The 72,089-nt window shown below is 41.8% G+C and overlaps 2 protein-coding genes across 2 annotated transcripts; both read right to left on the bottom strand.

Annotated features, from left to right (window-relative positions):
* Nucleotides 1-8,924: 8,924 nt before the first annotated feature.
* LOC120031863 (amphoterin-induced protein 2-like) lies at nt 8,925-10,346 on the bottom strand. The gene has a single exon (XM_038977676.1). It carries the CDS (start codon nt 10,344-10,346, stop codon nt 8,925-8,927), a length of 1,422 nt encoding a protein of 473 aa, XP_038833604.1.
* A 13,591-nt stretch (nt 10,347-23,937) lies between these two features.
* On the bottom strand, nt 23,938-68,779 carry LOC120032168 (anoctamin-4-like). The gene is made up of 29 exons (XM_038978139.1): nt 68,348-68,779; nt 67,056-67,136; nt 59,127-59,363; nt 48,260-48,454; nt 47,858-47,994; nt 47,382-47,534; nt 46,434-46,534; nt 45,979-46,023; nt 45,738-45,869; nt 45,286-45,392; nt 44,889-44,944; nt 44,425-44,546; nt 44,032-44,166; nt 43,631-43,727; nt 42,940-43,000; nt 38,047-38,129; nt 36,722-36,862; nt 36,271-36,435; nt 31,637-31,673; nt 31,320-31,431; nt 31,156-31,213; nt 30,519-30,616; nt 30,274-30,416; nt 26,173-26,325; nt 25,710-25,857; nt 25,455-25,574; nt 25,248-25,356; nt 24,941-25,144; nt 23,938-24,582 (listed from the first exon to the last, which is right to left on the bottom strand). Exons 1-28 carry the CDS (start codon nt 68,586-68,588, stop codon nt 24,953-24,955), a joined length of 3,459 nt encoding a protein of 1,152 aa, XP_038834067.1. The 5' UTR covers nt 68,589-68,779; the 3' UTR covers nt 23,938-24,582; nt 24,941-24,952.
* Between the last annotated feature and the right edge of the window lie 3,310 nt (nt 68,780-72,089).

Here is a 72,089-nt window from a genome sequence, read left to right as displayed (position 1 = left end):
ACAACTCTGGGAAGCATTGGAGTCAACATGGGCCAGCATCCCTGTGGAACGCTTTCGACACCTTGTAGAGTCCATGCCCTGACGAATTGAGGCTGTTCTGAGGGCAAAAGGGAGGGAAGGGGGAGGGGCAACTCAATATTAGTAAGGTGCTCTTAATGTTTGGTATACTCAGTGTATATACTCTGAACTTCTGTCTGGCCAGACAGGAGAGGATGAACTCCCCCTCCAGTGTTAATTTTTCATTGTCACCGTCATGTTGTTAAGCACTTCATCTCACGGGATTGATTGATGGTCTATCAAATGGTCACCATTCAAAATGTGACAAACCACTACAAAAACAAGTGTGAAGGTGACAATCCCCAAAATGAGATTAATGTGTAGGTCTACCGGCTTCACACAACCTACTGGCCTACCGGCTTCACACAACCTACTGGCCTACTGGCTTCACACAACCTACTGGCCTACCGGCTTCACACAACCTACTGGCCTACCGGCTTCACACAACCTACTGGCCTATCGGCTTCACACAACCTACTGGCCTACCGGCTTCACACAACCTACTGGCCTACCGGCTTCACACAACCTACTGGCCTACCGGCTTCACACAACCTACTGGCCTACCGGCTTCACACAACCTACTGGCCTACCGGCTTCACACAACCTACTGGCCTATCGGCTTCACACAACCTACTGGCCTACCGGCTTCACACAACCTACTGGTCTACCGGCTTCACACAATCTACTGGCCTATCGGCTTCACACAACCTACTGGCTTCACACAACCTACTGGCTTACCGGCTTCACACAACTTACTGGCCTACCGGCTTCACACAACCTACTGTGCTACCGGCTTCACACAACCTACTGGCCTCCCGGCTTCACACAACCTACTGGCCTATCGGCTTCACACAACTTATTGGCCTCCCGGCTTCACACTACTTACTGGCATGTGAGTGTCTCACAGAAATGCTACTGACACAATCATGCGAAGTGTGTTATTATGTACCACCAGTGTAGAGGGGAGGATTTGATGCACGTGCACCCTTCTTGATCTGCAGCAAAATAGTCACTACTTCATGAACTAGCACACCTGATTGAACTGACCAATGGCGTGTTACTTTAATCAGGTGTACTAGATCAGGAATAGATCAAAACAGTGACATTAGCTAGGGGTACTTGAGAAGAGGTTTGGGAAAGACTGCTAAATCTAACTCATAGAAGAGGCCTTTGGCATGGGCTACAGTGGCTGTGTGAGCGTGAGGCACTAAATGGCTTTCACAAAACTGAACAAACAGCTGTCCAACACTTCCCTGCCTAACTTAAAACTTGTTAGGGATATGGTCTAGTTTCCTGAATTTCCGCCTGACTGACGTGCCCAAAGTGGATATTGTGGGCAGATTTGGAGAGAGTTCCTCAGTGAGATAAGAGGTATTCCGTTCTGGGAGTTTTTATGCGGTGTCACTGAGCAATTCAAGGCAGCCCCTCGTGAGGCGCTCGCACAAACAAGGACTTTGTGTAATGAGCATCATGCGCCTGTTGTTTTCATAAATTCAATTGCGCTAATTTAACAAACAGCACTGGAGATTGGGAGGCTTCAGTGGTGGTTGTAGTGGGTTGGCACTGGGTGAACGTAGCCCTATACTTCCATGAAGCAGTTGAAAAAGCGGACGTCTGTCTAGCTTCATAGCACTATCATGCTCTTTTTGAGAGCTGTATTCTGCTCTTTCATCCCACTCCTCCAAGTGAGGGGACAAGGGAGGCGACTCAGTGTGAGGTTATTATTGTTTTCTGTGTGTTGGACTGCGTGGAGCCATGGACTGTAGATTACATGATTTTAGCTGCATCTGTGTTCAGCTCATTGTAAGGATGGGCGACCACCTGTACCCTCCATGTCCATTAGCTTCCCCTCAACATTATATTTTTGGAGTTGACCCTGTGACCCCCAAGCAGATCACAACATGAGCCATTCCCCAATCCCCTGCGCCTTTGGTTCAAAAAGCAAGTTCTAGTTTTCTAGTTTTCAAACTGTCTCCGGTGGCGAACGTTGAAACAAACTTTCCACTCACTCAAGCTATTTAACGTCAGAGTCTAATTCAAGGACTCCAGCAGTATGTTCTACCTGGAATGCAAACCCAGTGACCTCCTCCTGGGTTCACCTTTCCTTCCCTCTGACGAACAGGTCGTATTATTTACCTCTGTGTAAATACAGGATACAGGACGGGTATTTTCTGTCCCAATGGGCTAATAGAGGCAGGAGCCTATCTCCTGTTTCTGTAGTGTGAGGCAGCTTGATGTAGAAGTACACCCCTGGAAAGGACGCTAGTCTATTGCAGGGCCTTACCCTCAATCTATCTCCTTAATGCTTAGTGCCAAGCAGGTTCCACTTTTACAGTCTTTAGCATAACTCGGCCGGGGATCAAACTCCCAACCGTCCTTAATTACCTTCCAGGGCAGCAGGTAGCCTAGCGGTTAAGAGTGTTAGGCCAGTAACTGAAAGGCTGCTGGTTCAAGTCCTGACTAAGTGAAAAATCTCTGCAATGTGCCCTTGCGCAAGGCACTTAACCCTAATTGCTCCTGCAAGTTGCTCTGGATAAGAGTGTCTGAAAAAATGTCAATCTCAGGGCTGACACTAACCACAATGCCACAGAGTTGGTATACAGAATGGACTCATTGTGTATCTGTCTCAATACTCAGACTGTGAAAACATTGTATGAGTATAGTAGTGTTATGGACATCTTTTATGTTTCCTTTAACAACTCTGTCCAGCTCTTATCATTTGATCCGTGTTCATTTCTTAGTATTTTCTGTGTTTGTAATGTAGATAGCAACAGACAACACGAGTAAAAAGTTACATCGCATGGAAGTACATGGAGAAACCAGAAACAAAAAAATTGAGAGAACATGTTACAAGTAGCAGGACTTTGGATTTGTGCTGATTTGGTGTTTGGCGATAAAGTTTTACGATCAACAATTTGAGACTAATGACTATTTTCCTTCGGTCATGGTGAACGATTTGGGTCCTTTGATGGTAATCATTAGCAACCATGAACAGAGATTATCACAGTTACAGACTATGTCTTGTGATGCTGCAACTGGCTTGCATCTCAATATGTACAACCTCTTCTTGGTCACAAAATAGCAATCTGTAATAGTGTTACTAATGTAGCACTGAACTGGTAAGGCATCTGACTTCTTGTAAATGGTTGTTTATGTCTCCGGCTTACAGTCGGCTTCATTACTATTTGGAATGGTGACTCAAATAACCTTTTTTAACCTGCTTAACTGTGCTAGGCTGGACCATTTACTGTAAGCGTGCATGTCACAGGTGAGTGAAGTTGCAGGTCAGACAGCTTGTCAGTCATTCTTGATTGTACAGTACAGAGTATAAAAGCTTGCTCCCATTCAAAGTAGTGTACACACATCCAACCAGTTACACAGGCGCAGAGTACAAAACAAGACCGTGGAAAATATGCTTGACATTTAGGCGGTGAGAATTAGAAAGCTACTTCTGGTGAAGAAAAAAATGGCTTCTTAGGCCTTGCTAAGCAAACGACCTTCTGAGAGAGACAGGGAACCAGTTAAGAAAGGTCAAAAGACAGAATGCCATGAAAATCACTTGTTGCGTTGACACAATGTGAGCCATTTTCGAAGAACGCTCATGTTCTCCAACTCAACACGTGTTTGTCATCCTAATGATTTATATGCCTAATGAATAAACAAAATCAATGAATATTAAATGATCACTGACGTATGGGAACTATGTCACCGTCACAGCCTGCGCTTGAACTGCACATACGACACTGAGATCTACTGTAGCAAACCCCTGATTTCTACAATGTGCAGAGTGAGATAGTAGGTCTATGAAGTTTACTAGTTCCATCCAGTGGCTACTCACAACCGTTACACACCCTACTCCTGAAGAAATGTGGTAGGATGACAAACCATTACCATCTCATCCATTTAAATTAGGAATTATAACTTGTCCTGAAATATATTTGATTTTACCTTCTGGACTGAATGAACTTGAAATAGAATATTCTTCAATTTTGTATCAGCACTTTCATAAAGTTTGTATACAAATATATTTACAGTACATATGGTATAGTATTGCCATTACCCAATTGCTATTCATTATTACCCAATAATAGCTGTAACTCAAACCCTAATGTTGTTGTGGTTTGTAGTCTATATGTTCTAAGGAATAAGCCTAACGGTACATCTCATGTCAGAACATGTGGCACCCTCAGTCAAAGCACGAGGGCGCCACTTCTCTACGGATGCCACCAATAGGTTTAAAGTACCAGAAAATGCCCAATGTTACCACATTATTTCCTATCAAATACCAGGTAAATACCAGTCAAAACAGCAGTGGTCGATAAAGTACCCAATTGTCCTACCTGAGTAAAAGTCAAGAGTGAAAGTCACCCAGTACAATACTACTTGAGTAAAAGTCTAAAAGTATTTGGTTTTAAATATACTTAAGTATCAAAAGCAAATGTAATTGCTAAAATAAACTTAAGTATCAAAAGTAAAACTATTAATAATTTCAAAATCATTATATTAAGCAAACCAGACTGCACCATTTTCTTGTTTTTTAAATGTACTTACTGATAGCCAGGGGCACACTTCAACACTCAGACATAATTTACAAACAAACGCATGAGTGTTTAGTGAGTCCGCCAGAGGCAGAAGGATAACCAGGGATGTTCTCTTCATAAGTGCGTGAATTGGACCATTTTCCTGTTCTGCTAAACATTCAAAATATAACAAGTACTTTTGGGTTTCAGGGAAAATGTGTTGAGTAAAAACTGAAAGTAGTCAAAAATATAAATAGTAAAGTACAGATACCCCCAAAAACGACTAAAGTAGAACTTTACACCACTGCAAAACATTTTTTTGTGCTACAGATAAAATATGCCTACTCTACACATACAGAAGGGAGAATCATTGAGATATGATGCACTCATTACTCAAGCGCTAATAATTCATTGATATCAACAGGAAATGTGTCATTTCAGATTTGCATATCTCAAGTTGGGATTGAATAGTACACTAAACAGTGTGACATGACAGAGTTACACAGGAGTGTAAAACCTTCCCAGTATGAACAAAACAGAGGGAGAGAGCAAACCACCCACAGGGCATACACTGGTTGAATCAACGTTGTTTCCACGTCATTTCAATGAAATTTGGTTGAACCAACGTGGAATTGATGTCTGTGCCCAGTGGGCATTGTAAAGGGCAAACTTTCATGTAGTAAACATCAAGAAAACCCAGTTCTGTCAAGGGGAGCTCAGGTAGGTCACATCACAGACATGCATTAGCTGAAAAGAGAGAAAGTGGGAGTGTTCTATGATATGGAATGCACTGGATATATGGAAGTGTTTTCGATTCACTCTATTGTAGTGCTTTAATAGAATGGAAATTCAATGGTAGCTATTTTCAGGGGCGCAACTTTGGTTTTAGAAGTGGGGGGGGCATACTTTTTGTTATCCAGTCGGACAAACACTCCAAACAGCCTACCCGACCGCTCGCAGGTGTCCGCATCTTCCTAAAGCACACCGTTGCCTCGTTTTGTATCACATTCCAATGATAAAATTGGGGGGGACAAAATGAAATTTCAGAATGTGGGGGAAACATGTCCCCCCCCCCCTCCTGTCCCCAGTGAAAGTTGCACCCCTGGATATTTTGAATGATAAAACATTGAATTGCCTTGAAATGAAATGTAGGTATTCTGGAATAACTACCTTCTCTGTTATAAGGATCCTTATGCATTTGGGATCCAGATCCACCAAGACTCAAGTAAGCTTTATGCAGAAACAGCACTATGAAGTTATTTTCAGTTTATGTGAATGGAAATTACATCACTTGTAATTCTCAGAAATGCACCACTAATATATTTAGATGACATCAGTGTTTTCCCAGGAAGATTGCATCAAATGGGCTTCCAACAACTATTTCAATGATTCAATAATTTTTTATTTAACCTTTATTTAACTAGGCAAGTCAGTTAAGAACAAATTCGTATTTACAATGATGGCTCCCGAATGGCGCAGCGGTCTAAGGCACTGCAACTCAGTGCTAGAGGCGTCACTACAGACCCTGGTTTGATTCCAGGCTGTATCACAACCGGTCGTGATTGGGAGTCCCATAGGGCGGCGCACAATTGGCCCAGCCTCGTCCGGGTTAGGGTTTGGCCGGGGTAGGCTGTCATTGTAAATAAGAATTTGTTTCTTAACTGGCTTACCTAGTTAAATAAAGGTTAAATAAAATGTAAATTAAAAAATAAAACCCCGGTCTAACCTGGATGACGCTGGGCCAATTGTGTGCCGCCCTATGGGACTCCTGATTACAGACCGTGATCAAACCCGGGTCTGTAGTGACGCCTCTAGCACTGCGATGCAGTGCCTTAGGCTGCTGAGCCACACGGGAGGCCATTCATACTCAGTCCATTCATACTGAATATTTCTGTTTTCTATCAAGGACATTTACACCAAGCACATGAAGTGTCAGTGACTCAATGTGTTAGTTTTCAATTTTCTGTTCACTTACTTATGGCTACAAAGCTAATGTGCTGCTACACTGCTAATGTTGAGAACCTTAACATTGGACTGACTGAGGGAAAAGTTGGCTTCAACAGTTACATGTATTACTTAGTTATTACATATTAACACTTACAATCACCTGTCAACATGCCAATTTAACACACATGTACGTGTTGTAACGTGTGTATGTATTTAACAAAAATGGCCTAACGTTTTTTGTTGTTGTGTGATTGTTGTACATCATACAAATATGCTAACAGATCTCACAGGCTCATCATAGCATCCAGTCATTGACCAATAGGCACACATACTAAACATCTCTGAGTTGTCATTATTACAGAAGCCAGGCCTAAAGTCCGTGTGGTGGTAGCTCCCTGCCATTGCTGGGAAAATGTTCCCTTTTCTACTTAGAAGAAAGCCCAAATGTGAATTGTTGTTTTCACATCAGTTTGCGGGCAATGTGTGTTTTAGGGAGAACTTCAAAACCAAAAAAGACACAGTTCAGAATATAGTACACTATGGCCATACTGTACTCTAATGTAAACTATGTAATTGCATGAGGAAATCATTTGTGAGTTGCTGTACACAAATGCTCGCCTTGTCTTGCCCCTTCATCAATGATATAACTGTCATGGAGGCGGAGTTTCATCCTACATGTTCCTCTAACTCCCCTACAGTTATGGTAATGTCAGCCAAGAGAACCGTTGTTGACGTGGCTTTTCTGTTACAGTTAGCGAGACAGCACAATCTAAAATCAGATACAGCGCAAGCATCAAATCAAGAGTTGTTTGTTCTGTTCCTACAGTACAAACAGACTACAACACACAAAAGCATGAAATTTCATTTTTTTTTTTATAAAGATCCTCTTTTCCTTTGTTGGCTGAGTGGCCTTTTGAAAGTGTTGCTAAAAGATACATTGAATGTAGCCTCACTTTTTATGGGACCACATTTCCATATAATAACCCTGAAAGGAATAACTTTTCTTTTCATCTACTTTATGGGTGGTTTGTAGCGTAACTTATTGCTGACATTTTCCCTTTCACATGGATGGCAAATGAGCTGAGGTTTACTTAACGAGGCAATGTCAATGACCAAACAAACACTTTGCATTTAGTGAGCAAGAAAGCCTGGCATCTCTCTCAAACGTTGTTCTATTCCATGATTTAATATATTTAATTAATTCATACCTCTAAATATTGCAATACATTTGATAGCAAAAGGTTACCGTATGTTAGGAGAATGACAACTTTTGCATACATTCTGTGACAAATGAGAACAGCGTTACCCAGATAAATTAAACAAAAATCCTTCAGGTACATAGACAATTTTCATGACAAGTTTGATTCAAAACCTTTCTATATAATGCAAGACTGGCAGCATTGCTTGCATGGGAATGAGCTTGGCAATGGCAAAACATACTTAGCACACAGGAAATACAGCAGATACAACTAACAATATTCCTACCTGGAAAGTCAAGGACAAGACCATTGGTGAAAGGGCACAGGTCATGGTTGTAAAAACTAGGGATCAGATACTGTAGCTACTAGCTGGAGGTGACAAAATACCCAGGACATGACTAAAGGGGAGGACTGAGTCTTGGGAAATTGTAGTTTTACGTTCCATTTTACAAACATTCTATACCAAATGAAATACTGTACAATGAGTAGACTGAAAGCAGTCTCTTGCACTGTTTCGAGATCATTGATGGATAAAAAAGCCTACTCATCTGACATGCATATATACTTAAATGAACATACAACATCAAGACAATGAAATGTAGGTCTTCTAAATGAATGTCAATATCCAAGTTAGTTCAATATATTAATACCAGCAGTAACATATCAGTCCCTTCCTCACCTTGAAAAACTCTATTCACAGTCACACCTGCAAAAATAACCGAGAACAACAATAGTATATAGGTCATGGGAGGCTTGGGGCTAGAGCTGGCTAGTTCCCAGACACTGATCAGGGTCGACTGACATCTTTGTCTGAATGCATCCATTCAACCTGCATATAATACATTAAGAATACATTTACAGTGTTTGCCCTGTTGACAGACTAGGAACCTGCAAGTAAGCATTTGGATGGACAGTGTATACCATGTGTATCCTCTAATAACATTAAATTATAGATCCATGAATGCCTACATAAGCATTTCACACAGGTGTTTCACAGAATGTATTTTGTTTTGAACTATTTCTTTATCTGCAGGTTCATATGTATAAAACGTTGACATAAAGACACCAACTACTGTTTCCATATCTATCCACACAGTAGGTATAACATTAAAAAGCAGTCTGATCACTGTTGTGCATTTTGAGAACCATGTTACAAACAGTCCATTTTGCATGGTGGGGCTTGAAGGACACACCCTGAATGCTACGCAACGTGTTCTTCAATGACCTGCTCCAAGGCCCTGCTTCCATTCTTCAAAATGCCCTCTGTGGCTGCAGCGTCCATTACTGGGTGCTTGGCGCTGCATTTGTGGGGGTGCTCGCCCCCCGTTTCGAGGAAGGCCACCCTCTTTCCACCGGTGACCCTTCTGTCTGCGAGCTCCGCCTCCCTGGGATCTGCACAGAGGAGCATGGCACGCCCGCCGCACCCACCAACGCCCCCGGCCTTTCCACCATGGCAATGGCAGGGAGTGAGGTACAGGTAGAGGAGCACCAGGACAATGCTGACCACACAGGACGCCAGCGTGGTAAAGGCCGTGTTAAAATGCTCCCCGCCGCTGCTACGTTCCTCCCCGCTCTTGCCCAGTCCGCTGGGGTTACCTACGGAAACGGTGACCTCCAAAGTCTCGTTGGAGCTCCGGTGTCGCCCGCGGACTGCAACGCATGAGTAAGTCCCTGAATCCTCCCGGAGAGCCCCTCGGATCTCCAGGGTACCGTTGGTGAGGACCGTGAGGCGGCTGCTCTGACCGTTTGTTATGCCCAGTGCCGGGGATCCATCGCCCGGGGTCACCCAGAACACCATGAACCCTTCCCGGAGGGGGAGAGAAACGCCAGGGCACGGCACCATAAGCCAATCGCCAGGCTCTGCCTGGTAAGACACTTCTACAGTTCCATGGAACCCACCCTGAGGGCTAGCAGAACAATTCAGCCACTCCTCCTGACCCAGGCTGCATGGATACTCCTCCCTGAAGTCTAGTAAGGGACGGTACTGCCTCCTCTCCCAGTACTCCAGCATGGCGCGCAGGGCACAGTCGCACACCAACGGGTTCCCCTGCAAATAGATGCCACCCTGCAGCCAGGTGGCCAGAGAGAGTAGGCTCTGCACGGGCACCTGCCTCACCATGTTCATCGACAAATCCAGGAAACGCAGACGTGGCAGAGCCCCATCTCGCTGGTAGAGCTCCAGGGGGAAGACAGCCAGTCTGTTCCCGCCCAGATACAGCCTTTCCAGGCTGCTCAGCCCCTGGAAGGCTCCCGCCATGGTCTGACTGATGCGGTTTCCAAACAGAAGCAGCACTTCCAGTTCCCCGAGCCCATGGAAGGCAGATGCGTTGAGCCGAGACAGCCCATTGGAAGAGAGGTCCAGGTGGCGAAGATGAGGGGTGGGGGCGAAGGCGTCCGGTGCCAGATAGGTAATGGCGTTTTGACTGAGGACCAGCGTGGTCAGCCTGTCCAGACACCGGTCTGGCCAATTCAAAAGCAGAGCAGAGAGGACATTGTGGCTGAGGTCCAATCGGGTGACATAGCCTGGGAGGTCAGGGGGAACGGTTGACAGATTGCGACCACTGCAGGAGACGATGTCGCTGGCACACAGGCAGGGTGGTGGGCAGGCGGCCGTGAACGTCATACGGGACACACACATGGACAGGAGGAATGCCAAGGTAACCCTAAAGCCATGTAAGTGCCCGTCAATGGACACACACAGCGGTTGTGGCACAACGGGACACATTCTACTGTTTGATGGCTGAGTCTCAGCTTGTTGTTGAAGAAGTTGCAAACATCTTATGAGCCACTCTTAAGCGTCCCATTCAAAAAGAGCTGAGAGAGAGAGAGAGAGAGAGCGAGAGAGAAAGAGCGAGAGACACACAGAGAGGGAGAGATGGGTATTGGCATCCGATAATGTCATATGACAGTGATTAACTTGTTTTCTCTGCAAAATAACCTTAATGCTACAGTCCTTAATTAAGACAATAAAAGCGGCCATCCCACCTCTGTTTTGGTAAAAAACTGAGGGATGGACATGGAGAAATGTAACCACTCTCAAATTCATAGACAGAGCTGTGGATGTAAGGACTGATGATCCATGTAATTAGAATTATAGTTTTAACCATGTTTTGAGGCTTTACTGTGTTTGTTTACATTGTTTACAAACATTGGAGTAAAATATGTTTACATTTTGGGTTCTGATGGGGTTAGACAGTTGAACTAAACTCATGAGGGATTAGCTATTAAATTTGATAACCATCTGGTTTATGCTCGTTTAGAAGGCAATTTACAGTAGAATAGTACTAGTGAAACTGTTATTTTACCAGCTGAAAATTAGGCTATAAGGGAATAGATTGAGTCTCATAGAAAATACTCCCAAAGGGCTGCAGAACAAAAGAAAAGGTCCAAGCAATAGAAAGTTTAACATAACCACTTACATTTCCAAACGATGAAGATCCTCACAATAATGCGTCATCCTTTTTTCGTATTGTGACCATAACCAATGAACGTATTTCGCTCTCCTCTGGAACTGTTTTCATCTCACACAAGATGCCTAGGCTATATTCCGTTATAAGAAAAAAATGGAACCTATACTTCATACAATAAAATACACTTTCTAGTGTATTGTCATCTCCAAACAGACTCCAAAAGCGTCCAAATGAAAGCTGAGCTTTCAGGACTCAGGAAGCGTGTTGTTCAGTTCACCTTTTGTGGGAGCGGTTGCTCACAAAATAAATATGGCACATCGATAGTAGGCTTAGGCTATTAAACCAATTAGGCGACTTGTTTTCTCGCGTCCCCGACAAATTAAACCGTTGCTTGGATGCCACGGTGTGTCTTAGTAGGTTACGCTATTGCGCAGCATCAGTTGGTCTACAACCCTCAATTGATTTTATATATATACAACATGTGTAAACACAGAATTTGCAAATGAACATGTTTCATTTACAAATAAAACAATTGATACTGTAGGCTGATAGATGGACCTATTATTGATAATAAGGCTGCAACAATTGCATAATAATATTGGCATTGGCGTTATTGACTGAAATGTATAAAAATATAAACGCAACATGTAAAGTGTTGGTTACATTTTTCATGAGCTGAAATAAAAGATCCCCAAAATGTTCCATAATGTACAAAAAGCTTATTTCTTTCAAATTTTGCGCACCAATTTGTTTACATCCCTGAAAGTGAGCCTTTCTCATTTGCCAAGTTAATCCATCCACCTGACAGGTGTGGCATATCAAGAAGCTGATTAAACAGCATGATCATTAAACAGGTGCACCTTGTGCTGGGGACAGTAAAAGGCCACTAAAATGTTTTGCCACACAACACAATGCCACAGATGTCTCAAGTTGAGGGAGCGTGCAATTGGCATGCTGACTGTAGGAATGTCCAACAGAGCTGTTGCCAGAGAATTGGATGTTCATTTCTCTACCATAAGACGCCGCCGTCATTTTAGAGAATTTGGCAGTACATCCAACCGGCCTCACAACTGCAGACCACGTATAACCACACCACTTACACATTCAGCTTCTTCATCTGTAGGATTGTCTATGGGGAGGGGGTGGGTGCTGAGGAGTATTTCTGTCTGTAATTATAGCCCTTTTGTGGGGAAAAACTCATTCTGATTGGCTGCGCCTGGCTTTCCTGTGGGTGAACATGGATCCCAAGTGGGTGGGCCTATGACCTCCCAGGGCCACCCATGGCTGTGCCCCTGCCCAGTTATGTGAAATCCATAGATTAGGGCCTAATGAATTTATTTCAATTGATTCATTTCATTTCATTCCATGAACTGTAACTCAGTAAAATCTTTGAAATTGCTGCATGTTGCGTTTATATTTTTGGTCAATATAGATAATCTTCTCCCGGGGTAGGTTAGCCTATGACATAGGGTTTCACACAAGTGTGTTAAAATCCATTTAATCAGTTTTATTTAGACACTCTTTAGTAAGTAATACTGAAAAGCTAAGTCTATTTGTCTTATTTGAATGATTTAAATAAAATATGGGGGAGAAATGGTGTTGGACATGTCACCATTAATACCCGCACTATGAGGAGATTTGATGTAAAGTCCTTTTTAACTCACCTGCACATTCATTTTCTTTGTTGCTCCTTTTACATACAATCCATGATGTACCATTACACTAAATATAATTTGAATAATGCAAGATCTTAAATCCCAGCAGTCTTTAAAATGACATTCAGGAGCAAAAGGTTTTCAATAGTTGTTTTTAATTCATTAAAAAAAGATTCATTGGAATATAATATTGGAATGGAATATAAATAATAACATTAAATAACATTGGAATATAACATTTAATAACTAACTTAACTAATTAACTCAGTGTAACGATGTGGCAACTCTCTTATGTTCTGATATTGCACAATTCTAATTTGTACATGTAGGTCACAAATAAAGCTATCCCTAGTAAAATTGGAGCACAACTCATGAGCCCACCTCCTGCACTGCTCGCACCTAATCCAGTGCCCACCTGTGACTGAAAACAGGGGGAGAGATGCCAATTGAATATCTCTCTCTTAAAAATGTAGATAGCTATCTAGCTATATGACATAAAATGCTGTGTAAAATAGCTAAAAGGCTATAAAGTTGCATTACCTGTAAAGTTGCATTATCAGTCACCAGCGGAAACATTTAGAACTGACATTAAGTTGTTCTCTTTTTTTATGTATTTTACCTCAGACGATCTGGTAGTAAGGTTGCTAGCTAGAACTCCTAGTAGCTTATGCTAATTAGCGAGCTGACTAGCATTTAATGCTAGTGAAGTTGCTAGCTAGCAAGTTAGCATAAACTAGCGCTAACTGGGCTAGCCATTGTCTAAATGAGCCCCAGGGGTCGGTTACCCCCTAGTAGGGGGGAGAGTTGCCCCAACACACTCATCTTACATACTCAAAAATTATCAACATGCTTCTCTCTAAGCAAGTTGGTTATTTATCTTAAGGCTTTCCTACTTGTATATTTAACAAAAATATATAGATCTAACTTCATTGGAATATATCTACAACTTTTTTGAAATGTCCAAAAATGACCACAAAATCGTTTTGTTGAAATATCTCCAAAAGTGGTATTGACAAGGAGGACAGTTTTTGCAAGAACAGTGACAGCCAGGGAAAATGTTCGAAAAATAATTTGGTGGCATCTTGTGGTCTTTATGTGAATTACAGGGGGGGGGGGGGGGGGGGGGGTTGGCGCAGTCACCCCAGGGGGCTACTACTACCATATTTACAATTATTGTTGCTAAAGGCTAATCAAATGTCATCATACAAGTCTAATCAAGAAATGTAGGCTATGAAATCATTACAGAAATCATTACAGATATTGATCAAATCCATAATCAGTAAGTGCAATCGAAGGTTTTTTCTTGAATTATGTAGGCACATCCCACTGGACAGAGACAGTTCAACATCTAGTTTTGATTTATATTTGGTTGAGTTGTGAATTCAACAACAACAAAAAATTCACCATGTCATTGGGTTTAGGTAAAAAGTTGGGCGAAAACACCCCGATATACCCTTATGTTGATGACTTTTGGAAAATCCAATCAGTATTCCACTCAACCAGTTTTTGCCCAGTGGGATGTTTCTTTGGCCAAACATGTTATTCATTGAAAGGATCCTGTGTTGACACAATTAGGTGGCCTATCCCATATCTCTCAAGTCTCCACTTTTTAAACCTTTGTTTAACTAGGCAAGACAGTTAAGAACAAATTCTTATTTACAATGACAGGCTAGGAACAGTGGGTTAACGACCTTGTTCAGGTGCAGAACGACAGATTTTTACCTTGTCAGCTCGGGGATTCGATCTAGCAACCTTTTGGTTACTTGCCCAACGCTCTAACCACTAGGCTACCTGCCGCCCCACTTATAAGGCCAATCCGCTGTTGAAACAATAACAAAGCGTCAACCCTGCCTCTGTTTTGGTAAAAAGCTGAGGTTTGAGCCTGGAGAAATTTAACCATTCAAATTCATAGACAGAGGACTGACCATACGTTACATCAAAGGTGTTGTTTTAATCATTAATGCCATGATTTAACTATGTTTTGAGGCTATACAGTGTTGAGGCGATACATTTACAATGTTTACAATCATTGTAGTAAAACCAGCTTATATTTTGGGTTCAGATGGGGTGTGACAGTTGAACTAAGCTCATGAGGCATTAAGTTATATTCTTCAAGAATGGGTATATATAATTAATTTATGAGTCCAAAAAAAGATGCAGCAACTGCAGTTTGCCCCTCGTTCTACCCCTGAGCAAGGCAGTTAACCCAGTGTTCCCGGGCGACGATGACGTGGATGTCGATTAAGGCAGCCCCCCGGACCTCTCTGATTCAGAGGTTGGGCTAAATGCGGAAGACACATTTCAGTTGAATGCATTCAGTTGTACAACTGACTAGGCATCCCCGTTTCCCTTTAAGTCATACGAAGACAGTGGCCTATTTAAATCGGAATAGAGAGTAGCATGCTTATGGAAATCAGCATATGTCTTCTACCACAGTCTTTAGTGGAGAAGAATTTCAACAGACATCCACTGTAACAAACTGGTGCATTGAACTGTATTTAGCACCTGGAAAATGGAACAATAGATTGATTGTATAAGAAGATAATTACAGGCCTACAGTATATATTAATACAAAATAATCAACGCTTGCTACTTTGGATAAAACATAATATATTTCATAATTGAATATGAGGTACTCTTATTGTCACAACAAAGGACATACTGTATGCCATGTCTATTGAACAGCAGTGATTAGGCCTATCTGGCAATGTTTCAAGTCTTTTGGGACAACCGAAAGACCATGGAGCTTTAAATTCAGCCCATACCCCTGACTCATGTACCTCATTTCCTGTGACTGTGTGCTTCGAAAAGGTCCTTGCTGACATGACCAATGCCTGGTGGTGTTATATTGATGTTATATGCCTCCCTCAGGGTAGTGTTACCCACATATCCTATTAGGAATAACATTATATTAACACATTCAGTGCATGGTAAAAATCTAACTTTGAAGGGTGTGATCAGCATAACCAATATGAAACACTTCTCACCCACCTAACAGCTTTTAGCATTGAATATAAAATATCTGCTTAGCTTGAATGATACAACCCATCCTACACAGATTCCCTCCCTAAATAGGACATGCTGTGAACCGTTGTAGGCAGTGGTGTAGTGGTGCCTGGAGAGTAGATATACTCTAACTGTGAAAGAAATAAAAATCCAAATGGCCCACCCGGCAACGGAAAGGCGCCCTGTGTGAAAACTTCTATGAGAAACAGTGACAAACACTCTGAATGACCTAAAATGCTAAAAAAATAAATAAATAATTGGAAGTTCTAAGTCACACTTGTCAAACTCATTCCACGGAGGACCGAGTGTCTGTGGGTTTTCGCTCCACCCTTGTACTTGATTGATGAATTAAGGTCACTAATTACAATAGTAAGGAACTCCCCTCACCTGGTTGTCTAGGTCTTAATTGAAAGGAAAAAACGAAAACCTGCAGACACTTGGCCCTCCTTGGAATGAGTTTAAACCTCCTCTTCTAAGTCCACAACAACAATGCTTAAACCACATCAGGAGACCACTTTTGAGGTCTGGGAAAAATCTAAGAAATTGTTTTTTGATTGTAGTTACCCTTTTATTCAAGTGTGCAAGCACATAGCACTGTTGTTTGGTTAGCGGTGCTTCTATAGCACCTGAGATGGAGTTTTCAAAACAAATGGCCACTGGATTGATGCAAATAATCATGATATCATTCAGCCAGGTAGGCTACTTTGTAGCTGGTTAACATTTAATTGTTCTATTGGTTTTCTTTAAACTTTCTTCCATTGTCTTGCAACCAAAGGCATAATCCTAGTCATATTAGCAACCCATGATGTTGCATCTTTAGATCTCCCCTCTTTTAAAATGTCTAACGGATATTTAGATCTCTGTCCATGAAACTGCTCGCATGTGCGGTGGGCATTTCAGAACAATGTTTTCCCGCAAATTGCATTTTGGAACATTTGCAAGTAGGCCTACCACCATGTAGCCTCTGCAGACTCCCCAACAACTGGATGTTCAGTTTTGAGGGAAATAGAGCCTGTGATGCAACTTTTGGATGTTAACAAGGTGGTTGGATTGGTTGAACAGTGCAGAAGAGAACCTCCCCCGACAGCTTTTTCCCTTCTCGTCAAGAGCAGTATGTAGGGGATCTAGTTTCAGGCGTTTCTTTTACGCCTGCTACATTAGGTTAAACTCCGTGTGCACATTGGTGCGCTTAAAATGTGAAGAAATAATAGTTTATCAACATTTTAAGATAAAATGGTCTGTTCCATCAGCATTATTATTGTATACAGCATATACTGTACCTCCACTACACTAGGCCTACTTTGATATGCATCGTGGGGATTCAAAAGTGAGTATACGTAATGCCCACTGAAAAATAAGTGGGTATAGGGGGTATACCTGCGTATACCCTCCACTACACCACTGACTGTAGGTTGATTTTTACCGTAACAGCCAAGACAAAATCTCCCTGTGTGAAGTTATATCATATAGCTTTGTTCAATCCATTACATAGCCTTTAAATGTACAATTAACTTTGTAACTTTCATTGCTTTCCATAATGATTGTCTTAACTTTTCAGAGGTTTTGGACAATGTTACAAAGAGTTAAGGGTGAACTCCTTGCCCGCTGTAAACTTGAATGCAGCCTACATCCAAATCGCTGCTAGCTTGCCGGGCAATCAGATCAGATATTCATTTAGATCAATAGCAAAACAGGTCTTACTATATAGGTAAACTGGGAAACAGCATTTTTGATAGCAGGCCTCCATTTTGGATAAAGACAAGTTTGGTCACAACACCCATTGCATGTGCACCGGCACACCCATTGCATGTGCACCGGCGCACCTGACACCGTTGTAGCGTCACAAGTGATGCTTTAGGAAGCAGTGACAATAGTACCTGATAAAACTACAGAGCAGCTTGAGTCCATTTAATTCCCGCACCCAAAGTGAAGTCAATTTCATTAGCCATACGGGAATTGAATGGGAGGCCTACAGGGTAATCCAGACTTCCTCTATAATCACTATGCACTTGTAATTATGAGCTTCCCATCCCGGACACCGTGACAGACACACTCTGCCTTAGGGACGGTTGTCATGGAAATCATCATCAAAGGGGATGGTCTCGAGAGCTCTGCAAAATGTCCAACCACCACGACACATCGAGGAGTGAATGACAGAAATGGGATGATTTACCCCAGACACCTGCTGCATTTACAGTCTGGTCACACTGAGGGGCGTCTCACTAATCTGAACCTGTATAACTTGTCTTTTGTCAGATATAACAGATTTTTGGAAGCCTTGTTATTTCAGATGAAGTTTTATCTTTTGTTTTTCAGAACTTCAAAACTTTGGTGATGCTGACTGTACAAATATGATAGAATTTCAGGGAAATCCTCATTTTTGACTGGACAGGACCTGATTCAAGAAATCTGTTTCTCAGTTGCCCAAAGACATTTTTTTTTTGCTGCCAAGAGGCATTCAGCGTTGGTTTCCACCTCACTCACTATCTTGGCAACAATGAGTACTTGGGTTCATATACTTGTTATTACAAATGTCAACAAACTAAACAAAAGTCTTGGCACATGGACTCACCAACTCTGATGACTAGACTCTTATGGATGACTCCTCAGGCTGGGTGAGCTCAATGCTCTGGCTGCAGTAGTGGGCCTTTAAAAACAAGTAACAATGGCATATGAAATGTTCTTCCTTCAGCAAATCCACAGAGTACGTACATGTACATGGAAAAGTCAATGAAGTGGAATTAGTTGTGAGGAGTTCCTCCAAAGGAACCGTACTAGCTACAGTAAAACATGGGTTTTCCATCAAGGCTCACATCAACACCATCATCCCAGACACCCTGAACCAACTCCAATTCGCATACTGCCCCAACAGATCTACAGATGACAATCTTTACTGCACTCCACACTGCCCTTTCCCACCTGGACAAGAGGAACACCTATGTGAGAATGCTGTTCATTGACTACAGCTCATCGTTCAACACCATAGTGCCCTACAAGCTTGTCAATAAGCTAAGGACCCTGGGACTGAACACCCCCTCTGAAACTGGATCCTGGACTTCCTGACGGGCAGCCGCCACGTGGTGAGGGTAGGCAACAACACATTCGCTACTCTGAACCTCAACACGGAGGCCCCTCAGGGTTGTTCTTAGTTCCCTCCTGTACTCTCTGTTCACCAACAACTTTGTGGCCGCACATGACTCCAACACCATCATTAAGTTTGCAGACGACACAACGGTGGAAGGCCTGATCACCGACTTTGATGAGACAGCCTATAGGGAGGAGGTCAGAGACCTGGCAGTGTGGTGCCAGGACAACAACCTCTCCCTCAACGTCAGCAAGACAAAGGAGATGATCGTGGACTACAGGAAACGGAGGGCCCAGCACAGCCCGTTCACATTGACGGGCTGTAGTGGAGCGGGTCGAGAGCTTCAAATTCCTTGGTGTCCACATCACTAAGGATCGATCATGGTCCACATTCATGAAGAGGGCACGACAACGCCTCTACCCTCTCAAGAGGCTGAAAAGATTTGGCATGGGTCCGCAGATCCTCAAATTGTTCTACAGCTGCATCCCCAAGCCATAAGACTGCTAAATAGTTAGTTATATAGTTAGCCAAATAGCTATCTATATATATTGACCCTTTTTGCAATAACTTTGACTCATTACATAAGCTGCTGCTAATGTTTATTATCTGTCACTTATTCCTAGTTATACTATATGTACATATCTACCTCAAATTACCTCGTACCCCTGTACATCGACTTGGTACTGGTGCCCTGTGTATATAGCCCAAGTTATTGTTACTCACTGTGTATTTATTATTAAGTGTTTTACTTTACTATTATTTCTCAAATTTTCTTTATCTCTGCATTGTTGGGAAGGGCCTGTAAGTAAGCATTTCACTGTTAGTTTACAAAGGATGTGGTGAATAAAAATGTATTTGGTTTATGCTGCTAACCTTTCCGATGCTTATGGTCTCCCAAGTTGTCCCTCTTTAAACACTTGACCAAATACTCCGTCCCTACATCAAAGTGGCCAAATACTCCTTCCCTAAATCAAACTGCCCACCATCTTTACCACCTGGCTCTCCTTCTTCTTCCTCTTCCTGTGTAACACTTTTTATCGTCCATGCCAAAGAAACCAAACGTCAATCAAGCCTGATTGATTGCACCTGCTGCTCATTCCTGGTACAGAGTGATTAAAGTTAGTAAACAGGACTTATTTGTGGAGGAACGCAACTGTTTTTCTGGTTTATTTGTGATGTTTTATTGGTGCTTCCCATGACTGTTTTTTTGTATTTTAATGTGTGTGTATAATGTGTATATTTATGTTGTATTATACAGGGCACATCTTCCCTGTTAAAATAAAGGTACAAATAATAGTTTAAAAAACATTCAGCGAGAAGGAGATGTATGTTTGGAAAGTAAACAAGTAAATTAACAGGTTAGTTTAGCAGGAGATTGTGAAACCGGTGTAGACAAATACATTAAAGAGTTGTTATGATGGGTCTGCATTAGCAAATTTAGCCAGATCTATAATTTTATATTTATTCACTTAGATTTCTTACATGCCTCCTCTAAAAGCTTTCACGTTTGACATTTGACCATAATCTCTAAATGATATTCAGTTACATGTGCGAGAAAAGGTCAAACATGATTGGCTATGAAACTATTAAGCAGCATTTCAAAATGTCTGACTGAGAGACGCAGCACACACTCAATTATTGTTGATTTACTAAATATGGAACTAATTTCATCATTCGTTTTTTGCATCAATTTATAACAGTACCATGTGTTCTTTCAGAATGAATTAATTTGTACGGTCGGTGGACCTATTAAAGTGAGGGGAATAAGACTCGTGTTGTGACATTATTTCCTAGAACAGAACTGGTAAATGGTGCCATAACATTTCATATAAATAGAAATGGGTTCCATGGACAAGTCAATAAATAGAATGTGGTACCTTTGACCCAGTTTCTTGTGTGGGGAAGGTGAAAAGTGGTGCACTGTTGACATAATTGCCACTTTCACAGGGACAAGCGCCAACAGATTTACCCTTAAAAATGATCCCTTTCAACGTATTGGGTGCACGCAGCAGGTCACGGTTTGGACAGGATGAGAGTAGCTTTCCACATCATCAACCGTGTTATTAGACTACATTATTATCTATCCGCTGTTACAAGGGTTGTAGACGCACCTAAGTGTGTGTGTGTGTGTGTGTGTGTGTGTGTGTGTGTGTGTGTGTGTGTGTGTGTGTGTGTGTGTGTGTGTGTGTGTGTGTGTGTGTGTGTGTGTGTGTGTGTGTGAGATGGAACAGGCTGCTGTGTCGCTCCAGGCAACCAGTGAGTGGTTCTTTCTCTCCCTGTAGCAGGGACAGAGGAAGACAGTCATACATCTAATCTGTTTGTGCAAACAGCCTGCAAGGAGGGCTCTTTATCAGCAACATTAGGACCGACAGCTAGGACCCTGACATTCAAGGACATGCACCATGGCACTGTCGCCACGGGAGTGCTGAAATCATTTATGATATATGATAAAAATACAAGACCATGTTAGAAACCAACACACATCAGTTGTGTGTTGGTGCTTTCTGTTTCTCAAAGGGCCTATGAATTATTCTGGCAAAGCTCTCACTGGGGTTGGGAAATGCCTGAGGGACCATCACTGTGTGACTCAGGTGTGCTAGAGCTTTTTCACCCTCACATTGAAGTTCTGGATCCTGACAAAATAGCTCTTACCCGTGAGCCTTGATCTTGGGGTATACAAATTTGACCATTATCAAACCCAAGTTGTCTGTGGTAGCCCACCAAGCTAAAGCCTTAGAATTAGCTCTAGGAGCTGACATGGGTTTTCAGGTATCAGGCATGGTTGATCGTTAGGCAAGACAAATTAAAGGAACCACATAAAGGGGTCTCTTCAATTAAAATCTGAAAGTCTATATTTGAGAACTTCTATTAAATGTTATTGAACACCAATAAGTCTGGGTATAACATTATGAGACATTGTGCTTGATGTCTGAATCGTGGCTGAGACAGACTGGATAGGCAGACTGAGTAGTCCTGCATGCAAAAGTATTAGAAAATGAGTTAGAATGGATTCATTAAAAAGACTAGAGGGATACAAATTTGAAAAAAAAAACCCCAGACGGGCCAAGGAACACTGGTCCCCGGTCTGAACGAAATGGATGAAAATTAAAATTAAGTTTTACATCCCCATCAGACAGTAGCCTGGACATAGAATGAATGAATAGATTATATTTCTATTTGACATAGCTGCCAAAATACAGGATACGAGGCCATGGCTGATATGATCGCAGATTCCTAGGATAGCCTTACGCAACTCAAAGCCGGTGTCAGGGATAATCCTCTTAGAGGAGAAAATTTGCCTTAATAGAAAACAAACACGCCATGTTTCCCCTCTCCTGTTTTTAATCATCAAAATGGAAAGTTTACGTGTGGATGGGCACCCTGCGCTAACTCCTCCACCACACCACAGTAATCCACCCTGAAGGACATGGCACAGGACTACACAGAACTTGCAGCCTCCAATTTGTAGTGATGTGCATCAGATACAAGCAATTTTTAATTTTTTACATCTGCACAGCAGATTACAAGCATTTTGCAAGGGTCAGGAGGATTAAGCATTTTGAATATAGAAAATGGAACAATATGGATAAGTTATGAAGCTAAAAACAATGTAGAAAGACACCCTTATAGATACGGTGGTTATTAGAGGATTAGTACATCCATGTATTATTATGTAAGCTACATCTCAACGACTCAGATGCTAATGTGATTTCCAACAGCTTCCAGCTCCACATGTAACAGTTCCAGTCAAGGTCAGACAGTTAGACTAAGAAGGGATACTCTATGTAACCTCAGAATGGCTTTATAATGCTAACACAATATGACCATAGACAACATACTGTAAAAGTGGTTTTCATATAACATACAGAATGGTTTGGAACTTCCCAGTGGCATTACAAAGCCATTTTCTCAGGCTTCCAGGGTCAAGACAGTTGCAAGATGGTTGTGATTCTGTTGTCAAGACAATCAACTTCCAACCAAAATGCTGTCTCTCTTCAATGACATTCAGCCAAGACATTTCCCCCCAACATCTATTGTGTATTTTGGGCTCAAACAGGAACATCCAATTTCTGCTTGAATCCAGCCCTGTGGTTGCTGCTGAAAAAGCCCTTTCAGTGTGCTCTGTGTGCCAACATGACCTTGACTGGCCACTTCAGCCATCTTCTTGTTTTGTCTTATTAGACCCCTGAACCTCAATCATGAATAGGAGCTGTCACAGTTTTAAATGACATCTTATCCTCAATGTAACTGTTACCTATCACACAAAGGGATAACAAGCTAGTTCACCTTGATAGGCTGTTGTAGCGCCAGATGTGTGAAACAAGTCTGACAATTCCTACGGATATGAAAGAAAGCGGTCGATATTGAGGCGGTGCTTGGGGAACAAACTGTTGCCCTTGGCAAAATGTGTATTAATATTATATAGACATGTAGACACTGAGAATTATATAAACGTACAGGAGAAAGCTGCCAAGCTTTAAGTATTTGACAGATATTTTATACCAATAATGGTGTAAACCAAACAAGAATTCCTCCAGGAGCACAAAAACACTCTACAATGTCCCCTCCATCATTGTATTTCCCCTAAAATAAACATAAATGAAGATATTTCTCATCTTAAAAGTATCAGAACATGACTGTGTTTATCTTTGGACACCTGACAAAAAATGTGAGAACTAACTGTACACCTACCTATTCCCTTCTCTCTCTCATTGTTTTGAGGCCTGTGGCTGCATCAGAAGATAGGTGTATTGGCGCCCCTTGGTGGCCAAGTAGGGAAATGCAGAGAGGAATCAGGTGTTACCACACTAGACACTAGAGGCAGACAGTAGCTGCAGTTACAGTTACTTGGTGGGCAGCCTCTAAACGTGCTGGAGGAGACATCAGTGTTTGTGATGTATACTGTGTTCTGACAACCTGACCTACCCGCTAAGGACGTGCTAACCTCCATGTAGATTCTCATAGTGGCACATTCTGTCAGATGGAAACATGTTGAGACGGTTTTAAAATGACATCAAAGTGCACATGGGACAATTACAAAACCGGTTTGTAATAAATATGAATTTTTATTAGTCTTGTTATTAGTATCCATTGTAAAGGAAGGCATTGGATGTTTGAGCAGTCTGTGTCCACTAACACAGATCTGATGGAACATCGTTTCAAAATAACATCTTATTGCAGCACACAATGTAAGCAGAGAACATGGCCGAAGGTTCACAACCTTGTGAAAGCAATTGATCATGATTTCTCATGAGTTTTGTCCTCAAAATAAAAAGGCTAGGATTGTAAACAGGGTTTGTCATTCAACTGCACGGATGACAGAATATTTTTTAAAGTTGTGACAATAGAAATGCAAAAGTTTGTTTTTTGTGTTTCTTTGAAATCTACATTCAGGTTTTGAAGAAATGTACAGTTGTGAGTCCAAAGTGGAAGGAGCAATCTGGAAAAAAGTAGTAAACCCATTGTCAAATGTTCCAATGTATGTCCTCTTTTTTTCCCCTCACCCACTGGCCTCTCGGATTCAGAATGAGGTACAGTACGTTTGAACACCATGGCGAGGAGCATGCTGACGGTCCTCTTGGGGGCGCTCACCTGGTCCAGTGGGAGACGCAGACAGGCAGGACAGTCCCTGGCGTGCATGCAGCCAGTTCTCTGTCATTCCCACACACAACGCCACCGAGCAAAAATGGACACCAGCATGACCTGTGGAGTCATAGAGAGAGCGTCAGTAGATGATCACAACAGTAGTGGAACTTCTAGACAACAGGAACAAAAGGAACATTACTTATTTCACTTCCTTGCACAACCTGGTCCCTTGTCGTCCCGTGCTTCAATTGGCAAATCTTACTTCGATAGCTGATGTGTGTTGAGCGTTCAGGCATAAAATGACAGCTGTGCTTCACCCAGATGAGTGGTGCTACACATTGGTCATGCAGGCGCGTTATCCTTCCTATATATAAATCTAATTCCTATGCGCCACACTCTGCAGCCTGCAAACTGTTATAGATTGCCTGTCAGTATTCCGTGCTGGTCCCTTCAGTGCAGTGTAGTTATTTATCACCTGCTTGTGCATTCAGGGCAATGCGTTATGATGGGCCCTGTAATTCTTCTTCTTCTCGTTCTTCTCCTTCTGCAGTCTCTCTAGCTCGGCCTCGTACATCATCTCCTGGATCAGGTACTTCTCCCGCCGCATGCGGTCACGCAGGTCCTTGGGCAGGTCTGGGATCAGGTAGGCGATCAGGTTCTTGATGGTGAAAACCATGTGCTACAAAAGAACACAACACCAATAGTACAGAAATTACAGACTGTCATCTCGGCTGAATATTGTGTTACGGTTTTGTTGAATGGAATGAATTGTACAAACTAACCTCGAAGACTATGATGAAGGCCAGCCGTGCGGCCAGGACATGCCAGAACTGCAGCGTGTAGGAGTATGGTTCACCGGGCGAGTCCGGGGGCTCTCTGTAGTCACGGTACCTGGGGGGTCAAACACAGGGTCGAAAGGTCAAAGGTTATGACTTTTGTGTTCAAACAAGCACAACCATACCAAGACTCACTTTGGTCACCAAACCTACCTGCAGTACTTCACTGCTTCTCCAAACATATCCGATCCATCTGTCCTGGGCACCGAAGTGTTCTCAAAATCAGACACTCTGAACATCGATAGACTGGCATTTACATATCCCATCATGCACCTGGACAGGAAACAATAAAATGTCAGTGCTTTGACATTGTGATGCAGGACAATGCCGCTGCCCTCTATTACTAGCCATAATAATGTCAAAGGCAGACACTTTGCCTGTGTGGTCACTGTGGTCGGGCTCGCTCACCTCTCCCCGGCCCGGCCCTGCCCGGCACACGGGCCGTACTTGTATGCATAGACAAGGCGTGGGATGAAGTCAGAGGTGACAGCGATGACAAAGGCGTTGGTGATGACGGACAAGATACCGATGCCCTCCAGAATGCCGTACCAGATCCCTGGAGAGAAAATAAAATGATGTTCTTGCTCCGATGCAAATGATTTATTACAGTTCACCAGCAAGCAGCCTGTCAGGACTTCTTCAAAGAATACTTATAAAGGGGTATGAAAATGATTCCAAAAGTATAAAGCATAATAGACTGGCCGGCTAAAATCATCTGTCTGTGCTGAAACTAATGAAATAGGGTTCCATTGAGTGAAAATAGCTGAGGCACGGTGTTGGCGTAAAACAATTTAGTCTATATGGCATTTTTTGCATTCCTTTGAAAATGGCCCTACAGTAGGGGATTGTCAGACAGGAAGATGAGCCTAACCTATGTCTTTGGCTTGAGAGGGCAGGGGTCTCCGCCACTGGGTGACAAACTTGTAGGCGTCCAGGCGGATCTCGATGATGTTGTTGAGGAGGGCCAGGAGCGGGGCCAGGGGGAAAGCTGCCACAAATATGGTGGTGAAGCCAAACTGTAAGACTGAAACACACAAACACAGAGAGTAAAGCGTCACCAGTAGTCCTATTCAAAACCCCATTCAAAAACCCCATTACATTTTGTACAGATGGCCACCCCAAAGCCATATTCACTCAGAAAGGGCAATATGATTTGAGGTTATACCATTCAATGTCACAATTGTTACTGTATGTCAGTGCGTGTGGGCATTGCACAGGACAAAGTTAGCCATTAGATTTTGTGCTTCGTGAAGAGCCTCGCCAAGGAAGTCACAGACGGTAGTACATCGAGCGTAATTACAAATCAGCATTCAAAAAGCCTACAGAGACACCACATAATGGATCTATGCAGCATTATGGGTTGAAATAAACAGTGACACATGCATGTGGATATAGCTGCATGCTGTGTGCAACCACAGAATCCTAGCCTAAGCGTTGCACTGATCTGTCATTGTCATAAATGTCACGGTCATCTGGCATTGTCATACATAAATCTGTCTACACAAAACACATGTAGGAGAAATGCTTCAAGTAACCATTGTGTGATTAATACATGGCATGTGCCTGCTTTATGTACACCTCACATAATCATACTTAAAGGACAACTCCACCCCAAAAACTATCTTTTGGTATTTGTTAAATTAGTCCATTGTTGACATAGTTCCAAAATGTTTTGCTTGTCAGCACTCAAGTTTTCAAGATATGCAACTTTCAAAACACAGAAATCATCCCCGTATGATGCAAAACGCAGCATCATATAATGCAAAATGCATCAAACAGTGATGATTTCTGTATTTTGAAAGTTACGTATCTTGAAAACTTGAGTGCTGACAAGCAAAACATTTTGGGACTATGTCAACAATGGACTAATTAAATTAACACCAAAAGATAGTTTTGGGGCAGACTTTTCCTTCCATATACATGTGGAAAATCTATGTAGACATTAATGATTCACATTGCTGGTAAATAAATGTAAACATGATATATACAGTACATGGCATGTATATAATGGTTTACATGAGCAAACACAGTACGAATGCTAGTTTATGGTTGACCTCCAGCTCCCCAGGGTGGCAAAGAGGATAAATCAGTCATGTAGATCAACTTATTCTGGAATGTAACAACAGCAGGTTAGAGCCCTTACTGTCCAAACATGTTCCGGTTTTTATTCTACAGTTCTTAAATATTAGACTGTTTTAGAGGATTATAAAATAGTGAAATATTGAAATTGACATTTCAATAATGATCTCTCCTAGTTAGTCAAGTTGGCAGAGGCTGCATGCCGTTTTAGAGGATGTCATTCCTGTAAAGGTGAAGAGCTTACAGATTGATATGGACATTTCACATGGAGAATTGCATAGCATTATACTTCAGTTAACTATGCGATAACTTTTCAATAATGACATCATACACGGGTCATAACCACTCATTCTTACACCAGTGTTTACTTGGTAAATTACATTCCCGGGTCATTTGTAATACTGGTATAAATTGTTAGAAATTCTGTACTCTTATGACAGGTGTTTTTAGCCTTATGTGGGCCTTGTGACGTTTAATCTATGAACTGGCCACTTATTTAAGTAGGCTGTATTTCAGTCTGGAATCTCTCAGACAGAAAGGTCATTTCCACCACCCAGAAACTAGCTAGGTTAATCAACATCCTCTGAGGTGATCTATAGTCATCAATAGACTGTAGTCAGGTGTGTTATTGTCTTGGCAGCCTGGAGAAAAAGTTGCCACTAACACCAGCACTTTGCCCACTGCAGAACCACCCGCAGCCCCTCATAGGACACTGTTTTGCCAAGTGGAAATCTTTTTTCTATAGATGTAATTAGGTCCTAAGCTAATATTCATGGTCTTTCTCCTCTCCATGTGCAGTTTGCCTGGCAAAGCAGAATATGATGGCAAGGAGCGCAATAAACATATTTGGCACATGCATTCATGACCTAACTAGTAAACAACATTTTGTTCTACAGTACCTTTCATGTTCACTGCAAGCAATCAGGCAATCAGGGAAAAATGACAACGGAGTTGGTGTCCCACATCTGACCAATAGGTTCTCTCAACTTATTAACAATTTACATTACAGTATTCTTATTACTGTTTAATTATTATTGTAAGCAGTGTAAAAATAATTGTAATTTCTACACTGCACTTACTGTTAGCGTAACTAATGGTTACGTCTAGGGGTGCTGCTAGGGTTAGTTGTGCTGCTCTAAGTTGGAGTGTAACAATGAGTAATTAAAATACTTGTAACACTGTAGCACTGTACTCACAGGAATAATAACACTGTACTCACAGGAATAATTACACTGTACTCACAGGAATAATTACACTGTACTCACAGGAATAATTACACTGTACTCACAGGAATAATTACACTGTACTCACAGGAATAATAACACTGTACTCACAGGAATAATTACACTGTACTCACAGGAATAATAACACTGTACTCACAGGAATAATAACACTGTACTCACAGGAATAATAACACTGTACTCACAGGAATAATAACACTGTACTCACAGGAATAATTACACTGTACTCACAGGAATAATTACACAGTACTCACAGGAATAATAACACTGTACTCACAGGAATAATAACACTGTACTCACAGGAATAATTACACAGTACTCACAGGAATAATTACACTGTACTCACAGGAATAATAACACTGTACTCACAGGAATAATAACACTGTACTCACAGGAATAATAACACTGTACTCACAGGAATAATAACACTGTACTCACAGGAATAATAACACTGTACTCACAGGAATAATAACACTGTACTCACAGGAATAATAACACTGTACTCACAGGAATAATAACACTGTACTCACAGGAATAATTACACTGTACTCACAGGAATAATTACACAGTAATAAGAACCCTGTGTAAAGTGTTACCCAAATTGTATAAGGAAATGGTTCACCCAATTTACACATTGTTTTCCTTACGCTGTAAGAAGTCTAGAGACAAGGTTAGACATCAATCCATCCTTTGGTTTTATATACCTGGCCAGTGGCCACAATTTCCAAATGCTAACATTGTAGTATTTTTGTCCAAAAACCAATGTAACTCAATATCTCCAATATTAGCATGTTTAGCATTTCATGTCCAAATCATTCCAAAGTGTCTACAATTGAGCCATTTCTAGTCAAAGCGTGTGAACATAACAAACAGAACAGTATAAGCACCACTGATGGGAATGGGACAAACAGAAAGAACAGGATCTATCGATGACAACATCAACACATTTTTACACCCATCTTACACAGAGGAGTTAGCTATGTTTTCTGCACTTGTGTATTAACTGCATACAAGATGATGACTTGTGTATAACTGTATACAAGATGATGACGGCAATGATTCTCAGTGCTCTCAATGCAGAGCAGTGGCTTACTTGGTTGCTCACTCAGGTCTCACACAGGTCTATATGGCTCGAGCCACACTGATTTCTTCTGATTGGTCAATTGATTGATAGTGAGATAGAAATTATTTGCGGTTTAAAGTAACTGTCCAGTGTTCCAGATTTCTATGGAATATAACCTTTAATTAATTACAATACGAGATAAATATTTTTCCTTCCAAAAAAATGGTAATTAAGTATGTTAAAAAGCAGCTTTTCTGTATTAGAACGGTGTAGCCCAAAAACAGAAAGGTGTGGGTGTATACTGGTAAAAAAAAAAAATTATATGAGTAAACCACTGATTCGCCAGCTCCTCCTTCTCAAGAGGATGACATCATCCTCTATGTGGAAATAGCAAGCATTTTTTAAACAGTCTATTTGAGGTGTTTTTTTAAGTGTTTTTTTCTCCAATGTATGCTTTGGCCACAAATACGAGTATAGGATGAGTCAGCAACATTATTTGGGTATGAGTTAACAGAATATTAAGTTTTAAAAGTGAGATTTTCATTGGACAGTTGCTTTAAACGTGGGCTCAGTGTCAAAGGGCACATACTCATCTCCAGGTATTCGTCAAACAGTCCGTAGGCATTCATGGGCTGCAGGTTGTAGTCCCTCTCCCACTGCGGGAAGCTGGCCTTGGCGTTGGGGCCGTGCTCCTGCCTCAGCCTTCGCCGCGTCCACCAGTTCTGGATCAGCCTGACAAACAACCAATTATAAAGAGTCACAGGGGGTGACTGGTGGAGATGACACGCTAGGCCCTAGAGTTGCGTCTAATTGGCTAAGCCAGGCCATACTCACGGGTAGCCCAGCTCCATGAAGTTGTTCCAGGTCTGCTTGAGCACCATGATGATACCCATCTGCATGCAGAGATCTATCAAACAACCACTGGGATGGCACTGCACAGAAAGGGGAAACAGTGCCGACACTTTATTCAATCAACAACTCTTCAACTAACTATCCAGTAACCCTACACCCTAACCCTAATTTTCTGGTTCATAACACAGAGGTTAGAGTGAGAATACAGTGTTCCAAGCTACTTTCCACTTAATCTGGGACACCCAGAATGTTGGGTATTTGCGGCATAAACTCAATTCAGTTCTGGGCGGAAACGTGTTAGGAAATATACTAAAGAGACTAGTGAAGTCTCCACCCCTCTAAACTGAAACTCTCAGACAGTTTCTGGCAAGTTTACGGGACAAAATGTCCCTTCCACTTCCTAAATTTGAAAGATGCGAGCACCTGCGAAATTGTGATGTGATCAGCGATCAGAAAAATCTACGTACTGGAACAAAGTTCCTAATTCATTGTGGCATCCCACAGTCTGTCGACAGATGCTACATCCATTTATGTTACGTGCATCTGTCCACGAGAGTACTTTCCACTAGAAATGTTCAACGTTGAACACATTTGAAAAGCCTCATGAAAGTTCACTCACCTCTTCCAATTTCCAGCGGTTAATGAGGCGGATATAGGCTCCTGGCCGACCAGTGAACCTGACAAAGGTGGTCACATCATTTTACTAACTAATCTCTATGAAATATAGTGTGAAATATAGCCGTGTATTACAATTTACACCATGAAGTAGAGATGTTTCCTCACCTGCCCAGGAAAAAAGCTATGTAGAAGGTAGAGCTGTTGAGATTGACAAACTGAAACAGGAACATCTTCAGGGTGAAGCTGTTCTCCCACTCTGACTCAGTCCTTGGCTGCTCTGTGGATACAGAGCCAGAGGGAGAGACAGAGAAACAGAAAGAGGGAGAAAATAGAGAATAAGAGAGAAAGAAGAATAAAGAGAGGGAGACAGAAAGCGAGAGGGTGTGTATAAAATGACAGCCCCTGCATTATATTGACTGTAATTACCTCTGAGGATGGCATGTTACAGCATGATGACAGATGGAGGAACAGTTGTAGCTTACCTAAATTGGTGAGCAGAAGGGCAACTTTTTCATACAACTGAAAAAAACAAGGTGACCAGTTAATAGGGTTTGTTTTCCATGATTCTCTTGATTCTCATGCTGTTGTATCTAAAACACGATACGTCATGGCATTGAAGGGCGTTAGGATTCATTTTTATCAACATTTTGAGCGCAACTGTACTTAACTATATCAAAAAGCGCTACACGACATTAGGGTTTCACCACTGATAGACATTAATATACACTGAGTGTACAAAACATTAAGAACACCTTCCTAATATTGAGTTGCACCCCCCTTTGCCCAAGGAACAGCCTCAATTCAATTCAAGGCGTCGAAAGCGTTCCACAGGGATGCTGGCCCATGTTGACTCCAATGATTCCCTCATGAATTGCTGGTAGTGGATCTCTACTCCAAATAGCTTGTTCCATCTCATCCCACAGATGCTCAATTGGATTGAGATCTGGTGACTGGGCAGGCCACTGCAGTAAGCTGAATTAATTCATGTTCGTGGAACCATTTCTGGACAATCCTAGCCTTGTGTCATGGGGCATTATCCTGCTGTAAAAAATCTATTCGCAGGCGGATACACTGCTGCCATGAAGGGATGCACCTGATTGGCAATGATGTTCAGATATCCTGTGGCATTCAAATGTTGCTCCACTTTTATCAAGGGGCCTAATGTGTGCCATGAAAACACACCCCACACCATCGCACCACCACCACCAGCCTGCAATGTTGTTACACATCAGTGTGATACAGCAGGAACCAGGATTCATCAGACCAGGCAATGTTTTTCCAATTCTCCAGTGTCTTCGTTGCTTAGCCCACTGCAACCACAGTTGCTTGTTTTTAATGAAAGAAGTGGAACTCTGTAAGGTTGTCGGCTGCCATACCCTATTTGTGTCAAGGTACGACGAGTTGTGCATTCTTTTATGGGTTTTTGGGCACCAATGTTGTACTGGACTGTCAGTTGACTAACTGTAGCCCATCTGTTGCTCTGCACAATTTGTGTCAGCCTCCTTTGTCCCCTTTCATCAATGACCCGTTTTTAACCACTGGCCTGCTAGTGGCTGGATGTCCTTTGGGTGGAGCAGGTGTTCCTAATGTTGTGTACACTCAGTGTATGTGTATATTTATACAGTTGAAGTCGGAGGTTTACATACACTTAGGTTGGAGTCATTAAAACTCATTTTTCACCCACTCCACATTTCTTGTTAACAAACTATAGTTTTGGCAAGTCAGTTAGGACATCTACTGTGTGCATGACACAAGTCATTTTTCCAACAATTGTTTACAGACAGATTATTTAACTTATAATTCACTGTATCACAATTCCAGTGGGTCAGAAGTTTACATACACTAAGTTGACTGTGCCTTTAACTTCTTTGTGATAGAGGGCAGCATTTTCACTTTTGGATGAATAGCGTGCCCAAATTGAACGGCCTCCTACTCTGTCCCAGATGCTAATATATGCATATTATTATTACTATTGGATAGAAAACACTCTGAAGTTTCTAAAACTGTTTGAATGATGTCTGTGAGTATAACAGAACTCATATGGCAGGCAAAAACCTGAGAAAAAAATCCAAACAGGAAGTGAGAATTCTGAGACTGGTCGATGTTCAACTCATCGCCTATTCAATCCCCAGTAAGATATGGATCTGTTTGCACTTCCTACGCCTTCCACTAGATGTCAACAGTCTGTAGAATGAAGCTTATACTGTGTTGTGGGGCCGGATGAGAGGGGAATGAGTCAGTGGTCTGGCAGATTGCCAGATTGCGCATTCCACATGATATCGCCTTGCGCTCCATTACTTCTACAGACACGAAGGAATTCTCCGGTTGGAACGTTATTGGATATATATGATAACAACATCCTGAAGATTGATTCTCTACTTAGTTTGACCAGTTTATTCAACATGTAATATAACTTTTTGAAGTTTTCGTCCGAGTTCGCCTGCATCTGCGCGAGCGTTTGGACATGTGCACTAAACGTGCTAGCTACTTGGAGATAAGTAATGGACATTATCGAACAAAACAACGATTTATTGTGGAACTAGGATTACTGGGAGTGCATTCTGATGAAGATTATCAAAGGTAAGGGAATATTTATGATGTAATTTCGTATTTCTGTTGACTCCAACATGGCGGAGAAATGTTGTTATATCTGAGTGCCGTCTCAGATTATTGCATGGTGTGCTTTTTCCATAAAGTTTTTTGGAAATCTGACACTGCGGTTGCATTAAGAACAAGTGTATCTTTAATTCTATGTAAAACATGTATCTTTCATCAAAGTTTATGATGAGTATTTCTGTTATTTGACGTGGCTCTCTGCAATTTCTCCGGATATTTTGGAGGCATTTCTGAACATGGCGCCAATGTAAACCGAGATTTGTGGATATAAATATGCACATTATCGAACAACACATACATGTATTGTGTAACATGATGTCCTATGAGTGTCATCTGATGAAGATCATCAAAGGTTAGTGATTCATTTTAACTCTATTTCTGCTTTTTGTGACTCCTATCTTTGGCTGGGAAAATGGCTGTGTTTTTCTGTGGCTATGTACTGACCTAACATAATCGTTTGGTGTGCTTTCGCCGAAAAGCTAATTTGAAATTAGACATGTTGGCTGGATTCACAACATGTGTAGCTTTAATTTGGTATATTTCATGTGTGATTTAATGAAAGTTTGATTTTTATAGTATTTTATTTGAATTTGGCGCGCTGCATTTTCTCTGGCTTTTGGCCAAGTGAGACAGTAGCGTCCCGCCTAAATTCAGATTTTTGGATATAATATGAACTTTACCGAACAAAACATACATGTATTGTGTAACATGAAGTCCTATGAGTGTCATCTGATGAAGATCATCAAAGGTTAGTGATTCATTTTAACTCTATTTCTGCTTTTTGTTACTCCTCTCTTTAGCTGGAAAAATGGCTGTGTTTTTCTGTGGCTATGTACTGAGCTAACATAATCGCAAGGTGTGCTTTCGCCGTAAATCCTTTTTGAAATCAGACACTTTGGCTGGATTAACGAGAAGTTTATCTTTAAAATGGTGTATAATACTTGTATGTTTGAGGAATTTTAATTATGAGATTTCTGTTGTTTTGAATTTGGCGCCCTGCAATTTCACTGGCTGTCGCTAGCGTCCCACATATCCCAGAGAAGTTAAACAGCTTGGAAAATTCCAGAAAAGGATGCCATGGCTTTAGAAGCTTCTGATAGGCAAATTTACATAATTTGAGTCAATTGGAGGTGTACCTGGGGATGTATTTGAAGGCCTACCTTCACACTCAGTGCCTCTTTGCTTGACATCATGGGAAAATCAAAAGAAATAAGCCAAGACCTCAGAAAGAAAATTGTAGACCTCCACAAGTCTGGTTCATCCTTGGGAGCAATTTCCAAACGCCTGAAGGTACCACGTTCATCTGTACAAACAATAGTACGCAAGTATAAACACCATGGGACCACGCAGCCGTCATACCGCTCAGGAAGGAGACGTGTTCTGTCTCCTAGAGATGAACGTACTTTGGTGCGAAAAGTGCAAATCAATCCCAGAACAACAGCAAAGGACCTTGTGAAGATGCTGGAGGAAACAGGTACAAAAGTATCTGTATCCACAGTAAAACGAGTCCTATATTGACATAACCTGAAAGGCCGCTCAGCAAGGAAGAAGCCACTGCTCCAAAACCGCCATAAAAAGCCAGACTACGGTTTGAAACTGCACATGGGGACAAAGATCGTACTTTTTGGAGAAATGTCCTCTGGTCTGATGAAACAAAAATGGAACTGTTTGGCCATAATGACCATTGTTATGTTTCGAGGAAAAAGGGGGAGGCTTGCAAGCCGAAGAACACCATCCCAACCATGAAGCACGGGGGGTGGCAGCATCATATTGTGGGGGTGCATTGCTGCAGGAGGGACTGGTGCACTTCACAAAATAGATGGCATCATAAGGCAGGAAAATTATGTAGATATATTGAAGCAACTTCTCAAGACATCAGTCAGGAAGTTAAAGCTTGGTCGCAAATGGGTCTTCCAAATGGACAATGACCCCAAGCATACTTCCAAAGTTGTGGCAAAATGGCTTAAGGACAACAAAGTCAAGGTATTGGAGTGGCCATCACAAAGCCCTGACCTCAATCCAATAGTAAATTTGTGGGCAGAACTGAAAAAGCGTGTGCGAGCAAGGAGGCCTACAAACCTGACTCAGTTACACCAGCTCTGTCAGGAGGAATGGGCCAAAATTCACCCAACTTATTGTGGGAAGCTTGTGGAAGGCTACCCGAAATGTTTGACCCAAGTTAAACAATTTAAAGGCAATGCTACCAAATACTTATTGAGTGTATGTAAACTTCTGACCCACTGGGAATGTGATGAAAGAAATAAAAGCTGAAATAAATAATTCTCTATACTATTATTCTGACATTTCACACTCTTAAAATGAAGTGGTGAACCAAACTAACCTAAGACAGGGAAATTTTACTAGGATTAAATGTCATGAATTTTGAAAAACTGAGTTTAAATGTATTTGGCTAAGGCGTATGTAAACTTCCGACTTCAACTGTATATATGCCACTTTTTCATCTCATAATCCTAAATGCAATTCTAAACAAAGCCCTTACCACATTGAGGAGCATGATGATGCAGAAGTTGATGCACACGGCTGTGCCGGTGGTGGCCACCTGAGAGTTATTCCTGATGAGAGCCCAGCCGAAGGCGGCAAAAGTGCTGACTGTGATCACACGGTAAATCACGATGCCGAAGACGGCAGCGATCACCACCAGGATCTGAGTATGTCAATAAAACATTATGGTCAGACACACCGATAGCAACAAGGCAAATCTGATTGATAGCTCACTGGTTTGAGTTGGCTTGCTTGCAACATCACAGTTATGGGTTTGATTCCTGCATGGGCCATTTACTAAAGATTTTAATGAATTCAAACAAAAACCAGTGGGAAACTGGTTTGACAAGCAGCAAGCATGAGGCAACATGCAAACCATTTTAATGAATTTGTCCCTACTCAAATTAATTTATTATTAAATATTCACCCTACCTACTCCAGGGACTTACCATAAAGAAGATTCCAGAAGCTGAGACGATGAGTCTGCTGTACTTGTCTGTAAAGGCCTGGTACGGCTCAGGCTTTCCAGATATGGGGTTCATCCTCTCCTTTTTGGAATATTTGGCCTCAAACTGGGGACGGATTTCCTCCTGCAGCACACAGAAAGTTGGCTGAGCCACAAACGCTCCCAGAATGTTCTGCAAACGTCTGCAAAATGTTCTAGGAAAGTGATCATGACACATCTCCTTGGCTTTCTTCAAACAGCTGTAGAACACATAACTGTGGGTATTTCAAGAACACAGCAAAGTGTTCATAACCAAGGTTGAATATATTCCTGGTATTTTACAAATGTTCCATCCCGAGAATCAAATCACTTTTCTCCCGGGTAACCTGGTATTTCCCGCCAAAACTGGAAGTGTCATTCTAAAGTGTTTAATTTTTTGAGTGTGGACTGTATTATATGGACATCGCTCAAACCATGAAGTTGGGAGAGAAACTGTTATGCTGTGCAGGACATGCGGCCTACAAAGTTACAATTAAAGGCAAGTGAATTAGATTTTTTAAAATGTAGTAAGGCCTATTTTACATGAATTAGTAGACTTACACCTATATATACATACACCTTTCATAATTTCCCATAATGTTGTGCGACGTGTGTATTAGCGTATCTCCTCGCCTCGGTAAGATTTAGATATGTGCAAAACTGGCAAACACATTTGGAAGGAAAATAAGTGGGCAGAATGTATATATTTTTGTTATTCAATTAAAACCCACATTTTAGAAAGGGGATGTTTATAAAAAAATATTACATCAATGTACCTCAACATTAAAAATACAAAAATACAAAATTCTGTGCTCCATACTGAGACGGGCTGTCTGTCCCCAACGTGAGCGGTGATGATTGATCATGCAGATATGCGATAGCAGAAGGAAGGCTGTAGCCTAGAGAAGATTTAGACATGGCATATCATTTAACAGTTCTATTTCGCATCATGCTGTTCATAGAACTCATTTACCGGTTTCTTGTTGTTATTTATCCTGAGAAAAGGGATTGGCTTTGGGTGGAAAATCTCAGTAACCCAGTTCCTGCTTATCAACCCTAGTCATAACCCGAGTGGGAATCTCAAGGCAATGCTCCCTCTTGTAATATTTTGTATATTTCAGCAAAGTGGAATGTCCCTAGGACCTTCATGGCATGATTGTTAAAATCTTATAAGAAATGTTTTTTTTGTTTTTTTAAATCTGAAAAGATCTTCTTACAATACAAACACATGTTATGCCTGGGAGATTATTTCTAATTTGATGATGCTGATCATAATGAAAGTATATTTACCTCCTCTTCCTCCCAGTCAATTAGGTCCCAGTCATATGCAAGGACCGCTCGCCGCCTCTTCCAGAACTCGAGAAACACGGTTGCTAAAATACACAACTAGGTTAGTGTTTGAGGGTTGTTAGGGCTTGGTGAGTATGTGTCATATTGAATGTGGGACAAATATGTACACTTGTGTTCAAGCTATAAAACAATGTTGGCAATTACAAACAGAATAATTTAAATTCAACCATCTCTTGCATTGCTGCCAAAAACAGGAACCATTTAAATTCAACCATCGCTTTCTTAGTTGAAGGAAGGTTGTTTTGCATGACTCAAAATGATTCAATTATCACTTCAAGTAGTTCTCCACATTCAGATTGTAAGGTTCTGTATTTATTTTCTTAGTCAACCTTGTGTTCTGTTTCGTTGTGTTATTGAACGTAGCCCTGTTTCTTTGTGTTCTTGAACGTAGCCCTGTCTTTCATTTTTGTTCATTGATTTCACCTGTGTTAGTTACTCACTCGGTCTCATCAGCTCCTTATTTAGTTCAGTTCATTCTGTTTGTGGCTTTACTAAGCCTTTTCCTAGCTTTTTTTGTGAGAACCAGTTATAGCCTTCAGTCCTAGTTTTTATTCACCTGCCTGTTTGCCTTTCATACCTGTGTATGACCATTGCCTGCCTGTGACCACGATTCCTGCCTTCTGTAAAGGTGAAATAAACACCTGCTGCACTCTGCGAGTGAATCTACACCTTTTTCTTCCTGAGTATTCATTACACAGATAATACAATTATTTTGCAGCACAGTTGTTGGGTGCCAGGATTCATACTATTACTTCAGTTCACTATTTTAGCTATTTAGGACAGACACTGTGCAATAGGTAATTTCACCAACAAGCAACTGCTGCCTTTAAAGCACTGGAGAGAGAGGGTAGGTGCTCCTGAACAAAGTCCTTGGCAATGGGTAACCCATCCAAATCTGTTTACCAGTGTGTCACTTGACAATCAGAGCAATCTCTTTGCAGAGGCTGGACTAAGATCTGTTTAACTAGTAGCTCTGAATGGAAAGGCACATGTTTTAGTAGTTCAAGGCAGTTAGTTTCATGAGGCCGGCCAGTGACTAGCGGGCTCTTTTGGTGGAAAGGCACATGTTTCTGCAGAGATAGCAGCAGGGGAGCACACTTCAGAAGAATGTTAATGAAGCGATTTCAATGGGTATTCTACTGTAGGTGAATGCCAAGAAATAGTCAGTGTTGGACAACAGCAAGGCCCTGCAGCAAGATCCACTGCTCTCCAGACAAACCCAGGTAGGTTGAGTTTTATACTTATTTACAGGCAGTCCAACGATACTGTATGGCAGGGATCATCAACTAGATTCAGCCGCAGGACCATTTTTTTCTTGAGCGGATCGTCAGGGGATCAGAACATAATTTGTAGACTGCAAAAAGACGGTCCAAACAGATAATGTTTGACTAAAACATAATCATTCAAAACCTTGCTTGCATTAGTATATGATCACGTCGTGTCTCTCTATTATGCGTGGGAATACTTGAACAGATTCCTAAAATTAAAAAAACCTTATAGCTGATTAACTGTTCTTTTTTTAGTCTTTTCTGTCCAACAATAATAATCCCCCCCAACATTTTTTTTGCTCAGCAAACTTTGGTGGCCAAATAAATCCACCCGTGGGCCACATTCGGCCCACGGGCCACCAGTTGGGGTACCATGCTGTATTAAGTATCTTAGGACCTATGCAGTTATTTAGCCTCGATTAATCCCAAATGTATTTTAAAATGTTTTGCTTTATTGTCATAATTGTATAGCTGTGGTTCCACTGGTATGCACCTACATGATTATAAGTGTGTCTGGATAGTGTGTCAGATAAATGACTAAAATGTGAATATAATTGCACTACAGAAAATTCTTGCAATCTACCAGCTGAATGAGCACCGAATGCAGTTAGGTTGTTTATCACTTGTAGATTTTACATAATTTGCTCTAGCAACAACTGTTTAATGTTTTCAGCTGATCTACTTTATTGTATGCATTTGAGTGAAGCACAGTTCACGCAATAAATTTGACCTTTGAAGTACCGTACTTTGTAGCAAGGAGATAACATTGCCAATTTGTGACTGATTAAAGGCAGGGTTAGATAAAACAAATATTTTTGGTAGACATTGCACTCAAGAAAATTATGAATTGTGGAGATTTAGTGTAACAATGACCTGCATTTGACCACATTAACCTATACATGAGTCTCGCTAACACATTAGATAACACGTTAGATAACACATTAGGGAAGTGATCCGCGATAGGCGAAACGGCATCACTGGACACCCCACCCGCATTTGTTATTGTTATTGTTTTGAGGAAATGAGCATCCAGCATCGTGGTAAAAGTACATCGTTGTACATACTCTGCAGTTCTCTGGCGTGTGCAATGATATCAGAGGGAAAAACAATTCGCCGTTTGAAGTCACGTCTTTGTTGTTGTAATATCGCAAACGGATGTGGCAGTTTCACCGCTGGATTCCAGCTTTAAGTACACATGAAACCCACGTAAAGCCATCACAAACGACGTCCACTGATCAACACGTGACCATTCAAAACAGTAAACAGTATGACAAAATCATGACTCATGAAGTATGCAATCAGTAACCATAGCTACTAACTTACACTGAAGAAACATGCATACCCTACTGTCACAAACTCTTATGAAATAATTATGACAGCCTCTGTCAAGTCAAATGTTATCTAAAGCAATCTGTGGTTAATGTCTCCGTCTTGTCTAGATAGGCCCTGGTTCTGTGTAAAGGAGGTGATCGATGGGCCATCCCCAGAATGACAGCTTCTCTCTGGACCTTTCCCAGCCAGACATCTGGGTCTGGGACACAGAACCTAAGGCAATGGCGGGTGAGTGAATCACATACGTTGCGGTGACACACTCATATAAATCAAGTGCTATATTTCCAAGTGAAAATGGCCTAGAATGCACCTTGGAGTATTGCTCCATTGTTTGTGTTGGTTAATTCATTCTTCTTGGTTAAACTGAATTTAAATTGTTGACTTACAGTACAGTATTATATGTAGTGTAATGAATACCTGATCCAAAGTATGTTGAAGTTAAATCTCTCTCATAAATTGCTCACCATAAAAGATGAACGACAGGGACATTTCTGAGAGTGGTTTCCATTAGCCCTGAAGACAATGTCTGAATTTGCAGTGCAATCAATAATTGAAAAACGAAGAACTTCAGCTATTTTAATATGAGTCAGTCTGGCAGCGCACTCACCGCCTGAGATTTGGAAGTCACCAAGCTCTCTGAGAAGAATAGAAGATACATTACACAACTTGTATTTCTTATTTGAACTATCTGGAAAATAGAGAGGACTGGTAGTATGGATTAGTGTTTGGGCAGTTTACAGTCCGGTATCTACAGTGTATTAAAGCCATAGTTCATGCCTATTGTTCAATTGTGTACATTTCTGGAAAACAGATGGAAGAGGACTGGTGTGGAAGAGTAAATTAGATTTTTAATCTTATATGACCTGTTACACAGGTCATCCTGTTCCTCGTCTTGTCTTTCAGGTTGTTCTGTTCCCTGATATGTAATATAATCAGTCTGTTTTAGAACTGTTTCTAAACTGCCCTGTTCTAATTTCCTGTCAATCTTTCATGGTTCTTGTTATCCAAGGATGTGTGGGGGAGTGGCGATGTCCTTGATATGATTGGTCTTTCTCAAGGTCTACTATCTGTGGTGATACGCAGAAGTACCGGACTCATTTGAAGGGCATGTGAAACACCCCATCCATCCTTGGTCTGTATAAAATGTCTGTGGAGAACAAATAGCGAGTCAAATTGGTTTTCCCTTGCATGCATACTCGTAATAAAGCTTTTTTTACATTGAGATTGGACTGCCTTTGAGTGGTTTTTCCACCACACTGGTTACAGTCTACAGCTTCTGTATGGTTACTTTGCTATATGTTGCAAAATGCTTGGCCCTGGCCATTAGGAGCTCTTGTCCACATGTGCTAGGACTAATCTGGGTCCATTTCCCCAGGGACATTTTGGATAAACTGTAGACATGTGATCATCCCTTCCTCCACATCAGTCTACCAGCTTTGCTCTCTTCCTTTATTTCACTCACTCTTTCTCTCCCTAACTCTTTTTCCCCACCTGTCTTCTCACACAGCCGCCCAGGTCTTCATTTGGCTAGCGCTTCTGTTGGCCTTTGGCCTGCAGTTCTACCTAGCTGTGTTCTGCCTGCTGAAGTGCTGGAGTTTTGACACGAGGCTAAATCAGGCTCTTAAAAACCTGCCCTCTACAGGGAAGCTCCTCACAACAGGTAGGCCTATTCCAGGGATGTTGCCTTGACACAGTGTAGTGATCCATGAACTGACCAAGGCAAATATGTAGTTTGACAAAAACTTTCGTTTTTGTTTTATCAAATCCACTGAACACTTTCGATCTCACTATATTCTGAAATCAAAAGTTAAGCAGGTTGAAATGCGACCTTTCATTTGACTAAACAGGAGGCAATGTTAATAACACATGTATTCTATATGTTTCAGTCCCTTCCTCCATCATTCAACTTCCAGAGGACTTGAAGAGTGTGAAACCACCGGCTTACTGTCGTTATGAAGTAGTGGCTGAATCCTCCCTGCCTAGACCCTGCTGCTATGACGATGAGGAGGCTGGGCCCTGCACTAACTCTCCCTATACACCTTTTGCCTGGGATCTTGTGCAATGCTGAGGAGGACCCTGTAACACTTCACTGTAAATACTGTAACTTAAATATAGTGTGCATGGAATACTGACCCATTAAACTGTTGAGTGAGTTAATTCTTAAACTTTTTTACAATAAAATGAGATTTGTTTTAAATTGAACCTATAATATTTATACTAAATGATAACTCACCCCACACAGCCATGAATACAGCAAAGAAAACTGTTGCTCCGTTGTCAAAAAGATGGGTGACCTAAAGCCAAGAAACAGAGCAATTGCTTAGAGAAATGATTTCAGAAAACATGAATTCAGTACAAACACACACAGTAGTCACATTTGTATATAAAGATTACAAAGGAGGGCTGTTCGTTAGACATTTTCCAGAGCAAGCTCAAAAAGTAGTCCCGTGTAGCTCAGTTGGTAGAGCATGACGTTTGAAACGCCAGGGTTGTGGGTTCGTTTCCCATGAGGGACCAGTATGAAAATTTATGCATTCACTACTGCAAGTCGCTCTGGATAAGAGCGTCTGCTAAATGACAAAAATCTAAAGTAAAAAGATTACCTTGCTAAATGTGTTATACTTATGTTACTGTGGCATAGCTCTGGAGTAAATGTTTGTCAAAAAAATGGCAATATTTTTCTAAAAAGTATAGGACAAAATCCCTGTTCCTGGAGAGCTGCAGTGTACGCAGGCTTTTGTTTCAGCCCAGCTCTAACGCAAAATAGCTACGGTCTATTTTTATGACCATCATTAGTTAATCATTTGAATCACACCCAGTGGCTCTCCAGGATCAGAATTAGCCACAACTGCCCTGATGTTTGTCAGCAGTGCTCAGTCTGGGGCAAACGTTTAACATACTCTACATGGTAGTACGGAAGTCACCTTGGCATAGATGCAGCTGTCTGAGAGTCTCAGGTAGGGGCAGTACTCGTCACATATGGGGCACATGATGATGTCAGTGGCCTGGCAGATTTCTTTACTGGAGAATCACAGACAACTTTTAGCCTGGTTCCATTCACTCATCAATTCTTAATGCATTTATCAGCCTGTGTCAGTGCTGCCACACGACTAAGGCATTGATAGCATTGGTAATAGACTTCTACCAGACTAAGGCCAAATTTACACTAAATTGTAAAGCATGCGTCTGTTTGGTATTTTTTCTAGTGGAAGAACACAAGACCAAACATAGTGAAGGATAAAATATGTATAAAATACTAAGGTAAAAACAATGAGGTAAAACCTAATTGAAGAAGACCAATGAGTATTAGGTGAGCTCACATTACCTGACCTGGCAGTGGTCTAGGGTGAACCAGCCGTAGAGGAAGACCATGAGCCCAACCAGCGCCGCAGGGAACAGCATCCCAGTGTACCAACCCAGCCAGGCAAAATAGAGACCAATTTTCTCACCGAAGTACCGCCTGACAACACCGCCAGGAGACAAACGCCAACAAACAGGTCATTATGTACCACCATTGCAATGATGTTGTGGCTTCATACGATTTTTAATGATCTAGTAAATTCACTCGTTCATTGATTAATTCATGTGGCTTTAATACATGTGGCTGGTGAAGTTGTATTGCTTGCAGGATCTAGGGACAACCTGCAAGGTGCAGATAATACATTGTATTAGACCTGTGATGTCCATATAGAGCAGGAGTGTTAACACAGTGTTGTACCTTATGAGGTCCAGTGGCTGGTACTTGTACCACACACCCCACCAGGCCCAGCATTCATACAGCAAGTGTCTGTGGTTCTCTGCCCCATGCGTCCGGATGGAGTTCTTACTTCTGTAGCTCCCCTGTTCACACACACACACACGTAATGTACCATCATAACTACAGATGTAGGATCTTAATTTGATCACTCTTTTGTTGCTGACAGGAAATGCAAACTTGTAGTGTATTTGAGTTTTAAAAATGCTTCAAAATGTGTCATTTCCACTTTGAAATATCAGACTTGATTTGCCCTAACGAAAAATGTATCAACCCCTACAAAAATGTCAATTAATTATAAACCACATAATAATTCACATTCCTGGTTGCCGCAGGATTATTTTCCTGCTGTAGCGAACTGGCTCAAATGAAGATCCGACAAGTGATATTTCTCTTCCAAGCCAATGTGTGAAGTGTCAGTGCATTACCTCATGAAGGGGAAAAGCTGCCTCGTATGAACTATTGCTCAAAAGACGATTCAGCCCTGGAGCATAAACAAGAACATGAAGACACCGTCAAACCCTCTACACACCAGAGACATGCTGTATCTCAAACGTGGAACACATCTAGCAGTGGACTTGTACTACTTGGAGAGGCGCCAGGTAGCCTAGCGGTTAGTAGCATTGGGCCAGTAACTGAAAGGTTGCTGATTCAAATCCCTGAGCCGATTAGGTGAAAATCTATCAATGTATCCTTGAGCAAGGCACTTAACCATAATTGCTCCTGCAAGTCTCTCTGGATAAGAGCGTCTGCTAAATGACTACAATGTAAATGTATTAACCAGAGGCCATTTGTAACTGTGTTAGATGATGATGACAATCTCACCCATTTTGTCTTTGCCCTCCTCATATTTGACCCTTTGCAAGATATGATGGACGATGCGACTCCTGGTAGCGTTGTTGAAGAACGTGTCTTTGTTGTGAATGGTGAAACTGTAACATAATATAGATACAGAAAAGGATCCTAGATCATATTTCTTCTAGATCGTTCCATTTATTGAGCTTTTGAAAAGCACACCATTTTGGCCTGATGTCATCTAAGTGCATTCTATATCATTTTGCCTCGACGGGTGCTTGTGAGCCCCCCAAAAAGGGCCCTAAAATTGGACCACACCCACAAGGAAATTTTGTTCATTTGTTTACATTGCAAAAATGTGGTACCCTAAAACTAAGAATTGTGGTTTAAAGATGGAAGACATTGATTCATCTTCACCTTTGTGTTAGCAAGGAAAAAACATATACCAACCTGGTGGTGGACACACACACACACTCACTCACTGATGTATTCTGGAGCGACTGAAGGGGGCGGTAAAGCTTTCATTCTCCTCCAGGTCAGGAAGGGTGTTGTTGTCAAACTTCATGGGTTTGCGAGGCAGCCATCCTCGAAATCTGTTGATTCTCTTCTCCATCCTGGATGGTGACAGAAAGCCCCCCAAAAATCACACATCACACACAGCCAGAGACCATTAACATTAGGGTTGTGCCCCAAAATTCAATCAATAAATCAATTAGCACTCACCTACTCATGAACTTGTACCGTCGATGCATGTAATAGATTTTCCTTCTGAAAACCCCCACAACATTATCAACTATTAAACTATTAAAAATCTCAGTGCATTAATGCATTGCAGTGGCCTGGGCGGTCTAGCAGTCTAGGTCACTTATGCCTCGGGAACACATGTACCGGTGCTCGCATGTGTTAGAATCTGACCCCTATAGAGCCCTCTCACCATTCTATCTTATAAAAGTGCATTGCAAATAACTGTAGATTCATAGTATGAGAGAGAGACAGAGATTGAGAGAGAGTGAGAGAGCGAGACAGAGAGAGAGAGAGAGAGAGAGACAGATTGAGAGAGTCAGTGAGAGAGCGAGAGAGAGAGAGACAGGCAGTGTGTGTGGTGGGAACCTGTCTGTCGATGTGATTTATGTGTGTGAGTGTCTGGAACTACAGAGAATGTGTGTTCGTCTCCCCACCTGAACGGCATCCGAATGTTCATAAGCTCTGCGTAGCGACACAGCACCTCCCAGGGAGCATGCAGCTTCAGGAAGATCACATCACTGTTGCACACAGACAACTGTTGGAGGGGAAAAGACCCAGCATTAGAAGTATTATGTCCTGTTGATACTATTTCTTAGAAGAGTTTCTTAGCACATAAAAACATTTAAATAATATAAAATCTAATGTTTTAAATTAAAATGTTTCTATTCTAAATCATGTTGCCACACATGTATCCAGCTTCAGTAGAGAGGTTTATGGATTTCATAACTGGGCATAAAGAGGAGTTGAAATATTGATTTTCTTTTCTCTCTCATCATTTCCTGTGACATCAATTTCCTGTGACTGATCTCAGAACAGTTTACAGGCATTCGCTGTCATGGCCGCAGAAAAGTTTTTACTAGGATCTTTAAAAGATACCAAACTATGTGTGTTTGATTTCTTCAAAATCCCAGTAGCACAGTTATATAGTCAGTACTGCATTCTCTGATAATTTCCAGAAGAATTCTACCTTGCATCTTGTTGTCATCATAAGCAGTCTGACTAAAAGAAAATGCTACCCTCGCAGGACCTAAAAATAACAAAGCAAATGAAGCAAATGATGATGTTAAAAGAGAGAAGAAGAGGCATAGTCTCTTTGAATGCTCCACATGATGACCTTGATGTTACTGCGTCAGCACACTAGGCGTCAGCCACTCAGACACATGCAAAAGCACACACACTCAGACACACTCAGCACAATTGCTTCCCTGCTTCTTCTAAACAGGATTGAGGGTGAAACTTGCCATCAGCACATTTGCGTTGGTTTATGAGTGACAGGCAGAGCTTCAGTGACTACTGTAATACTGTCATACTATAATATACTGTTACTGTAATACTATGTTACTGTAATACTATAATATACTGTAATACTCAGTAGTACTCGCCTCCTTCTCCATCTGCAAGCCCTCGGCCCGGATGTTGCGCTCAAATATTTCCCTCTTCTCCGACTGCGGACCAGACTTCCTGTAAACCAGGATGTAGTCGATGTGGCACTTGCCATCGCTGAAGCACAAGCCACTGGACCTACTTCTCCCTACCTGAGGAGAGAAACAGAGGGAGGGAGTAACCACTATAAGGTTGTTTGGACCCAAAGTGACTTTAATATATTTTACCATTAGCACTGCTTAACATTTATAGAGGCGGTTGAGCTAAAGTGCTTTGCTCATAAGCATAATATCTAAATATGCCCTTCCAAGGGTTATATATCACACTACCGTAGTAAGAAACCAATGAGCTCACCCTAAGACGAAACGTCTTTACAGATCCCCCAAGGAGGATAAGAATAACACTTGACAGCAGCCAGCTTCAACCCACAATGACCATACATGCTTTATGGACACACCTGTAATTGACCTCTCACCTCTGGTGCCGGGTCAGTCCTGGTGTTGTCGTCCAGGATGCTACTGGTCCCGGGGTCAAGCAGGGTCGAGTCGCCATCTTTGGACGGAGTGCTCAGCCCCTCCAAACTCTCCATTAACAACTTCACATCCTTCAAAACTGGACAGAACATCAGCAGAAAACCCAGCGTCAGTTATCAAACCCTCAATATGTTGTTGATTCTGTGAACACCTAGATTACTTCCTAACTCACTTAATCTAACAAAAACATTTACTGAAGTGCATGACTACCACTCAGATTTCAACTTAACAAAAGTTTTTTTGTCTCATAAAAGTTGCTCTTTAAAAAGATGCTGCACAACAGTTACATTATGGTAATGTTATTTGGTTGAGGTACCCCTTGAAGGAGGTGCCAAATGGCTTACCGTGGGGTGGCACGTTGTCCTGTGTGCTGGGGGAATCAGGAGCCCCAGCCAAGGACACCTCCATTCTGACTAGCGACCTGTTGGGGGGGAAGGAGAAATCCGCAGCCTCAACCCCAGGGGCCGGGGACCGCAGAACTCTGCGTCTGTGGGGGCTCTGCCACTGGAGCTCAGCCCCATGTAGAGAGAAACTCACACCTGGAAGAGAGATACAGAGAGAGAGAGAGAGAGAGAAAGACCGAGTGAGAGAGAGAAAAAGAGACAGTGAGAGAGAGACAGTGAGAGCGAGACAGTGAGAGAGAAAGAGACAGTGTGAGAGAAAGAGACAGTGAGAGAGACAGTGAGAGCAAGACAGTGAGAGACAGTGAGAGAGACAGAGAGAAAGAGACAGTGTGAGAGAGAGAGACAGTGTGAGAGAGAGAGAGACAGTGAGAGAGAAAGAGACAGTGAGAGAGAAAGAGACAGTGTGAGAGAAAGAGACAGTGTGAGAGAAAGAGACAGTGTGAGAGAGACAGTGAGAGAGAGACAGTGAGAGAGAGACAGTGAGAGAGAGACAGTGAGAGAGAGACAGTGAGAGAGAAAGAGACAGTGTGAGAGAGAGAGAGACAGTGAGAGAGAGACAGTGAGAGAGAGACAGTGAGAGAGACAGAGACAGTGAGAGAGTCGGAGAAAGACAGTGAGAGACAGAGAGGAGAGGGAGAGAATTCATCATATAATCAACCATCAGTAAAGTCTGAGGCCCCACATTTAGTGGAAAACAGAGATGACAGAAAAGAGGGTGAAAGGTATTATTATCAGAGCTCAGTAAATAAAGTAAAATAAAACCCACATAGTTAAATAAAGGTTCAATAAAATAAAAATAACCTAACAGTAAGGGAGCTGGAACATTTACGTTGTAACGTTTGAGACCTTATCAAACCTTCAGGAGACATCCTCTGTTGTTTAGGAAATGGGAGATAGGTGAATCCAGAGCCTTATATAGTAGGGCTGGGAATTCCCAGGGAGTTCACGATACGATGTTATCATCTCGATACTTAGGTGCCGACATGATAATGAATGGCGAATCTCACAATTCTATATGTATGGTGATTCTATATGCATTGTGATTCTATATGTATTGTGATTCTATATGCGATTCGATACTGTGGTTTATTTGCGATTCGATACTGTGATTTGATTGTGATTCGATGTTTCAAACATATTGCTTACCATATGTCTGCTGCAGAGAGACGAGCGCCAGCCATGACAAAACTAGTTTTGATCAGTCAGGGAAATAAAAGTGCTGAAACCATGTTGGCTTACTGTTTAAAAAGAAGATGGAGAACAAGATATAGGAGGTAAATACCAGAGTTTTGGCACAGGTTGGCCCACATCCGATAGCGTTAGCTAACGCTACCTATAGTAGCAATTAAAAAAATAATACTTTGTGTCAAATATTGATATAATATTGTCCCAAAATAATACACCCCCCCCCCCCCCCCCTCACTATTATACAGACATGCAAATCATGAGTAAGCTTTACAGTGGCCCCAAAGAAGATGTAGAGATATATCTATCTCTATACAGTCGGGTCTGAAATGATTGACACCCTTAATAAAGATGAGCAAAAAAGACTGTGTAAAATAAATAATACAAACACTGAGCTATATTGTTTGCAAATTTTTGTTGTTGATACTAATGCAATTGATCAGAGAAATAAATTGCGTGCCCTGAAGTGATCCTGTGCGCCCACTGAGAGGAGCCATTATCTAACATGGCCTAGTGAGTAGGCTAACAACAACCCCTCTGAAGAGGTCTGTGACCCACTCTTCCATCTGACGAGCCTGGGCTCTGGGGAAGGTCGTCGCTGGTCTGAATGCTGAATTTCCCTTTGTGACAGCTCCGCGACTCAGCAGAATATTTCGGAATATTTCTGCTGAGCCCCAGACATACAGAGAAGGAGTGCGAGGGAGAACGCTCAACGCTCACGCCCTTCCCGCAGTGGCTGAGGTATTGAAATAACAGCAGGTAATAAAACCACCATGAACTCTTTCTTCCTGGATGAAATCGATGGGCGGGTTCCCTCAATGACTTCAGTTGTAATAAACGTTTCACTCAGCCATCAGCTGCTAGGAGGTATTTTATAGCGTGAGTAGAGGTTACTGCAGCCCCAAAGGAGATGTGAGTGATAAAAGCTAGGGCACTATAGAAATCGAATGATTCCATCACATTTGAAAGAGTTGTCTAACGCAGCTCTGCCGGTCTGAATTGACACATCAAAGCATATCATTTGCACACTTTAAAATTCCATCTGTGCCCATCAAAATCCAAATGACCTGCTACTTCCAAACACGAGGTCGTGTTGCACTATATCGTGCTGTTACCACGACTACCACAGTACCCTCTAAATTCAAGATTAAGCATAAGTCACAACATTGAGAAAACCACTTTACATTTAAGATATACTTTACATGATTTATATTAACTAGTCAGTAGATTAGACCCTGGAAAATTATAAATATTGAACATGACAAGATGATTGGCCTACTAATAGACCATTAGGTTGATCCATGTTGGATGATAAGATATGATATAAGCATAGAAGCCTAGGTGTCCATAGAGAAGCATAAAGCCAATCAATAATTAACAACAGTGGTTTTGTTGCCTCTGAGTGACCACTGGGCAGCAGCACACACACATTTTAGTCATTTAGAAGATGCTCTTATCCAGAAAAACTTACAGTAGTTAGAGCATACGTTTTTAATACTTTTCCCATTCTGGTCCCCTATGGGAATCAAACCCACAACCCTGGCGTTGCAAGCGCCAAGCTCTACCAAGTGAGCCACACACACACACAACTTGTTTAGAGACACTGAAAGCACAAAACCCAAACTGATTTACACAGAGTCAGACAGTCACAGAGCAGAGTCAATGAGCATATCGGCCACAATCCTGACCCAAGGTACACACACAAAATGCCAATTGTCATCTAATCCATGCCATAAGAGTGGAGGCCAAGTTGGTGCTAGCATGTTACTAAACTTACTATGCTAGCTATCTCAGGAGGATGTTCAGGCTAAGCTAGTTGGTTTAAGGTAGTTTTCCACACAGAACCATTGTACAGTCACAAAACACATACTTCTCCTTTTCACTGAATAGTAGTATCAGAAACTTCTGATTGATAATAAGAAGTACATCACATTCAGGTGTGATGCATCACATCAACAGCTAATTACAGGACAAATAGAGTGGCTCATGGGAAAAGTCTAAATGGGATCCTTGGGATTTCCCAACTCTGATGATACCCCATTGAAGTTGAAATTTTAAACGGTTAATGGTTAGAGTAAGGGCAGGGAAGTTCCAAGGATCCCAGATAGCACCAACAGTGGCTCGTGGCCTGCTAGCACCAACAGGTAGCAGTCTTACTTGACAAGTTATTAAGTTATTGGCACGTTATTATGAGTGTTATTAAGTTAGTGATCGAGTCTCCCACATGGAGGGGAAAATAGGCTCTATTCCTCCAGGAATGGGGAACATTACCAAGATGCAATGGAGTTAGCAGACAGCAAAACAAAGTATTAAGTTACATTCAGTGGATGTAATGAAATTACACTCAGGAAATGTAACATGGGACTAAAGTGATTCTTAGGTGACATTATTTGCTAATCTGTGAGTAAAGCTGCACCATTTAGCTAACATGATTAAGCTACAGTGGCGACAAGCATGGTCTCTTTTTTGTTTTCTTGAGTGAGGCAGCTCCAAAATGCAGGTGTTTCAGCCTAGCTCAGTGCTTTCTGTGGTGGTGGGGCGAGCCAGCAGAAAATAGGAGCATTTCGCCGTGATTGGCTCAGTGTTCAATCACTCATGGGGCGTCATCGCCAAGTTTAGGTCCTTAGTAAGAGTAGACATCCAAAATTTCAGCCCTTAGGGTCCTGCCATAGAGTTATATTACAAGTCTCAAGATCATTGGCCACAGATAAAATGACGTCAAATCACGTTATATGTACAGTAGCTTTGATTGGACTGATCATGATTGGACTGATCATCATCTTACTTTGAAAGTCTTAGCTAGCAAGTCAGCCCCATGAATCAAGTCAACAATCTCCTGGCAAATCATTTTTAATCGTTGTCATATGAAGAGAAATAATGAAGAGAAATTATAGATAAAACGTATCAGTGCTCATCGGCCATTGGACATAAAGATTACACAACAAGTTGGAAATCGCAAATTCAACAATGAGTGGTTTGTAAGAAATCAGTGGCTGACTGCAACATTGCAAAGCAACCCCTAGCCTGCTATTCAATGGAGGGGCTGTGTTTTTTTCCCCAGAGTTCCCACCATAAATCCAGAGAATGCCAGACTTTGATGACAAAATTTGCCCACAAAGGACCGCCGCGCCACCTTCACAAGGTGAGTCCAAAAATGTTTTGTATGCTGCTGCATAAATTATGTAATATGCAAGGGAGATATGTATACTGTAGCTAAGAACGTAATACTAAGTGTATGTTGTGTAGTAAGCTGTTAGTAGCCCATGTGCCTCACCCTAATCACTTGGTTAATTTTCACCATTTTCACCATTGTAAACACATCGTTTGTGGCAGGTGTGTGGTTATTTGCTAACTTTTTTTGTACAGTTTGACAGTGCTACTGATAGTAGTGGTGGCGCTTGGCTTGCACATGCAAATTCAGCACACACAACATTCTGTAATAAAATTGTGGTATTTGACGTGTCAAATTAAAAGCTTATTTTATGACGTGTATATTTCTTGACACGCAAAGACCCAAACGGCGTTCAATGTGCCTCACCCTAATAATTTGGTCTATTTTCACCTCTTAATTTTGCCTACTGTGCACAGTAGAGAAATGTAATAATTGAATATTTGTCACGTCCTGACCATAGAGAGCATTTATTTTCTATGGTAGAGTAGGTCAGGGCGTGACTAGGGGTTGTTCTAGTTTATATTTTCTATGTGGGGTTCTAGGTTTATTTTCTATGTTTGTGATTTGTATGATTCCCAATTAGAGGTAGCTGGTAATCGTTGTCTCTAATTGGGGATCATACTTAAGTAGCATTTTTTCCACCTGTGGGCTATGGGATATTGTTTATGTTTAGTTGCCTGTGAGCACTGCATTGTCGTCATGGTTCGTTTATTCTTTATTGTTTTGGTTTTTTCTAAGTTTCACTTTCTCTAATGAAATATGTGGAATTCTACGTACGCTGCGCCTTGGTCCGACCATTATTACGAACAATGTGACAATATTGTAAGAGCTTTCATTGTCTATGTGCCCCCTTTATTTATCCTACGGTTCTGACTTGTTGTACAGGGAGTACACTGTAAGAACGGCCCATGTTCTGAATTCTGTCGCTGTACATTTCAAAAGTGCTGAACAAATAGTTATATTGACTACGTCTGTCATCGCTCGCTCATTGATGTCTTAATCGAAATTACGGATTGCCTCTTATCCGCTTGTCGTCCTCTTATGCCATAGTTTGTACATCTCAATTGTCAGTAGCAACCACATTTGTTTAAGCAAGTCATCCATATCAGCTATGTTTTTTTAAATGGCAGAAAATGAGGCTGAGTTAACTTTCTTCGCTGCCAGACAAGGCTCCGCTGAAAGCCAGGTGTAGCAGTGGTAAGGTGTTGGGACTGCTGTTGGGACTCTGCTGTTGGGACAGCTTTATGTAGGCCCTAACAGTTTGTGGGCACCGTTTGTCACCGTTACAGTGCAATTAATGTATTGTTTAGTGTTGTGTTGTGTAGTGGCTTTTCTGGCATGCATCCCACATTTTGTTTTGTTTGCCCCACCAAGATTTACATGCTAAAATCGCCACTGTTTAGCTAACATGATTTAGCCTGGCTCACAATTCACAGCAAATTTTATTGGTCACATACACATATTTAGCAGATGTTATTGTGGGTGTAGTGAAATGCTTGTGTTCCTAGCTCCAACTGTGCAGTAATATCTAACAATTCACAACAATAGTGTTTCCTACAAAATAATAACTCTGTCAAGAGTCAAATAATTTTTCCCTCATTCCCATAAATGTCACCTCTTACATGATTTTTATTATAGAATATTATAGAATATTTATTTCACATTGATTCTGTATGTAATTCTATGGCTGAAACTACCGGCACTCATTCGATCTGTATCATTATAAGACTCTCTGTCATACCTGCATTTGAGTGATTCCATACGAAACCAGGACAAAATGTCATAAATATGCCAACTTTTATTAATTATTTCTCAATTACACTTTTAGATACAAATGTCAAATATGTCATCAATGCTTCCCCCAAAGAAAAATGATATGAATAAAATTGTGAAAATCCCCCCAAAATCATGGTATTTCTTTGTCTTGGTTTCATATGGAATCTCCATTTGTAACATAAGCTACTGGTGAGGTCACCTCAGCCTTGACAGCAGAGGAAAACAGACAGAGCACCGAGATATTTTGGGATGGACGCCCATTTTTGGATCTGAATGTCTGAAAATGGTGAACTCGTCAAAAACTAGACCACCTACACAATATATTTATCATGGAATCTACAAACAATCTAAAACTGTTGAACAGGACAGACAACAGCAAATGTTGCATGATACCCAGTCAGACACACCGATTAACCAACAATCTAGGCTACATGAGAATATTTAAAATCAGAAGTAGGGTTAAAATAAATAGTCAAAGTTCGGTTGCCTTTCAAATAGCTAGTTAGCGGAAATAATTATTGGGTACCATAAAACTTTTGTTGAATATTAAGTTGTTTTGCAACAAAGTGCATGAACTCCTAGTTATGCTGCAAAAATTACTTTTGAATTGAATGAAAAATGCTACAGTATAACAGTATTGCTAGTTGATTTGTAACCCTGAATCATAACCACTGATGATTGTCAGTAGAGAAATCTTTTTTTGCAAAAAATTATTCCCCAATGAGATCGCTAGCGCCTCCTCAGTTCATATGACATAACCTTGCCTTAGCATGACAGCTCACAGTAGGCTAGCTGGTTGGGTAAGTGAGCGGAAAATAAAAAAGGGGGAGGGGTTGCCATGGGGACCAGGTATCAGGAAGACAGAGGAGGGTTCTGGACCATTACACCAGCACAGTCAGGGGACAACAGACCTCCAGCTCCGTCAGGCCCCGGGGCAACACAATTGCTGTTTCACGCCTGCCAGATGGGCAACAGAGCTCTGACCCACTTCTCCTTCCCTGAACCATGCATAATGGAGGAGTGTTACACTTAGGACACACAGCTCATTTACAACCCCCGGAGTGAAACTGTGTGGGAGTGAGGGCAATACGGGAGAGAGAGAGGGAGAAAGAGAGAGAGAAGGGGGGAACGGGAGCTAAGGAGAGATGGGAGAAAGAGGGAGAGAGTGTGTGTGTGTATGCGCGTGTGAAGGTCAAATGCCTGTACGGTTCAGGAACACAACAGTGTGAAAAGAGAACAGAGATGATAGACAGTAAAAGAAGAGTACATGTGGGTCATAGCATATGAGTGAGGGACAGAGAAAGAGAGAGATCGAAACAGAGGGGGGGGGGGGGGGGAGCGAGAGCGACAGAGAGAGAGAGAGAGAGATTACTGCAGCAAAACCACTACAGAGGGGGAAAAACACTGCTGTGGGTCTAAAACAAGTTGCCTGCAGCACTCACCATGCGAGGTGGAGAGGGAGAGAGCTTCAACCCCTCAGAGGGCAACAGGAGGAGAGGACGACACAGCCCGGGGGCCGACCCAGTGGAGGCTCCGCAAGCGCTACAGTAGCTACAACTAGCTAAACTTGGCTCCCGTACGAAAGCCCGCAGGAGGAAAAGGACCTTCTGCAAAGGCAATCAGCTGCATTCCCCATGTTTACCTCCACTCCCGAGCACCGCAGTGCTCTGCTCTAGCTTCTGAGCTCCCTCACACACAGACACAAACACACACACTCTGCTCATCCCCAAAACATCCCTCAGATTATATAAACCTCTGTCCAGCCGGCACGAGGCACAGCTCAGGAAGAAACAGATGCAGACCAGCTTAGATCCTCTCTCAGGGAAAAATACAAGCAGAATGTTTATGCAGAGAGAGGGAGAGAGCGAGAGCAAGAGAGCTGCAAGACAATCAGTATTCTTAATCAGTTATCCCCGTCAGCCAATCCGTGGGAGAGGAGCTTTGAGGGTAGCCAATCGGAGCAGGGCTGGCTCTATCAGTGTGGTTGTTGACCAAAGGAATGACAGTTGCTGCTGCTCTGGGTGTCAATGTGTTTTTTAAAGCCAGCACCTCACACACATGCACACAAACACATTGGTGCACACACGCACACAAATACATAATTGTTGTGTACAGTGTGTATATTTTAAAGGAGGAATCCCTTAGAAAACTCTACCATTAGTTACCCTACTTGCATGCAACACTCAGAGTGAGTGAAACGCTACTGCAAATTAAACAAACCCTACATATATAATAGCTGGCTGCTTTCCAAAAGTGTGTTTTCAAAAGTCTGTTGTATGCTTTACCATGTTAGTAACACTATTTTAACAATTTGTTCTTAGGCAGGATCCAACTGGAACACAGTTTGCTAACCAGTGGTGTAAAGTACTGAATTAGTTCCACTTAAGACTTTTTTGGGGGTATGTGCAATTTACTATTTATTTTTTTGTCAACTTTTACTTTTACTTCACTACATTCCTAAAGAAAATAATGTACTTTTTACTCCATACATTTTCCCTGATACCCAAAGTACTCGTTACATTTTGAATGCTTAGCAGGACAGGAAAATGGTCAAATTCACACACTTATCAAAAGAACACGTGGTCATCCCTACTGCCTCTGATCTGGCAGAGTCAATAATCACAAAAAGCATAATTTGTAAATGATGTCTGAGTGTTGGAGTGTGCCCCTGGCTATCCGTACACTTTTAAAACAATAAAATGGTGCTGTCTGGTTTGCTTAATATAAGGAATTTGAAGAGATGTATACTTATTTTAGCAATTACTAAAGCAATTACTTGTGAAATTAAGTATTTTTAGAATGAAATACTTTGACGTTTATTCAAGTAGTATTTTACTGGGTGACGAACTTTTACTTGAGTAACTTCCTATTAAGGTATCTATACTTTTACTTAAGTATCACAATTGGGTACTTTTTCCACCACTGGTGCCAACCAGAAATACACTGTGTGTGTATGTGTGTGTGTGTGTTTGGTTAGGTTTTGTGATGTACAGTATGGTATTTCAAATATTAGATTCACAGTCAACCAATAAGGTGGAAAGCATCCACATATTATTTCAAAAGGTCAGTGGTGGGTTGTTCCACCTCAAAAAGCACAAGAAAGAGGATTTACACCCACCATCTCAGATTGTTCTGAAATCGTTTCTGTTGTTAGAAACATAAGATTAGCATTCCTGCAACATTATTTTGTTGAGATATTAAGCTAATTGATTGCACCCAAATTGGCCATTTTAAATGTATAGGATTCATATAATATTCAATAAATATAGTGCCAAACATCCAATTTGGACCAAACTTTTTTCTAACAATGAGTTAGACATGAGGAATCCAGAGAAATTGTCAAAAGCCACTCACGGACCACCAACACCCCACGCCAATTTATTTGAGTATTATATGAATCCTAGAAATTAAAAATTGCCAATTTGGGTGCAATCAATTAGCTTAATTTCTCAGAGTTCAAATTATATTTCAACAAAGTATATTTCAACAAATTAATGTTGCAGGACATTTGATCTGTTTCTAACTACAGAAATATTTTCAGAACAATCTGAGATAGTGGGTGTCATGGCTTGCTGAAATGACATGGAATGATCCAGGTGTGTTCATACTATAATGTGATTCCAGGATACTCTCTTCTGTGAATCTCAGAACCAACAGAATGACTCGATATAACTCATCACCATTGGCACTGATAAACACTGTCCTGGCCTAACTCCAAAAAGCACACACTACTCTCATTATCACGTGAATCAGCACATCTATCCAGAACAAAAATATAAACACAACATGTAAAGTGTTGATCTGATGTTTCATGAGCTGAAATAAAAGATCCCCGGAATTTTCCATACACACAAAAATATTATTTCTCTCAAATGTTGTGCACAAATGTGTTTACATCCCTATTAGTGAGCATTTCTCCTTTGCCAAGATAATTCATCCACGTGACAGGTGTGGCATATCAAGAAGCTGATTAAACAGCATGATAATTACACAGGTGCACCTTGTGCTGGGACAATAAAAGGCCCCTCTAAAATGTGCAGTTTTGTCACACAACAGAATGCCACAGATGTCTCAAGGTTTGAGGGAGCGTGCAATTGGCATGCTGACAGCAGGAATGTGCACCAGAGCTGTTCAGTTCTCTACCATAAGCCACCTCCAACGTTGCTGAGAATATGGCAGTACGTCCAACTGGCCTCACAACCGCAGACAATGTGTAACCACACCAGCCCAGGACCTCCACATCTGGCTTCTTGATCTGCGGGATTATCAGACCAGCCACCTGGACAGCTGATGAAACTGAGGAGTATTGCTATCTGTAATATAGCCCTTTTCTGGGGAAAAAACTAATTCTGATTGGCTGGACCTCGCTCCCCAGTGGGTGAGCCTGGCTCCCCTGCGCCCCTGCCCAGTCATGTGAAATCCAGAAATAGAGCCTAATGAATTTATTTCAAATGAATAACTCAGTAAAATCGTTGAAAGTCTTGCGTTTATATTTTTGTTCAGTATACATCTCCTGATGGCTCTCACTACTGCCATCTACACCAATTACAGTCAACGCCAAAGGTTCTGAGCTTGGGCAGGATAAGCCGTTTCTAGACCGGATTTTTTGTGACCAAACCACAGAGCTGAGATTAGAATGAAGTCAGGGTTCAAAGTTGAAAGGTGAAACCTTACTTGTGCTGCTGTCGCTGATGGTCTCCTGGCTGGCGCTGCAGAGGGATGATATAGGGTTGATTGACAGGGAGGCAGGACAGGACACTGGCTCTTGGTACTCAGGGAGTTGCGGGGCTGCGGCAGCGGAGGCCTCGGAGCGAACCCCATCAGGACTGTCACACAGGGGGTGACCTCTGGAAGGGAATGGACTGTTCCAATGAGAGATACCAATGGCCACTTGGCCCCCGAGATCAAACCCTGTAAGGAATATTAATATCTCAGAATGAAAGACTTTCTCAAAACATAGACTCCCTTCCTATAACACATAACCCTGGAAAGCATGTGAATGTGAACACTTGTCCTTGCAACTTGCATACTTAGTCTATTTCTCTTACAGCAATGTCAGGGTTCTTTGAAAATCCTTGATATTGAATAGATCCCAGAAAGGCAGACATTGCAGAAAAATCCCATTCCTTGAAAAGGGAAATGAGTGATATTATTCAAATAATTTCCTGTTTCATAATGAAACTAAGGTTGTTGCTCTCTGGAGGATTGAGTTTCCACTTACGATTACATTTCCCATATCTCAGAAATTCAGGGTTCCGCTTCCCTAGTTGAACCAATTTAGCAAAATGCTGACATATTTCGCTCTCCCAGTTCAAAATAAAAAATGGGGGGGGGGGGGGGGGGGGCTATGTCCATAACAATACTGCTCTCTAGTGGTTGATGTTGCCAACTCCATGACTGTCCTTTCCGTTGTTTGATGAGTCCATCTTCGTTTCTCGTTTGTCAGTGGTCTACTTCCACATACATCTTGGGAAGTATCAGAACTAAGTATGAGGAGGCTACTCATGACAAAAAGTATGTTTTGACGGTTGACAACTAAATCTATATTAAAAGGTATGTTGTGAAACATTTCCACCTGCAAGCACCTTTGTGGAAGTCTGTCAATTCTGTAAAATCTGTAGAATTAAATAAGAAAAATATGGTAACATTAATAGCATGCTGCATAGTGTACATTTAACTTGAATTGATTTAACAGAGTTTACTTTATGCATTTGTGCTTCTACACCTGCATTACTAGCTGTTTGGGGTTTTAGGCTGGGTTTCTGTACAGCACTTCGAGATATTAGCTGATGTACGAAGGGCTATATAAAATAAACTTGATTGATTGATTTGACTTTCCTTTTGAAGCATACCACATGAAAGTTGCTAACAAACCCAACAATCCTCAAGACATTGTATGAACGCAAATGTCTCTGTCCACGCTCAATGGGCATCACACCAAAGAGCAAAGAGAGGAAGGCCTTCTTTAGCTTTTCTGGAAACACAACCCCAGCGCATTATAAGATACACTTCAAATGAGTGGATTTGGCTATTTCAGCCACAACCGTTGCTGACAATCTCCATAGACAAACATTGACAGTAGAATGGCCCATCTGAAGAGCTAGTAGCCTTCTTATTAATGCTGTGTAAAGCATCAGTAGACAGTAATGCATAATTCATTGCATTTTTTATTAGGCTATACATTACACTGAAGCAAGCACTAAAATGGAATTAAGAATGTAGGGAAAAAATGTATCGCCTCTACGGGTGGCAACTATATTACTACTATTTATTCATTAACATAAATCTTTATTCCTATCATTGCAAATGTAGTGGGTCCCTGGGAAATCTGAACCTCCATTGCAACTGTATGCCACTTGAAATGCTATAGCATACAAGGTAATCCACTGCAACTGTATGCCACTTAATGCTATAGCATACAAGGTAATCCACTGCAACTGTATGCCACTTGAAATGCTATAGCATACAAGGTAATCCACTGCAACTGTATGCTACTTGAAATGCTATAGCATACAAGGTAATCCACACCTGCGTGTGCTTCAGGGTGCCCTCTAAAACCATCCATGTAATGAGCTGTTTGAATGATACAGTGTGTTCTAAGCAACATCTCTGTCGCAGTCATCATAAAAATAAATGCCCTGCCTAGCTCTCTGAGGAACGTGAGGCCCAGATCACCACTGCCAGCACTTCCTGCCTCTTAGAGGGACCAAGGTACACTACAATGCAGGTGCCTAGAATTGGGCTAGATTTGTATTATTTTGTATTTATTAAGGATCCCCATTAGGCAGCAGCTACTCTTTCTGGGGTCCAGCAACAATAAATCAAATAAAATGTTATTGGTCTCATACACATATTTAGCAGATGTTATTGCGGGTGTAGCGAAATGCAAGTGTTCCTAGCTCCAACAGTGCAGTAGTATCTAACAATTCACAACAATACACAAATCTAAAAGTAAAAAAATAAGTTGCATTAGGACAACATATTACATGACATTACATTTCATAACACTTTTCACAACACATTAAGTATGTTACCTCAGGCTCTACTCTACTCTACTACCACAAATCTACAATACAAAATCCATGTGTACTTGTGTGTAGAGTGGGTGTATTATCATGTGTAGGCGTGTGTCTGTGCCTGTGTGTGTCTCTTCACAGTCCCAACTGTTCCATAAAGTGTATTATTATCTGTTTTTTAAATCATCAGTTACAGTGCATTCGGAAAGTATTCAGACCCCTTCCCTTTTCTACATGTTGTTATTCTAAAATTGATTAAATTAAATGTTTTCCTCGTCAATCTACATATTGTAGCCCATAATGACAAAGCGAAAACTGGTTGACATTTTAGCAAATGTATTAAAAATAAAAAACAGGGGACCCGAGGAGCGCAGCGGTCTAAGACACTGCATCGCAGCGCTGGAGGCGTCACTACAGATCCGGGTTCGATTCCGGGCTGTGTTGCAGCCGGCTGCAACCGGGAGTCCCATGAGGCGGCGCACAATTGGTTCAGCATCGTCCGGGTTAAGGGAGGGTTTGGCCGGCTGGGATGTCCTTGTCCCATCGTGCTCTAGCAACTCCTTGTGGCGGCCGGGCGCCTGCAAGCTGACCTCGGTCGTCAGTTAGAAGGTGTTTCCTCCGACACATTGGTGCGGCTGGCTTCTGAGTTAAGCGAGCAGTGTGTCAAGAAGCAGCGCGGCTTGGCGGGGTCGTGTTTCGGAGGACGCATGGCTCTTGACCTTCGCCTCTCCTGAGTCCGTACTGGAGTAGCAGCGATGGGACAAGACTGTAACTACCAATTGGATATCACGAAATTGTGGAGAAAAAGGGGTAAAAAGTAGTAACTTAAAAAAAAATATATATATATATATCACCCCAATAAAATGCAGAAATACTCAGACCCTTTGCTTTGAGACTCAAAATTGAGCTCAGGTGCATCATGTTTCCATTGATCATCCTTGAGATGTTTCTACAACTTGATTGGAGTCCACCTGTGGTCAATTCAATTGATTGGACATAATTTGGAAAGGCACACACCTGTCTATATAAGGTCCCACAGTTGACAGTGCATGTCAGAGCAAAAAGCGAGTTATGAGGTTGAAGGAATTATCCGTAGAGCTCCCAGACAGGATTGTGTTGAGGCACAGATCTGGGGAAGGGTAACAAAACATTGAAGGTCCCCAAGAAAAGAAAAGAAATCCAATTGTATTTGTCACATGCACTGAATACAACCTTACAATGAAATGCTTACTTACAAGTCCTTAACCAACCATGCAGTTTTAAGAAAATACCCCAAAAAGTAAGAGATAAGAATAACAAATGATTAAAGAGCAGCAGTAAATAACAATAGCGGGGCTATATACAGGGGGTACCAGTACAGAGTCAATGTGTCGAGTTAATTGAGGTAATATGCATGTACGTAGAGTTATTAAAATGACTATGCATTGATAATAACAGAGAGTAGCAGCATCGTTCCAGAGGGAGGGGGGGGGGGGGGGGGGGGTAAATAGTCAGGGAAGCCATTTGATTAGCTTTTCAGGAGTCTTATGGCTTGGGGGTAGAAGCTATTTAGGAGACTCGTGGACCTAGACTTGGGGCTCCGGTACCACTTGCCGTGCAGTAGCAGAGAAAACAGTCTATGACTAGGGTGACTGGAGTCTTTGACAATTTGTAGGGCCTTCCTCTGACACCACCTGTATAGAGTTCCTGGATGGCAGGAAGCTTGGTCTCGGTGATGTACTGGGCCGTACACACTACCCTCTGTAGTGCCTTGCGATCGGAGGCCAAGCAGTTGCCAAACCATACCAGGATGCAACCTGTCAGGATGCTCTCGATGGTGCAGCTGTATAACCTTTTTCAGTCTCCTGAGGGGGAATAGGTTTTGTCATGCCCTCTTCACGACTGTCTTGGTGTGCTTTGACCATGTTAGTTTGTTGGTGATGTGGACGCCAAGGAACTTGAAGCTCTCAAACTGCTCCACTACAGCCCCGTCGATGAGAATGGGGACATGCTCGGTCCTCCTTTTACTGTTGTCCACAATCATCTCCTTTGTCTTGATCACGTTGAGGGAGAGGTTGTTGTCCTTGCACCACACGGCCAGGTCTCTGACCTCCTCCCTATAGGCTGTCTCATCGTTGTCGGTGATCAGGCCTACCACTGTCGTGTCATCAGCAAACTTAATGATGGTGTTGGATTCTTTCCTGGCTGTGCAGTCATAAGTGAACAGGGAGTACAGGAGGGGACTGAGCATGCACCCCTGAGGGACCCCGTGTTGAGGATCAGCGTGGCGGATGTGTTGTTACCTACCCTTACCACCTGGGGGGCGTATTGAGGTTTTGCCTATTTGATGGTTTGTCGGAGGGCATAGCGGGATTTCTTATGAGCTTCCGGGTTAGAGTCCAGCTCCTTGAAAGCGGCAGCTCTACCCTTTAGCTCAGTGCGAATGTTGCCTGTAATCCTTGGCTTCTGGTTGGGGTATGTATGTACAGTCACTGTGGGGACGACGTCCTCGATGCACTTATGGATAATGCCAGTGACTGATGTGGTGTACTCCTCAATGCCATCGGAAGAATCCCGGAATCATATTCCAGTCTATGTTTGCAATACAGAACACAGTGGCTTCCATCATTCTTAATTGGAAGAAGTTTGGAACAACTAAGACTCTTCCTAGAGCTGGCCGCCCGGCCAAACTGAGCAATCGGGGGAGAAGGGCCTTATTCAGGGAGGTGACCAAGAACCCAATGGTCACTCTGACAGAGCTTCAGAGTTCCTCTGTGGAGATGGGAGAACCTTCCAGAAGGACATGATCTCTGCAGCACTCCACCAATCAGGCCTTTGTGGTAGAGTTGCCAGACGGAAGCCACTCCTCAGTAATAGGCACGTGACAGTTTGCTTGGAGTTTGCCAAAAGACACCTAAAGGACTCTCAGACCACATGAGAAACAAGATTCTCTGGTCTGATGAAACCAATATTGAACTCTTTGGCCTGACTGCCAAGTGACACGTCTGGAGGAAACCTGGCACCTTCCCTACGGTGAAGCATGGTGGTAGCAGCATCATGTTGTGGGGACGTGTTTCAGCGGCATGGACTAGAAGACTAGTCAGGATCGAGGGAAAGATGAACGGAGCAAAGTACAGAGAGATCCTTGATGGAAACCTGCTCCAGAGCGCTCAGGACCACTGGGGTGAAGGTTCACCTTCCAACGGGACAACGACCCTAAGCACACAGCCAAGACAACGCAGGAGTGGCTTCGGGACACGTCTCTGAATGTCCCTGAGTGGCACAACCACAGCCCGGATTTGAACCCGATCTCTGGAGAAAACTGAAAAAAGCTGTGCAGCGACGCTCCCCATCCAACCTGACAGAGCTTGAGGATCTGCAGGGAAGAATGGGAGAAACTCCCCAAATACAGTTGTGCCAAGCTTGTAACGTCATACCCAAGAAGACTCAAGGCTGTTATCGCTGACAAAGGTGCTTCAACAAAGTACTGAGTAAAGGGTCTGAATACTTATGTAAATGTGACATCAGTTTTTTATTTTATTTGATAAATGTTCCCCCCCCAAAAAACAGTTTTTCCTTTGTCATTATGGGGTAATTTGTGTAAATTGATAGGGGGAAAAACGATTTAATCCGTTTCAGAATAAGGCTGTAACTTAACAAAATGTGGAAAAAGTCAAGGGATCTGAATACTTTCCGAATGCACTGTACCTGATGTGGAATAGAGTTCCATGTAGCCATGGCTCTACATAGTACTGTGCACCTCCCATAGTCTGTTCTTGACTTGGGGACTGTGAAGAGACCTCTGGTGGCATGTATTTTGGGGTATGCATGGGTGTCTGAGCTGTGTGCTAGTAGTTTAAAACAGACACCTTGGTGCATTCAGCATGTCATGGATAGTATTAATGTTAGCTCTCTGTGTACATTTAAGGGCCCTGTTCTGAACCAATTGTAATTTTCTGAGGTCCCTCTTTGTGGCAACTGACCACACGACTGAACAGTAGTACAAGAGCAACAAAACTAGGGCCTGTAGGACCTGCCTTGTTGATAGTGTTGTTGAAAAGGCAGAGCAACGCTTTATTATGGACAGACTTCTCCCCATCTTAGCTACTGTTGTATCAACATGTTTTGACCATGACAATTTACAATCCAGGGTTACTCCAAGCAGTTTAGTCACCTCAACTTGATCAATTTCCACATGATTTATTACAAGATTTAGTTGAGGTTTAGGGTTTAGTGAATAATTTGTCCCAAATACAATGCTTTTAGTTTTTGAAATATTTAGGACTAACTTATTCCTTGTCACCCATTCTGAAACTAATTGCAGCTCTTTGTTAAGTGTTGCAGTGATTTCACTCGCTCTAGTAGCTGACGTGTATAGTGCCGAGTCATCCGCATACATACACACTGGCTTTACTCAAAGCCAGTGGCATATCATTAGCAAAGATTGAAAAAGAAGGGGCCAAGACAGCTGCCCTGGGGATTATGTTGGAGAGGAAGCCTCTGTGTTCTGTTAGACAGGTAACTCTTTATCCACAATATAGCAGGGGGTGTAAAGCCATAACACATACGTTTTTCCGGCAGCAGAATATGATCGATAATGTCAAATGCAGTACTGAAGTCTAACAAAACAGCTCCCATAATCTTTTTATTATCAATTTCTCTCAGCCAATCGTCAGTCATTTGTGCAAGTGCTTGTTGAACGTCCTTCCCTATAAGCAGGCTGAAAGTCTTGTCAATTTGTTTACAGTAAAATAGAATTGTATCTGGATTCCTCATGGGCTGTGATCAGCTGGCCTGGTCAATAAATGAATTCAAACAATGGTGAGTGCAGCAGTCAGTATGCTTGACCAGGCAAATATTCTGCATCAAAAAATCAAATCAATAAATTTGATTAGATGTAGCTCATCACTTTAGAACACCCTTTGCTTGTAATCCAGGAATTGTCCATGGTTATAATACACTTATTCATTTCCAATATTCAACAGCACTTACTAGAGTAAAGACTACAACAAACCAATAGAGTTGAATTAGGGGAGACTGATCGTCCATTAGCACTTTAGGGGACCCATAGTGATGCAGAGTACCCTATCCTGGCCAAACAATGGGGAAAGATTTTAAATCAGGCTCATCCAGGCGGTATATTGACTCCTCTGAAGGCAGCTTATTGAGAAAGGCTATTGATTTGTCATTTTCTGAAGACTAGAGGTGGCTCAAGGTAAAGCATGTGGGCTACATTTAGAATGATCAATCTGTGAATGACTTGTGCCTGGTCAAAAACTCATCCATGCATCCATTAAACATGAGCTTTTTATCTAGGCTACTCTATATCAATTGCATTGTCAAGAACTCCACATACAGCACCTGAGGAATTGATCATGTGCAGGTGTGAAAGATGCATGATATTGGATCTTGTCTACTTCTACCTGATAAAGGATAGACTCATTTTTTAAAAGTCTGATCTCTTGGCGTCGTCAGCGTTTTCACACAGGGTCTATTTTCCAAACATTTCTGAGAGTTTCAGCGTGACTTCTTCCTGCCAAACCAAATATGGCCTCCCGTTGCGGTCTCTTTTGGATATAGAGTAAGACATTCTGTAAAGTACAATTACCGATGGTGATCTGACTGACGCAGCTGTAAAAGGTTCCCGTTCCAGTGGAGACGTTGTAACTGCCACTGCTTGGTTCACGGTCTGGAAAGACAACATCATCATTGGTTGCGCTTGATCAGAGCCACTCCCACATCACACTCAACCTTCAAGAACATGTTTATTCACCCCCAGATAACCTGGATTCATCCCATGCAAGGTCACACACAGTAGTCGATTTACTGCTTTGGAGTTTCTTGGAGGACATTTTTGTGTTTTAGAACAGAAGACAAAAACGCCCCCATTGGTTCGATTAGCTTTTCTGGAGGAGCTAAATCTTGCCAGAGGCTGCTGAAACTTACTAAATAAATAACGTCTGTTTTTGGATGGCCTTTTGTGTCTGGGATGGGGCAAGTGCTGCAATATAATCAATACTGTACTCAGAGATACATGATTTCTTTAATTCAGGGGGATGTTTGTTGTCGCCACTGAAAATAGATAGAATTTCTTTTTGTCTAACTATCCAAAGTGTATTTAAAGTAAAGGCACACTAAATAGGTTCTAAATTGCAATACTGTCTCCACGTCCACTACAAGACCTATGTCGAGTCAGACTGCTCAAAAGATGCAATGGTCATTCATTAGCCAAAAAGGCATTAACATTTTGGAAACGTTACTAATTATATTGAGGGGAAAGGGTGCCAACATTTACAAAAAATGACTTAGGCCTACTTCAGATAACATGATGCAAAAGGTTTAAAAAGACTCACATCTTGTATTTCCACACTTGGTGTCATATTGGAATACTGGTGTGCATGCATGTCAATGACTCTCCATAATGGATGAATGTGAATAGGGAGCAGTTTTGCTGGCTACGATTATGAGGGTCACCCAGTCAAATAAAAAATTAACCCTGAAACCTATGGCTGATGAGCTGAGAAATAACCAATTAAATCTGGGTCATCAAGGGAAATGAAAATGTTAACGTTTTATTAACTCTCAGAGTTGGCCTATAGAAAAACAATCACATTTAGGCTTCATCAGGACTATACATGATTTATATTAAGCCTCTGTGTGCTTGCTTATGGCTGCTCTTAAATTGTTAATATAAAGTTAGTGTGGAATGTTAGTGTAAATTGTAGCACACTGTACATTTTGCTACATTGTATCACCACCCATGCACCAACACTTATCTACAGAATCAGATATAAGCGCTTCTGTGTAAAGGGGTTATTCGTTTGTTTTCATTAATCTCTTACTTTGCCTACTTTGAAAACCTTACCGAAAAAAATATACAACGCTTTCTTTGGACTTTACCTGCTGTGGAACAGGAGGATAGCCGCGTGTCTGTCGCCAGTGCTGGGCTTCCAGGACACACCCGTCCCGTTTCATCCTGAGATTGCAGACAAACAATATGTTCATTGACGTCTCCAGTTTTACATCCCCGTTGCTGCTCGGTCCCCCGGTTGCATATCGCTGGTTGAATCCTCATACCCTTGTTGAGCTGACGAACCAACCGAACATCAGTACCAGAACATTCATGATCCACGAGCATCATAACCAGCAAGTTCAATTCAAATCCTGGGATATGTTAGCCAGCCTAACGTTACATGTCTCGAGCACACGTGTAGGTAATATTTTAATGACTATAAATAAATACAGAACCTAGCCTACAACTACTCAGGATATATAACGGTTTATTATGTATAATTTAGTTTGCCATTCTGGTATCGTCCACCCTGACTTCGTCCTTCCAGAAAGCTTGGAGAATAAGGTCGATGGATTTAGCAGTGGGCGAAGAGTTTGGGACAGGCGTGGTTTTCATGCACGTCGTCCAGGTGGCACCCTGCCACACTCTCCTGACTGATCATAGGCTGCAGATCAATAGATGGACGTGTTCCTACAGCTAGAGACTTACAAAAGATGCATCTTTATAAGTTAACCGTAAGTGTAGCATATTGCTGTAGCCTAAGCCCATTAAATATATTTGGACCTTGGAGGCATTTTCTGATAAAGCACACAGCCTTTTATTGAAAAGTAGCCTACATTTGACTGACATCAAATAACAAATGATGTAGCATATAGCACACTGTGTGTATAATGCTATTATAGAACAATATGGCGGCATTAAGTAGCCTATTTTAATTTAACTAGTTCTAATGCCAGTGTTTGAGTTTTCAACCGAAATTATACGGTTGGGATAGGGATCGCGTAACCAGTGATACCACTCTGAGGGTGTCTCAGGGGGAGTTGGGATATGGACAAAAAATAGGACAAATAATTATAAGCACCCACCAAATGATTATTGTTGTAGATCTGTGGTTACATGCAATTACGGACTCTCTCAAAGAGGGGATTATCCTGCACAAAATGTCTACATAAAAATGTATGAATGAATCAGCAGTCAAATATAAGTAGATTAATGCATTACACATAAACTACATTGTGGATGGTTTGCATGGTACAGTGAGTACAGATGGCTTTTATCATTAACACAGATAGGTGCAGAGCTGGTACACGGCATCTTTCAGCACTGTCAGATTGTGCTATAACCTTGAGTCTCAATATTTTAGTCAGGATTTCACATTGGAGGGAGCTGTTTATTATGCAACTGTTCCAAAACACTTATGCAATCAAATTCTCAGATGATTCTACCAATGAGGAATACCAGTGTTTATCGACCTGTGGAGTGGTGTCATCAAAATGGTATAATCCTGGATCACCAGAACTGATCTTTGGTGTTCAACAGGATATCTACAACACACCTGTCGTGATCAAACCAAATCAAAATGTATTGGGCACATACACGTGTTTACCAGATGTTATTGCGGGTGTAGCGAAATGCTTGTAAGTTTGATATGATCCACAACCAATCCATTAAGATCATGGTGCCACACCCTAAAATGTCCATGTGAATTTAATTTGCAGTAAGAGGTTAATGAGAAAATCTACTTATGGCATCTAGGCTAAGGTCAAGGTCTTTTGGGTCAAGAAGACAAATGTTGTTTCCATGTTTTTGCTCCACCATTCAGTTTTATGTAGTACAGAATGCCAGTTTGATATGATATAGCAGCTTCTGCCACCCTGTACAGCTTAAAAACACCATGTTGACTCGTGCAAGTTTGTTAAAAAAAAATTGTTGGCCACTTGCACTTAAAGAGTCCTTTAAAAACTAGGCTAAAACTTTTCGGTGCAGCGGATGAAAAGTATGTGCACTATACATTATATGCTTGCTCAGATGCTGTGAAGTGGAATCTCAGCTAAATCGATGTCTAAAACGAACATGGAGGTATCTAAAATAGATTTTCAGCATGGGCATAAAAAACAAATTTATAGGACACAGTCTGCATTGCAACATCTTAAAACAGGAAAAATGTGGAGCATGTTTAATAATTTTTTGTGTCCGTGTTTATCAACTTTGGGTGGAAAAGCTCCTCAGCAAAGCACAGCACTGTGGAGGAAGGCCCTCTGGCCCAGGGGAAATAGCCCAGTTCCGTCAGGTCATTACTCAAAGGCCGATATCCTCAATGCCATGTTCTACATTTCCAAACATAAGATGAAGGACCTGGGGACTTGAAATTAGGGTTTTGGCTTTGTAGGGAACTTCTGCAAGTATCCCTCGCTTTACCTTCACATTTTTCAGTGTAAAAGGGGAAAAAATATAGAAAAGTTAGAGCTGGGCTGTTTTAAAGGGCCAGTGCAGTCAAAAAAATGATTTCTCTGTGTTTATATGCTATTTCTACACTATGAGGTTGAAATAATACTGTGAGATTGTGAAAATTATGATAATGCCCTTTTAGTGTAAGAGCTGTTTGAAAAGGCCGGCTGAAATTTCAGCAGGTTTTGCATGGGTGGAGTTTTGGCTTTCCTCCAGGTGGTAAAGTTAATAGATGTCACACCCTGACCTTAGTTCCTTGTTTATGTCTCTATTTTGGTTTGGTCAGGGCGTGAGTTGGGGTGGGCATTCTATGTATTTCTATGTGTTTGGCCTGGTATGGTTCCCAATCAGAGGCAGCTGTCAATCGTTGTCTCTGATTGAGAACCATACTTAGGTAGCCTGTTCCCACCTGTGTTTGTGGGTAGTTGTTTTCTGTTTTGTGTATTGCACCTTGCAGAACTGTTCGTTTGTCGTTTTTGTTCATATTTATTAAAAGTATTATGAATACTTACCACGCTGCACCTTGGTCCTCTTCTCCTTCTCCCGACGACGTTTGTTACAATAGACCAATAACAAACAAAGTTCCAAACCTCTCTGCCAATAACAGCTAGTTTTCAGGTAACATATCCTGCTGTATTGGGCCTTTAAGGGTTGAGGGATGGTCTCCCTGATCCAGATTAAGCCTAGTCCTGGACTTAAAGCGTGCTCAATGGAGAATCTCCAAGTAAAGTACTTTTTAAATTCAGGACTAATAGTCTAAATCTTTGGCTGGAAAACCATCCTTTAATGTTTGGCAGATTATGCTGCCATATGCTTTGCTTCTCTTATGCTGAATTCAATCAGTACTTCACATATCAGTGTCTACTGTTCACGTTCGTCGTAATGAGCGGACCAAGGCGCAGCATGAGTATAGTTCCACATATTTATAATCTCCGTGAAACAAACAAAACAATAAAGAAACAACGAAACGTGAAGTCATGACAGGCAACTAAACACAAACAATATCCCACAAAACACAGGTGTGGAAATGGCTACCTAAATATGATCCCCAATCAGAGGCAACGATAAACAGCTGCCTCTAATTGGGAACCATATTAGCACCAACGTAGAAATAGACATACTAGAACACCCCCTAGTCACGCCCTGACCTACTACATCATAGAGAACCAAGGGCTCTGTATGGTCAGGGCGTGACATCTACGCTCTTAGAAAAAAATTGTTTTTCTGCTGTCCCCATAGGAGAACCCTTTGAAGAACCCTTTTTGGTTCCAGGTAGAACCCTTTTGAGTTCCATGTAGAACCCTTTTTCACAGAAGGTTCTACATGGAACACAAAAAAGTTCTGCCTGGAACCAAAAATGGTTCTACTTGGAACCGAAAAGGGTTCCCCTATGGGGACAGC

Source organism: Salvelinus namaycush, chromosome 38 (genome assembly GCF_016432855.1).
Source record: "Salvelinus namaycush isolate Seneca chromosome 38, SaNama_1.0, whole genome shotgun sequence".
In the NCBI taxonomy this organism is placed as follows: Eukaryota; Metazoa; Chordata; class Actinopteri; order Salmoniformes; family Salmonidae; genus Salvelinus; species Salvelinus namaycush.
The sequence above is the reverse complement of the archived record's forward strand: the minus strand, read 5'-3'. Positions and strand labels throughout refer to the sequence as shown.

Coding starts and splice junctions, on each gene's coding strand:
- LOC120032168 (XM_038978139.1), bottom strand. CDS start 68,588: ATGATGCTCGTGGATCATGAATGTTCTGGTACTGATGTTCGGTTGGTT. Junction 45,393..45,737: donor AGTCGCTCCAGAATACATCA/GTGAGTGAGTGT, acceptor ATTATGTTACAG/TTTCACCATTCACAACAAAG. Junction 36,436..36,721: donor CTTCTGGAATCTTCTTTATG/GTAAGTCCCTGG, acceptor TGACATACTCAG/ATCCTGGTGGTGATCGCTGC.
- LOC120031863 (XM_038977676.1), bottom strand. CDS start 10,346: ATGACGTTCACGGCCGCCTGCCCACCACCCTGCCTGTGTGCCAGCGAC.